We start from the raw sequence: 71,623 nt of genomic DNA, 5'->3' as shown, positions 1-71,623 counted from the left end.
CCTCTAAATATTATTATTAATTTTTTTTTAAAAAAGGAGTTTTCTCAAATATCAATTTCAACAGTTCTCCTATACATGTCATTTCCTATTTTAGATAATCCCTAAATTTCATGTTTTCATCTCCCTATACGGAAAGAGAAATTATGTATACACCCCTAATTACTTAATGCACACTCCTTATATTTTTTGTGTCATTTTTCATTAAACCTTCATTTATGCCCCTCTTCATTAAATAAATAAATTAGAAAAAAATAAATTTTTATTTACTACATTCTTTCAATAAATAATATGGAATTAATTGCTAATTAATTTCAGCACCTCAATATGATAATTACTAATTACCTTTCTTTTTTCTCACATCAAGGAGGTTGGGACACCGCTAGAAGATTGAATGGGTTTACCTCCATTACCTTTGTTGTTCTTCAAGTTGGAGAACTTGATGCTTGAAAAATTGTCAAAGGTTCAATATATATCATCACCTTCATGACCCATATAAACATGGTCATTATGATAATCGGTAAAGAATGAGTCAGGGTGGTTTTTGCAAACCATGCCAAGTGATCGATGATGATATATCTAAGATGTATTTGATGACTTTATAACCTCTTTTAATATGTTCATTATGAGCAAGTCATGATAAAATGAATTCATAAAGTGTCAATAGAAAGGTGACTAGAAATTTCAACCAATTTGGTTGTCTGCTAATTTTTCATGTGAATTGCAATTATTTTATTTACCATTGACGTTCACTTGTCATCTTAAAGTGGCATAGAGTATATTATAGAGATGAGGAGAAAATTTAAGGATTAAATACTGTTTAGTTCTTGAACTTGAGACACTTCAGTCTATGTCATTCTGATTTCACATGTTTAGTCTTTGTACTCTCAATTTTGAACCAATAGGTCAATTCCATTACTCTCCGTCCAAAGACTCTATTAAGTTGCTGACGTGGCAATCTTTTTGCGTCAAAAAGTCTATTATATCCTCACTTCTTTTTTTAATTTATTATTTATTTTTATTTTTTTATTTTTATCTCTTCTTCTTCAGATTTGGGTCTTTTGTACCCTCCTCAGATCTACCCACATATCTTCCCTTCACAAACAACCTCGACGGCCATGAGCTCCTATGAGTTGATGACTTCCAGGTCAGACCGGAGGGGCTTCGGGTCTTTTAGATTACTGGCCCTCGCCATTACTGCCTCAGTCGTCATCTTCTTCTTCTCCCTCACTTTCATCGAATGTTGTACTGATCGGCCCATTAGAAAGCTTAGCTACTATTAAAGAATTTCTATGGCCTCGAGTTCAGCAAAGTGCTACATCCCAATCGACAGTGCGTGGAAGAGGCCCTCCGCCACACCAAGTCCAACTCCCTCACTGTTCTCGTCTCCGACTACTTTCACCACAGTAAGGACGCCACCCATCTCTGTCTGCTCCTCTACCACAGCGTCTATATCAAGCACATCACGATCGCCACAACAACCCTTTCCCTTCCCCGACTCCCACAACTTCGATGACACATGCCGCCTCTTCAACGACCTCAAGCAGTAGCTCGATCACCGCCTCAGCGCTTCCCGCTCCAAAATTCGCCGAGCCCATATTGCATCTACTATATGCCTCATTCGAACTGCCGTTGGAGTAGTCGCTTCTGTGGCCAAGACTAAAGGAAAAGCAATAGGCATCGACCTCGACACCTCTCTCTCCTTCTTCACCGACTCAATCTTCCTCACTTATGTTTATATTTGACTTTGGCGATCCTCAGAAATTTTAGCCAAACTTCTTGTGTTTGTGGTTCTAATTTTGGTTGGGTTGTTCTCTATTTTTTGAATTGGATTTTGGGTGTTTTATGTTTTGGGGGTCAAAGCTACTGGGAAGAAAGTTAGATTTGTTGTTTGGTTATTTGTTGTTGGTTTTTGAAGGTTAATTGTATCTGAGATATTTATGTTGAGGTGAGCTAAGAAAAGGGCAGCTCTTCTGCTTGATTTGTTTCAATTTGCTTCCTTCAATACTTGTCTTTGGAGCGTCTCGGTGGTCTTCGAAGCTTTGGAATGGTTTTCCTTGGTGGGTATGTGGCCAAGTACATGTATTCGAGCTTTTGGCTTTTGAGCTTCAAGTTTGAATCTTTGAAGTTTTGTGCTGTTGTTTTGAAGCTTATGAATGGTTTGACTTTGTGGAGGCATTCACAGAAGGCAGATTGGTTGGCGGTGTGAGTTTGTTTGCGTTTTCTACAAATTGGATAACTCCACAATTAATAGGCATACTGATCATTTGGGGGTGACACAAGATGGGGAGAAATATAAGGAAGAGTCCTTTGCATCAACCCGATTTCGGTAATGGTGCTGCTAGAGCTGGAAGAAGCAAAAGAGATAAACACAGAAAAAGAAAAAAATAAATTAAGAAAAAGAAAAAAAGATGAATTGAGAGTATAATAGACTTTTTGATGTGGAAGGATTGCCACGTCAGCAATTTATCAGAGTTTTTGGATGGAGAGTAACGGAATGAACCTATTGGTCCAAAATTGAGAGTACAAGGATTTAACATGTGAAATTAGAAACACAGTGACTGAAATATTTTTTGGGTAAAAGGTCAAGGATGACTAAACAATATTTAATCCGAAATTTAATTCTAATTTGAAAATCTATAGCTAATATTTTGATATGTAAACATTTATTTCTTATATTTATTTTTGTGGGTTATCTTTATTTTATTTATTAATGAGGAGGGGCATAGATATAAGTTTGATGAAAAAAATGAGACAAAGGAATGTAGAGAGTGTGCGTTAAGAAATAAGGGGGTGTATACAAATTTCTCATATCAAAAAGAGATAATACATCAATTATTTCTTTTTATGTATATTGAAAATACAGTTAACAACTAAAGACATGTAATAATTTCCTTTTGATTAACCAATTAGAAATAAAGATTTACTCAAATATACCTCAATCTTAAGTAATATTGTTGGAGCAAATTTTCACAAATGTTTAGCTAAAATAATTTTGAGGAATTTTTTTGAACAAAAAAAAAATTTAGGTAATGTTGTTGGAGATGCTCTACACAAGACCACTAAATTAAATTAAATAATGAAAATATTAAAACTAGTGTATTAGGGTATTCCAAACATTTAATATTTCTTCTGTACATCAATTAACGATGAAAACGAGAGCAAAAAATTCTGTTTATATTTATCATTTGGTCCGAGATCTTTTTGACAAGTAAAAATGGTCCCAAATGTCCAAAATAGTGTATATCTCTATCCTCTAGCTAGTTTCATGGAGGTGCTATTGTAAATTGGTTATCCAAGGACAATGAAATAAGGATCATGTGGGTAGGAACCAATATAACAAGGTTTTGTGGCTCTGATATGTTGTCCAAACCGTGAACAAATCTCCTCCTTCTTGTCCACCTTGCTCTGCCATGGAAGAGTTCGTACTCCTCTGCAACCACCTCTTCAGATCTCAGGTTTCTTTGCTAAGATCTATCTTGGTTTAGTTGTTGTTATCCTTTTATGCGAGATTTTCTCGTAATCGGTCAACTGGAGAATGTATGGCGGCTCTGTCCGTATCCGCACCTCTGCAGACCACCCTTGGTTACCAGCTCTCGCTCATGACTTCCGTCGGAGCTCCGGAGTCGAATCTGCTATGACGGTTGTAAGTTGGAGATGAAGAAGCTTTGATTAGGATTTGGGTTTTTTGGGCTGCTTTGGCCTTTATGTTTTCAGCTGTTTCTTTCTTGTATGTTGATTTCTCTGGTCTTGCTTGTTCTGGCAGATGACCATGTGAATCATGCTTTGCAAACTTCGTTTGTATTGGGCTGTGTCCCTTGTACTGTTGTTTGGCTTTTAGCCTTGTTAATTGATGCTACCTTTCGACCAAAAAAGATATGATGTTTGAATAGAGATGCCTACCTATTAATTGGGACCAACCGATTAATTAACCTATAGCATTTGTTGTTTTAGATGGTTATCAGTAAAGCGATAGACCGATAGTGAAGTGACCCACGAGTCTGGACCATTAATTTGCAGATTTGCTACACGGGAAAGTGATGAACCTTTGGGCAGACTGAAGAACCGTACCACAGATAGACTCAAAAGACTGTAAAAAAAAAATCTTTTTTCCGTTTTTTTTTTTTTTGAGAAGTTACACAGGATTGGTATTAAGGTAAAAAAAAAAGCCAATTGGCAGCTATGCAAAGAAAAGGAACGAAAAGACAAGGAGCTCTGATGCATCAAACAGCTGCAATAAAAACGATGGATCGAAAAAGCAAACAAATTAGGATGAGTTTCGAAGATATTAATGTCCTGCTTGCATGCATGAATCATGAATGTAAGAGACAGAATCTAACTGGTGACCACTGACAAGCAAGAATTGGTGCAATTCCAGTTCATTTTACGATAGAAACGGCTACAAATTAATTAAAGAAAAAATTAAACCCCGGTACCCAAAATTCCTCTTTTTAAATTTCTTCTTAGTCGTTAGTCGTTTTTAATTTCCATGCTACAACAGATATTACATTCTCATCTAATAACATAGCTTTGTGTATGGATGACTATAGCTGCCGAAGGTTGAAGATGAGGGTTTAATTTTCTTTGAAACAAAATGAGAGAGAGAGAGAGAGTGTGTGTGTGTGTGTGTGTGTGTGTTTAATAAACAGATGCTGAGCAAGCAATAGTTGATTAGTTGTTCAATCAAACTTAATGAGAGAAACTTCTCAAACCATGTTGAATAATTTCGTAATCTTATTGATCTCTCAAGGAGGTTTTTATACTATACATTGATGTACAAATTGAGTAAATAATTATACAGGATAAGTCAACTCTCCTAATTGATACAAGCTTTTCTTTGATGAAGTGTCCATCCACTTCAACATGTTTTGTTATGTCATGTTGAACATGATTATGTGCTATGTCAATGGCTGCCTTGTTGTCACAAAATAGGTTCATAGCCAGTTTAGGCTTAAACCCTAAGTCCTTCAATAAGTTAAGTAGCTATAGCATTTCACATACACCTTGGCCCATTCCTCTATACTCTGCCTCTGCGATAGATCTGGTAACTACTTTTTGTTTCTTGCTCCTCCATGTAATAAGGTTACCTCCCACAAAAGTGAAGTATTCTGATATTGATCTTCTATCGGTGATACATCCAGCCAATCTGCATCGGTATATCCAACCACCTCCAAATGATTATTTTTAGAAAACATGATGCCCTTGCTTGGAGCTGACTTCAAATAACTGAGAATACTATATACTGCATTCATGTAGTCTTCACTTGGAGCATGCATGAATTGGCTCACTACACTCACCGTATATGCAATGTCAGGATGAGTGTGGGAGAGATGAATGAGTCTGCCAACTAGTCTTTGATACCTCTCTCGGTTAGTAGGCACTTGATCAGTATATTAAGCTAACTTATGATTTTGCTCCATAGATATATCTGTAGGCTTGCAAGCTAGCATGCCTATTTCAGTGAGTAAATCTAAAACATATTTATTTTGAGATAGAAAAATACCTTCTTCTGATCTGGCCACCTCAATGCCAAGAAAATACTTTAGTCCACCGAGATCTTTCATCTCAAATTCAGACGATAGGTAAGCTTCAAGTTTCTTTACTTCTATTTGATCATTTCCTATCATGATCGTATCATCTACATAGATAATCAAGACAGTCACCTCATCCTTTTGGTGCTTCAAGAAGAGAATGTAATCTGAGTTACTCTGATTGTATCCAAATTCCTTTATGGACTGTCTGAACCTTCCAAACCAAGGCAGTCACCTCATCCTTTTTCAATCTACACACCATTCCTTCTTGGGTCAGTGCAATGAACCCTATGGGTAGATGTATGTATACTTTCTCCTTCAGATCTCCATGCAAGAATGCATTCTTCACATCAAACTGCTTCAGGGGCTAAGTTTGCAGCTAGAGACAATAGTACACGGATAGTGCTAATCTTGACTATTGTACTTACATGAGCATTTGCCAAGCATAACTAGCTATAATGAGCCACGCTCATACTACTGCCAGCTGTACCAATAACCATCAACGGTGTGACCTACGGAAACACAGCCGAACAGGCTATCACCCGAGCCCCGGCTCACCCCCAGATTACCGTTGACGCGCCGCCACGCGCCACGCCAAGATAGCCTCGCTGAAGCATCAGAAGCTGAGAACTGAAGCATATCAGTCCCACATCGACAGCAAAGAAGAGGTCAGCCTCTTCCCCACCTATAAAAGGTCAACTCCTCTCTCCTAATTAATTACGCATTTACTACTTACCTACTGTTATTCTGTCAACATAAATACATTCACTAACTTAGGCATCAAAGAAGAGAATACCGCCAACCGCGGTCTCCCTCTAACGCCCTTTGTATTTCATTTGACAGGTAGCGGAAGCCATAAGAGCATCATAAGTAGCGATCCGCCCATCGGACCAGCGTTAACTAAGATTTGGTCACTGCCACCAATAGTTGTTAATGTCTAAGATTTGGCAGTGGCCAAATCTTAGACATTAACAACTACTGGTGCAAATGTTTCCTAATAATCAATACCATATCTGCGTGTAGCTTTTAACAACTGACCTTGCTTTATACCTGTCTAGTGTCCCATTAACAACATACTTCAAGGTATGGATCCACTTGCACCCCACTGTTTTCTTTCCTTGAGGTTTTGGTACTAGCTCCTATGTATCATTCTTCTCCAAAGCTCCCATTTTAACTTTCATTGCCTCAGTCCATTTGGGATCTACTAATGCTTCCTACACTTTATTTGGAATGACAATAGTAGATAATTGAAACACAAATGAAACATATGACTCGGACAACCTATGAGTTGACACATAATTACTTGGTGCAAGGCCGTCTACGTGACTTTGTGTGATGCAAAGTCATGCTTGAATGAGGCTCGGTGCCTTGTTTAGCATTTTTTCTATTTTTATTTGTTTGTGCGAGTGATTTTCGGTGACCTAGAACCATAGGATTCTGAGCTAGCTCGTAATCCCCAAGGTATGATAAACCGGGACGTAAATACTTCCCATCTTTGATGACCGTGTTGATTGTTACAAGATAGGCGAATGAAAAACGCTCAAATCAATGTGGTAGGAGTAGGGGGTCTTCAGTTGAGTCTAGCAAGACTGATTGAGGTTGATCATCAATTCTTATTGCTAGTTCTTCTAGTTGATCATCATTTCCTATTGTTGGTTCCTCTGGATCCATTTGATTTCTTTCTTGTACCACAATTCTTTCTTCAACAACAACTTGTGGTACTTCCAATGCTGAAGAAGACTGCTCTTCTCTAGATGTGTTCTTCCTCTGAAGAGAAGTCCTCGGGATAAAGAAAAAGTTGTTGCTCACAGAAGGTTACATCAATAGTAACATACAATTTCCTGGTAGAGGGGTTGTAGCACTTATATCATTTCTGGGTAGAATCATATCCAACAAAAACACACTTTTTAGCACAAGCGTCCAACTTTGATATCTAATTACGAGGAATGTGTCTATAAGCCATACATTCAAAGATTAAAATGGTATGAAGTGGTGGTAGGGTAACAAACTGACCAAGAACTTCAAGTGGTGTCTTTGGACGTATGTGGCTATCCTCATTTGGTACTTTAAGGGCTATTGTGGCAGGCGATTTAGGAGATAAACAGTGGTAAGGATGGTATCACCCCATAAGTATTCGGGCATATGGGCTCCTAATAGCATGAAATGGGCAACTTGAAGGATATGTTGGTTTTTTCATTCCGCCACACCATTTTGTTGAAGAGTTTGGGGACATGTGGTATGGTGGATAATGTCATGGCAATTTAGGTATTGAACGAGGGCATGGTTCACAAATTCACCGCCATTGTCTAAGCGTAAGACTTTGATGGGAGTTTGAAATTGGGTTTGGATCATGGTATGGAAGATATGAAACATAGAACAAACTTCACTTTTATGTTTTATTAAGTAAACCCAACACATTCTTGTACAATCATCCACAAACAACAAAAAATATTGCATTCCAGAAGGAGTAGCTGGACAAAGCTCCCATACATATGAGTGAATCAAGTCAAATGGCATAACATTGTGAGAATTGCTGACGGGATAGCTAGCACGGTGGCTCTTTCCTTGGATGCATGTCTCACATTAAAAATTAGACTCCTTGCAAGTTTTGAACAAGTTGGGAAGTAAACTCCTTGAAAATTAGACTCCTTGGTAGCTAAATGATGGATGTCCCAATCTCCGGCGTCACAGCCATATGTTTTCTTTCTCTTTTTCTGTTGAAGTACTCTTCTGAACATGGTATACTTCACTAGCGTGAAGGTCACCAACATGTGTCATATGTAGTACAACTCCCCTTCTCAATATCACGGCCAATAATTTCTCCTGTGAGGATGTCTTGAAAAACACAACACTAAGGATAAATGATTACACAACAATATAATTGTTTAGTAATTTGACGCATAGACAATAAGTTATTTGACAAGGATGGGACAACTAAAACTGTATTAAGGGTTTATAGAGGGTGTCAAAGCTACAGATCTAGCACCAGTGATATGGTATTTATCACCATTGGCATTAGTGACAGCTGACATACGGGCAGGGGATAGTTTTTTTTTTTATTTTTTTATTTTTTTTATTTTTACACTTGAATCATGAGTCATATGATCAGTTGCACCTAAGTCAATTATCCACATATCTTTCCATTTAAAGTCTGAATTTTTCACAAGGTGACTATGTGTACCTGAGTTAGCCTAGAAGACTGAAGCAAATGTAGAATCAGAGCAGAGCAGAAGTATTGATTTACCTTATTCGTCATCGATGACATATTAGAGAGACATATTGTCGGCACAAAATATAATCTTTTACAATCTTTTGACTGAGATACCCTTTCGGGTTTTCAACTCAACGGAGACTATTTCTAGTCAGTTTGGGTCAATGGCCCAACTTAAAATGGGGTCAAAAGTCCAACTAAAAATTGATCCAAATTGGGTCAAGTGAAACAAACGGGTCGGGTTGCTTCAACCAAGTCTTACAGTTTTCCAAGGTCGTCGCCGTCAGCCTTGGCGACCTTGTCAAGCTCCGCTCCTCAACGACAATCACGGTGGAGTGCAGCGACAAGAAAGTCTAGCTTGTGGGTCGAAGCTTCTTAGTCAAGCGAGGTCTGGGTCGAATGTAGGAAGTTTGTGTGGACGTGGAGAGGCGTGCTGCAGGTTTGAGTTGAGTTGCCTGGTAAACACAACTTGAATTGTAGTGGAGCGTGTCAGAGTGAGTGATCGTGCTGGAGTGAAGCAGATGAGGTCAGAATCTGGTCTGAAGCACGCAGGCTGATGCAGATGACTCAGAAGGTCGATGTCAGCGGCTTTTCTGGTTTGGCTGGTCAACGACAAGGGCACGTGGGCGATGTAGGCTAGTTTTGGTCTAATGCTGATGGTCTCGGAATGATCGGAGGTGCTGGCTGGGTTGTCAACTTCGAGTCTGGTGTTGCAGGTGGGTCAAGCGCTACAGGCGGGTCGAGTCTGGTGGTGCTGCAGGGGGTCAAGTCTACAAGAGGGTTGCTAATGGTCGTCGAGCTAATGGTTGCAGGGAAGAAGCCGGCGTCGAACTAGTCGGAGTGGTCTGGAAACGAATGGAGGTCGTCGTAAAGAAATCGGCGTCGAGCTGGTGACGTCGAAGTGGTTCAAAGACTAATTGAGGTTGCCAGAATTCGATTCGGAGCAGCAAACAAATGGAGGTTACCGAATACAATTCAAAGCAGTTTGAGGTCGTCGCCGTGATGAGCAGGAGATCTAGGAAGCTGGTTAACTGGTCTCAGGTCGTTGATGGCGTCAGTAGTACCGGGCGGGTCTCGGTTGCTACTACTGGAGGTATTTATCAGGTCTTGGTATTTGTCTTGTATGTGGTATGGGGTATTCAGTATTGGTATTGGTACTAGGTATTGGGTATGAGTATTGATATTGGTTATATGAAGAACTTCAAACAAGAAAGGTGTCGACAGCTAGCGAAGATCACCAAGTCCTCGGAGTAGCGGTCCGCCCACCGGACCATCATTAAACGAAGGTTCGGCTACCGCCGAACTTTGAGCATTAACAGGGAGTTTAGCCGATCTCTTATAGCGGATGTTACAAACTTCTTTGGGGTGGTTAGCGCGTGCATACCGCTTTCTTGCCCTGTGAGACATGTTAGTGATAGGAGCGCCGCCGTCGATGGTGTTGATGCGGCACATGGGCTCGATGTTGGCGACCACTGGTGGCGGCTGCCGTACCTTGAACTATTCCAACTTGCCGTCACGATACAAAGTCTCAATTGCCATTTTGAGAGCATTGCAGTTGTTGATGTTATGACCACTGTCCTCGTGGTATTTGCACCACTTGTCGGTGTTTCTTGGCTTTCCCATCCTTTGATACTTTCTTAGGGGCAGCGGCGGGATTTGATCCTTGCACTGATCATATATTTCCTCATAAGAGGCCGTGAGTACCGTAAAAACGGCGTACCGCTGGGAGGACTCCGTCTATTTATTACGGTTATCTCCCTGGAATGAGCGGTTGCCCTTATGGTACTGCTGATCCTTTTGCCGTTTGCTCTGGTAGTTGCCTTGTTGCCACTCCATCTTTTTATCAGTTGGGGCCGGAGTAGAAGATTTTCTGGCGGTCTCCTGCTGGCTGGCGGAAGGTTGACTGAGCTTCGCCGGCATTGGCGGAGGTGGCGGGGTTTCTCCGTATGTGATGAATTCTGCTTGTGCGTGGAGGATGACCTCGCTCATCACGTGGTCATATGAGGCATTTGGATGGTTGTAGTTGAGATGATATAGAAATGGCCCCTTTAGAAGTCCTTGCTTGAAGGCTACCAACGCCATTGTTTTAACAAGGTCGCGGCACCGGGACGCCGCTGCCCTCCACCTAGTGACGAATGCCTTTAGTGTTTCTTCCACGCCCTGCTTGATGTTGAATAATTGGCTTGTGTTGTGGTGCCCGGCGGATAGCAGGATGAATCGTGACAGGAAAGCGTTTGATAGTGTAATACCCCGAAAAATCCAAATTAATTTCCGTGGATTTTTAGAAATGATTTCACAATAGTGGGAGCGAGTACGAGGCTCTGAGAAGTTGTGGAATTAGTTCGAACGATTAATTTTCGAAAACGTACGTTATTTAGGGGCACGCGAAAATCGACTTTTTATACGTATGGAATTTGGGAAAACTTCCTTCATGAAAGTTGTAGAGCTCATCGACACGATCGCGTGCATATATGGAACGCAAAAATCGGAGCTCGTATGAATTAGTTATGTTTTTTTGAAAACGTTTCCAGTTTAATATAAAAGCTTCCTTTTTTGTTAATTTTTCCAAAAATACATTAAGTTTCCAAAATTGGAAACTGAACATTCTCTCTCTTCCTCACGCGTCCGAAACCGACGGAAACTGGGCAATCCTTCGCCGGCGTCTATCTTCCAATTCCGGCCACCTCTGGACGAGCAACCACGTCCATCAGCTTCGCCTCACTCCTCCGAAGCCATCTGTGGCAACCTTGCACGGCGGCACGGCCCCTAGCGGCGGCGGCGCCCCGGTTTCGATTTAAGCTCGATTTTGGTCAACGCCGGTTTTCTCCTAGCTCCGGCCACCAAAACTCACAATCATTAGCTCCTTGAACTCACCTCAACCTAGTGATCATGCTCGGAGAAGGATCGCACCTGGAGTGAAGGTTTTCACGTTCGTCGGAGCTCGACTGTTCTTGATCGAGAATCAAACCTTTCGATCGTGATATCTCGAGCTGTAGTGCATCGTTTTGATTGATTCTTGAACCAGTGAGTTCGCCTTGATGTTCTTAACAACTCTTCAGAAGGGATCGAGGCCGGAGGATGAAGTTTTCAAGTCGAAATCATAGCATATCGGTTTCTGCATTTCTTCGCCGGTTTCTGGAAAAATTCCGGCCACTCCAACTGTTCTAGGTAATTTTCGACTACTTCCGGTCATTTTCAGACTTCATGCTAGTTATGAAAATTGTTAAGCTTGTTGAGATGAAGAAGGGCAGCCCGGCCCCGACACCATTGGCGGTGGTCGGCGGCGGCTCTGCCACTAACTCCGGCGGCCCTTTCCGGCCACCTCCGGGGATCAAAAATATGGTTTCTGTACATTTTCAGATTCTATATTTCAATACGATCATTTTGATATATTATGCGCAATTTTTGGATATCGTATGATGAAGTTATGAATTTTTAAGTTTCGATCGTTAGATTTGTGATATGTGAAGTTAGGACCGTCAGATGGACTTGTAGTTTTGATATGATGATCTTATGACTGTCCCAGTGGCTTTGTGTGGTCATGGGCGAAGATCCGACCGTTGGATCTTCGTATAATTGAGAAATGGTGATTCGGAAGGCGATTCGTGAGAATCCGACCGTCAGATTTTCATATAATTTTGTGGAGATGTTTGTAAGGATGATTCGAGAAGATCTGACCGTTGGATCTTCATTATAATTTTGGAGGATGATCCTAAGGGCGATCCGTGAGGATCTGACCGTTGGATCATCATTAAATTAAGATTCGACCGTCGGATCATCATATAATTAGAATCCGACCGTTGGATTTCAGTATATGTGTGGTTTATGAGTAATTTACTAAGTCAAGATAGTATCTGATTAGGTGATTGACGAATCGAGTTGGTGGACGATTCAGATGGATATGTGGCTTTTAGAAGACGCAGCTGGAATTGGAGGTGAGTAAACCTCACGTGGTTCATATTACGAACCCAATATATTTAATTGCTTTATTTTGCAATCATATGAACTATTGTTGGTGTATTAGACATTCCTGTGTGAATGTCTGTATATATATTATTACGTGAAATAATATGTATTGTTGGAGTTGTGTTGAGTTTATTGTTGAGAAACAATATATTGTGAGGGGTATTGAGTTTATTGTTGAGAAACAATATATTGTGAGGGGTATTGAGTTTATTGTTGTGAAACAATATATTGTGAGGGGTATTGAGTTTATTGTTGAGAAACAATATATTGTGAGGGGTATTGAGTTTATTGTTGTGAAACAATATATTGAGAGAGATGTTGAGTTTTATTGTTGAGGAACAATAAATTGTTGTGATCTGTGGAGATCAATAGGTCACGGGGTGACCATGGCATACTATCAGCGAACCACGCTCTCGCGCCGGGTAGGTGGAACTGAATAGTATTAAATCGTGAACCACGCTCTCGCGCCGGGTAGGTGGAAACGATCAGTTAGAGCTCTAGTCTGTCTGCCAAATATTGAGTGACCTTATGGGGGAAATTGAGAGTAACTCATAAGTGTCTACATATATATATATGAGAGTGAGAAAGTAACGTGGGTTTGTGGTGGTCTTGTAATTTAATAAATCAACAGTTCTTTCTTGTTTACTCATACTAGCTGTCAAAAGCTTACCGGGTTTAGTGTTGTTGCAACTCCCGGTACACTATTCAAATTGTGTAGCGGGTAATCCTACAGGACAGGAGAACCAGGACGGTGATCGTGCGGTTAGAGCAATTGTTAGAGTTTTACAGCAATTGTACGTTGTGAGGTGTGTTATGCTCATTTGAGCTTTACAATATTGCTTGTGAGAGTGAATTGTAATAATGAACTCGAAGTTTCGAGATTTGGATTTTGTAATTGTAATTATTCATGTTTCGGATTTGAATTTATTATTCAAAATTCGGGGTGTGACAGATAGTGCATGGAATGAGTCTATGGATCCTGGCGGACATTCGAAGAACCAGCTCATGGCCTCACTATCCAGCGTCTCACTGAACAAGTGGCAGAGGGTGGCATCATCGAATCCCTTATTATTGGTTACCTTCTTGAAGGTGTCCATGTGGACAAAGGGGTCAGTCAGCCCGCTGTATTGCGGCATCTTTGGCATCTTGGCATATGCTGGTCTGACGACATGTAGGATTCTGGCGGTGAATGGTCCTGGCCTTAATGAGAACAATGAATTTTGGGTTGGCGCTGGGGCGCCTGCTTCTGCCCTGATCAGCCTTTGCTCTAGTTGCTGCATTCTTTCGAGGATTAGGGCGGTTGCGTTGCCGGTGGGTCCAGCTTGGGTGTTCTGTTGTGCCAGCTCCCGCCTGGGGGCAGGCATGTGGCCTTCAGTTCTTGCTCTGGTGGCGGAGCGGTTGGGGTGTGGTTGTGACTCCGCTTCCTGCTCTATCATTAGTCGTGGTGAGGGCAGTGGACCCATTTCCAACAGCTCGGAAGGTTTCAGCGGTACCTGCATCTGTATGTTTGGTGCTGGCACCAATCCTCCAGCATTGGGCTGACTCCATCTAGTGCTCTGCGATTGCTCGCTTTGTGCTGGGTTAGCGTTTGCCTCCAGCGCCTTCTTTAATTGGTCGAATCTTGACATCAGCGTGGCCACCTGCTTTTGGGCCTCAGTCTTTTCTCTGCGCTCCTGCTCGAGCTCCCTATTTGCCTTGTGGAGGTCCGCTAGTGCCAGCTCATACATAGCGGTGAGGTCCCGTCCTGGTGGGCGACTGCTGCCCGGTCAAGCCTCTGCTGTGGTTTGAGTTGGCGGGATCTAGGGAGTTACCGTCGGCTCCATAACTGGGTTGATCGGAGTGTTGAATAATGCGCGGTTAACGTTGACCGCTGCGTTGGTGGGTTGGGGTCGGCGGATTGTTCTGGTTGCTCTTCAGCGTTTCCCCCGCTACCGTTAGCCATGATGATTGGTGTGGTGGGATGGCCTTTTGCTCAAAGATTCCCACAGACGGCGCCAATGTTAATGTCTAAGATTTAGCAGTAGCCAAATCTTGGTTAACGCTAGTCCGATGGGCGGACAACTACTTGTGATGTTCTTGTGCCTTCCGCTATCTGTCAAATGAAATACAAAAGGAGTCAAAGGGAGACCGCGTTGGGCGGTCTTCTCTTCTCCGATGCCTAAGTTAGTCAATGTATTTATGTACATTCTCAAAAAAAAAAATGTATTTATGTTGATAGAATAACAGTAGGTAAGTAGTAAATGCGTAATTAATGAGGAGAGAGGAGTGGACCTTTTATAGGTCAAGAAGAGGCTAACCTCTTCTTTGCTTTCGATGTGGGACTGACATGCTTCAGTTCCCAGCTTCTGATTGTTTAGCGAAGTGATCTTGGCGCGGCGCGTGAGCAGTGATCTGGGGGTGACCCGGGGCTCCGCTGATAGCTTGTATTACTGTGTTTCCGTAGGTCACACCCTTGGTGGTTATTGGTACCGCTGGCGGGAGTATGAGCGTAGCTCATTATTGCTAATTATGTTTGGCAAATGCTCATGTAAGTACAAATTGTATTATGATTCATTAATCACAAAATATTAGGCTACACAGCTGATATGCGTACCAAAACGACCGTTCTATTATCTATACTATTATTAAGAGAAGAGAGTTTGTTAGTAAAAATCCAAAATTTTGACATAAATAACCCTAGAAAATTAATAAACTTTGAGAATTAATTAAATCACAAGGACAATTATGACATTTATAAAATATATTTTTATTAAAAAAATAAACAAAAAAAGAACCCACAACCCACTTTTCTCTCCCATTATATCTTCTCTGCAATAACTATTTTCTTTTTTATTTTTAGAAGAAAAAAAAAATACTTGCACATGCAAAGCATGTGTGGAGAAATGTTAGTTTTTCATTATTACATAACAACTGGGATTGCACAACAATTAGTTTGTTAGTTAAATACAAGTGTCAAAACCTCCTATTTGTTAGCTTATGATCGTGTTGAGTGGTCTTTCTTGGAGGCTATCATGCTTACACTACACCACAAAGTTAATCAGACGACAGTTCTTGAACTGTCGTCTGAGTGAAAAATGTGCTGTTGTCTAGTAGCCTGTGGTCTGATTGATTTCGTTCAGACAACAGTTCAAAACTATTGTCTGTGTTACACTCAGACGACATATATAAGCTCATAACTATCATTTGAAAATTACCAAACTATTTTGATTTGGATAAACTATTGTCTGTTAGACATTCAGACAACAGTTCGTTTAATGATTGTTGAGAAACATTATATTACCCCAACATTTTTAAGAAAACTATGTTGTGCATAATGAATCTCAGACCACACTATTGAGATACCTCTGTTGTCTGAAATGAATCTCCAACAACATTGCGTCATTTCTCAGTTGTGTGAGATGCATTAACAATAACAGTTCCAAAATGAAATATGTCATCTCACTGAACACTCAGACGACACATTTTATTGTTTTCAGTTGTACTTTATGAACCTCATTCAACAGTTTATTGTTATATATGATGAAAGTGAAATGAATCTCAACCAACATTGATTTTGTTATATATGTTGTGTGAATAGAAGCTCAGACAACATGAGTTTTGTTATATCTGTTGTGTGGATGATGTTCAGACAACATGAGTTTTGTTATATATGTTGTGTGAATAGAAGCTCAAACAACATGAGTTTTGTTATATCTGTTGTGTGAGTGGATCACTACTAGAATAATGTCATTAGACATCGCCACTATTAAATCGGTCAGGATTGCACCTGATGTTAAAAAACATGTTAACATCAGTTTGTGAAAAAACCGATTTCCATTGGTATTATAGACATCAGTCACCAAAGAAAACGATGAGAAAAGTTTCGTTCCAAAATTTTTAAAAAAACGCGGAGGGACTAAGTTTTAAAGTTTGAGAAACGCGGGGGCCAATTATTTCATCCCCCCTAACACTTAGTATTTTTTTCCGCTTTCTCTAAAACTGTAGCTAGGGTTCGAATGACTTCAGCAACTCATTCACTTCAACTGTCGACCTCATCGTTCTCCAAGCTGACCTGCGTCGAGTCCCCGTCCTCCTTCTCCAACCTGACGTGCTCCAAGTCCCTCTCCGACCCAAGCCGACTGGAGCCGCCTCCGACCTGACCCCGAGTCCTCGACCTCGCTCTCTGACCCCGTGTTCCCCTGCCTCGCTCTCTCACCCCGAGTTCCCAATCTCATTCTCCAGACCTCGAGCTTGAGATCCGATCTGACCTCCAGCTTATCAGCGGACCTGAGCTTGTCATTCTCCAACTTGAGCCAGCTCTAGCTAGTTCTCCAACGTCTAGTCTCGTAGGTCCTCTCTCTCTCTCCTCTTCGCGTGACCATCAATACTGATTCCCTGTCCAGTTTTGATCTAAAGTTTAGGCTTTTTTGTTTAATTCTTATGTATTTGAGTTGGGTTTGTCTTTGAATGGCTTAAATCTGTGGTATTTTGAGCTGGTGCCTGTTGATTGTGTTTGATTTTAGTTCTTGCACATGTTGGCTGTCAATCTGCAGAGGAAGATCCTAGATTGAAGGTTTTCAAGAATGAGTGGTTTGAAGGCAAGGACTGTCTTGACATTGGCTGCAATTCTGGGATCATCACTATACAAATCGGTAGTTATTCTTGCTTATAATGATCATCATTGTGTGTTATGAGTTTATGAGCTATGTTTGTTTCTTGCATGTGACGGATTTGGGGTTTTGGTGATGCAGGAGTTTACGGTTGTGATATTGGGTTTGTGATCAACAAGGAGAGGGAGACGAAATTTTAAATTACGTTGAAGAGAGCAGGAGAGTTGTAGGTTTGGTGAGTTATCTATTGCTGTATTCTTTTTTTCGACTTTGGAGGTGGTGAGAATCTCCATTTGAATTGATTGTGGAATCGATTTTTGTTTTTCATTTTGTGTTTGTTTTGGATTGATTTGCGAATGTATTTGCAGCAACAGGAGGGAGAGTGGGTGCTTAAGGGTAAGTTTCATGGATCATTTTCTTCTGTATCTTTTGTTTGAGTGGTTAAGAATGACTCGGGTCTTCTTTGTTTATTAGAAGAGCTGGCACAATACTTGGGAGCTCTTCTTTGTTTACTGGATTGGTTTTTTACTTCGAGTGGTTTGGTTGCAGTTTATAACTGTTATCTTCTATCCAATCTGCAGTTTTGATGTTTAATTAGAGACAGATAAAGAAGCATACTAAATCGTAGGCCTACCAAAATAGGAACAAAACAGTTAGTAAAAAAAAATAAGAGCATTTGAATATTACTAATCTTTATACACCTTTAGATGTGTTTACAGTATGCCCTAAACGCTAAAATAAGTATACCTTTAGATGTGTTTACAGTATGCCCTACTATAATTATGATCTGCATTACAATGGAAGCATACCCACTACAATTATGAATCCATATTCATGGACCAAGGTGCAAATTTTTAGATTTCAATCCACTTTGTGCTTATAAAAAAGTTATGCATTTGGTGCTTAATTATGTTTTGGATTTGGGCTAATCTAATTCATTCAAATCCTTATAATCATGTAGGTGGCCAGCATAATCATTATAGATGCACCAGTTGGTGCTGGGTTTTCATACTCTACAACCTCGGAAGGGTGTACTATACTTCCGATACAAAATCAGCTGCACAGACCTATACTTTCTTAAGAAAGGTAAGGAGAAAAGAATCACAAGTACTTCTATTGTGCATTTATTTTCATGTTTCTGAAATCTTGCAGTTTCTCTTACTCATTTCTATGATTTGTGAAACAGTGGTTATATGCACACCCAAGGTTTCAGGGAAATCAACTGTACATTGGTGGTGACTCATATTCAGGACTTATTGTTCCCATTCTTCTTAAGAATATACTAGAAGGTAAGTCTCTTCATATTCAAGGCAGAAATATTGGCATCAATAATGCACACACGCCCGATTAAAAACCGTTTATCGATATGGAACCTATAGTGAATCATGCACTACTTAAGAGGTCACAGTCGGTCAAATGTATGAACAATAGTATTGTGTTGTGAAGGAAACAAAAAATTCTCTTAATTTAACTTCCTAAACCTTGGATACTGCATTGCAGGTTTAGAGTCTGGGTCAAGGCCAAGCATACAACTCCAAGTAATACACTATCTAATCTCATTTTAGTTTTCCCCTAATTCGTTTCTTTGGCAATGTATAATATGATTTAGCTTGAAACAGGGATACTTGCTTGGAAATCCAGTTTCAGATTCTTTTATTGATGTAAATGAGAGGTGCATAATAATTTTTTACTGCTCATTTGAAGTATAATATTGTCAGCATAAGTTACATACTTACATTACTTTTGACGAAGTTTTAACTATACCATGCTCATTGTAGGCTGCTAAAACTAATTGCAGTGGGGACTATGTCAATGTGGAACTTAACAATACACTTTGTGTTACTGCTCTTCAAAAAATTAAAGATATGAGTAACATTACTACTTTTTGTTTTGATAATGAGCACTGTCCTAATCACGTAGTCTGAAACTGAAAATTCATTCCCTTTTAACTTGCAGTGTCTTCTACAAATAAATCTTGCACAGAAGAAATCACAAGTTCTTCTTGCGTATCAGAAAAATCTATCAGAAACAGGTCTTCGAGCTTTGATATACAGGTGATCTTCCCTGTGCCATCTATTTCCTCCAACTCAACTACTTATTTTAAGTCTAACCATATATTAATGGTCCTCATATAAATGTGATCTCAATATCATGCATATGATGTTTGAATATCATATACTCTTAAATTCAATTTTTATACCCTAGCTATTTTGCATCTCAGAAAGCTAGACAATATTCCAATTTTTACTGTTGGAATGAATACTGGGAAACCATTTGTTGCATTCTACAAAATGGACAACAAAACCAACTGAAAAATTCCCATCGATTTTTGGTCTTATCTTCGATACTGACTATATGGTACATTTTGCCTTGCAGTGGTGATCATGACATATCAGTTCCATGGATTATATTATGCTTCAGGTTGGATCCTCTAGAAGTTGATTAGTTCAAGCATCTAAGGTTCATTCAGGTTGGTTATTTTGCTTGACCTTTGAAGTACTTTACTGACCTTCAAGTACCAGAAAGTTTATTAATATCAATGTATTTTTGATATCAGTATTTATTTGTAGAGGAAGATCAACTTACCTGAGATATCTAATCCTTTCACTTCTTTGCAGGGTAATTGGGGCGTAGGGAGAAGGAAGATTTGGAGTAGGTATTGTTTTTGACTTGGCTACTATTATCTATCCAAACAACCATTCAGGCCACAAAAAGCTTGGATAAGCCCTTTTGATTTTGGTTCATGTTTTATCGTTTATGAGGGTTTGATTTGTGACAATTTTTATTTACTGTTGGGGTGAGTTTCTTATTTGGTTTGTTGGCTAGATGCTTGCATAAATTGGAGGTGTTTTTGGAAATTTATTAGTGGTCATTTAGTTCAGAAATTGGAGGTGTTTTTGTAATTGGAAGATTGTATTTTTAGTGATATACAGTGATTGATTTTTGTTATGTTTGTTTTGTCATGAATTGATCATTGATCATTGATTTTTGAATTTTGCAGTTGTGTAGATACTTTTCACGAAGAGAAGAGCAAACGTGAAAGAAGAAAAGAAAACAAAGCTTTGACTATGGAATTGTTGGCTGTGGCATATTCGTCCCTTGTAGCCATAATGGAGGAGATTATATATAGGTTGGTCATGCTGGAATTTTCAGCCACACAGAAGTATTCTCTTGCATCTAATTCAACTTACAATGTGGAAGAGGCTGGTGATCTGTAAGGCATAAATGGAGGAATGTATAGATTTGATAATGGAAGAATTAGAGAGAGTTTGTAAGAGTTAGTGAAAAAGTTTGTGAACCAGCTTTTATGATATGTAAAACGATAGAATATTCGGCAAACATTATAAGATTGTGATTACTACTCTTATCGCCTAAACCCACAGCATCGCGCGGACGTACTTTCTAGTATGATGTCTAGATATAAAGTTGAAATCAGTTTTAACCATAAAAACTGATGTCTAGTAATATAGATACATCAGTTCCAAAATGAAAATCGATGTTACTGAAATATACAGACATCGATTTTTTGTCGAAAACGATATGTTACTGAGTACCAGACATCAGTTCCAATATGGAAATCGATGTTACTAAAATATACAGACATCGATTTTTTGTCGAAAACGATATGTTACTGAGTACCAGACATCAGTTTCAAAATGGAAATCGATGTTACTAAAATATACAGACATCGATTTTTTGTCGAAAACAATATGTTACTGAGTACCAGACATCAGTTCCAAAATGGGAACCGATGTCTGTAACAGTATCAGTCATCGGTTTTTAAATCAATAACGATGTTAAAACGCAAACTTGTGTTGTGTAATCTATATTTCTTTAAGCATTAAATACAATAAAATGTGGGTTTAACAATAGTAAAACATGTAAGTTTGTTATTATTTAAACCTATTTACATCGATTTATAATTAGGAACCGATGTCTACACGAATACTAGACATCGGCTAAAAACCGATGTCTGAATTTTTCGGATCTTTCTCATCACCCACAAAGACATCGGTCGGGTTTTTGTTTCTCATCAGTTTTTGGCCGATGTCTGGGGCCATAATTCTAGTAGTGGATGTTCAGACAACATGAACATGAATTATTTGCTGCTTTAAGTATGTGATGTCTGAGTGAATCTCAGACAATAGAAACGACCTATTTTTGTTGTCTGAATCAGCTTTGCACAATTGATTGCAGATATGAAATTTCATGTCGATAACATATTCAAAATACCACATTGTCATAGATTACTGCCATCTGTTTCATACATTGCCATATCCAACACGTTTACAAAAATAACCTCAATATAGCAAGTCTATCATATATCAAGGTTACCAAACCACGTCCCCAAGCCCAAGTACTAACCAGCTAGATGCGATCATTTGCTTACATATATGTTTTAACAACAAATTTTGCCCACTTTGTTCTGACTATATCAATATGGTGCTGCCTATATTCTGCCTTCCCTCTTCTCTCCCACTGAAACAAATTAGTTTGCACTTAGAATTCAGAAAACTATCCAATAATCCATGACTATTATAAAATGAACATAAATAGCAAATACTAATTTCATCTTTGAAAAAAGCAACTACTGCACTGATTTAACTATGAAGAAGTACCCATATTTAAATTCGATGCAACAAACTGAAGATATTGTCTTTAATAAGATATGTAAACTAATACAAGGCAGAATTAATTGACAGAAGTGAAATGAAAGAAAGCCTAGACTAATAATACCTTTTTGGAAGAATAAAATTTGTGGAGTGGTTTTAGAATTCTTGGTCAGGCTTGATATTGCCACAGAAGGCAGAGAAGTCATAATTGAGAAACATGGGAGGAACACAGTCCTCTAGAGAAATGGCATCAGGAACTTGGGGGATGAAGTATAGAACTTGCTGAAATAAGAAAGAATAGATTCAGATATACATTTTAATGAAAGCATTAAAATACACTGGCATATAAAAGAGGAGGACTACCACTGCCTATAAAATCTAACCTATAGCTAGCAAAGAAAATTTCCTACTTCAAATTCTTGCCTTATTTGATTGATCTCCTACAGATCATTTAGCATGTACATGTGAGAAAAAAAAAAAAAAAAAAACCAAACATCAGTTTTACCACTTTGAAAAAGTTATTCTGATCAATAATAAACTTAAAGCAAGTCATAGTTCAAGGTAATAAACTCCAATTTAGTCATCACCCCTTTTTGGTTCTTAAACAAAGACCAGTAGGTTGGTAGACTCTCCATACAACTTGAATCAAAGTCAATTGACTGCCCTGTGAGAGGAAAACCATCTCCAACTTTGCAATCTTTTCTCTACCCATCTCTTTAACTGCTTCCAGAAGGGTAATGCTAAGATTATCCTGGTGGAGAATCCAAGTGCGTCAAAGGCTATGACCAAACAGTACACCCCAAAAATATTGGTGGAGGAAGCACCTAAATTGTTTGGGTAACCAGAGTTTTCAATTCTACAAACTCACCGTACCCACATTAGAAACTACCTTACTAATTGACTATCCTTTTGTAGCTCCTCTCTCGAACAGAGAGAAGCAAGTTGTTAGTAATAGTCAAAGTCATGAAGTTGGAGCTTCCAGGCTCCTCCCTATACAATCATGATTGTTTTGACACCTTCTTATTTCTCTTCAGAGTAGAGAAGTGAATTTCCAAATCCACAATGGTGGAAGTTATAGTCTTATTGACCTTGGAGCAGTGAACCAGAAACCTACCTGTCCTAAGGCTTGTGTAGTTTATGAGATTGATGTTTAGCATTAGACCAGCTCCAATCAGAGAAAGAAATGGATTCAGTAAGGATTAGTTTCAGTCCAGTTGAATGTCTGTTATCAATAACAACGAAAAACACAAAATCTAGAGCAAGTTGAAAGTTCAAGATATTAGCTCACTCTTACTCACACACCTTCATATATGTAATGTATATAGTCACAAAGAAGAAAAACAAAGCACCAACCAACATGCTAATTGCCAATGACAAATTTTATTCGGGGTAAGCCAACAAATGCATAATTCATATGAGGAAAATGAAAAAAGATTAAAATAGCCAACTAAGTCTCGCCCTATTCAGAGCTCTTGTACAGAACTACAGATCACTTTAAAGTCGAAAAGGAAACCACCATACAATGGATATCAGTAAGAACTGCCCGCCCAGCAACCATCGAAAGTTCTGTTAAATCGAAATAAGTTGACAGCAAACAGTTGTGCTCAACCAGTTCAGAAACAATCAACAAACAAGAAATAAGTTTAACAAATATAGAAAAAGAAAACAATTATAGTGGGATGACCAAAATGCTTGGTAAATGTCTGAGAAATGGTCAAATTAGCTTTGATTTGCCAACATTCCTAGCTCAGAGGCTGAGCCAGAAAATGATTTTGATCAGCTCAGGAAAGTTTTAGTTTACTTAAAAACAAGAAAACAGATATATTATAATCGTGGAAACTTGCTTCTTTATCTTGCCAAACATAGAAAAGAAACAAGAATAGATACTAGAAAGGATTGAGTTTGAGTGATTACCCTCTTGAAGCAAACTGCTTTTAAGCATTCAAGGCTGCCCCAAAGATTAAGGCCAAGACCAAATCACCAATACTGGTGCTGCATAGGAAGAGAAGACTTTGTAAGTCAAGGTTCCCAAGATAAATCATTCTGTGGTTGTGACTTGTTGCTCTACATTATTTTTTAAGTACGTAATTAATTCTGACGCGGTGTGGAAAAATTAAGGCTGAATAGAGAGTCCCCCCAACCAAACCTACTTCTTTAGCATTTGATGGTTGTCTCTTTCCTGGAAAGAGCAAGGAAATTTACAGTTATTTACAGAAAGCGCAAAGATAATTTAGTCTAGAATTTGATAGTGAATAGATTTTGATTCTCTCCAACATTGGAATTGTGCCATATGTCTACCCATGAAATGGTTTGCATGTAGATGTTTCTGATATGATATCATGCACCCCTTCAGAACTGAATTTCAAATTATAGCCTTCCTTGCCCTCCCCTCTTTAGTCTTTTCTAACAAAACTCCAACTATAAGAAAAAGAAGTAAAATTAACCAAAAATATCATCTCTAATTATGCCATATAACTTAAATGACATGATCAACATGGGAGGGTGATATTCACACGAGCTACAAAAGCATTCTTTGCACTAGCAGATAAATCCAATCAATCAAATGAAGTAGGGCTCGTCAACGGCCGGGCCCAGCCCGGCCCATTCATAGTGGGTTTGGGCCGGGCCGGGTTTTATTGTAAATCGAAGGATCCAAGCCCATCCATATAAAGCGGCCTTTTTCTGGCCGGGCCGGGCCGGGTCTTGCGGACTTTTTTGGGACGCGCCTTGTGGGCTTTATTTATAATAAATATTTAAAGACACTAATTTTTTTATAAATCTATATTTATATATCATACATTCCAAAGAGCAACCTCTATCAATTCAAAGAAAATGGGAAAACCGACCGTTGGATGTGATTATTACAATAAATTATGCGTGTGGTTAAAAATTTAGTCAATTTCACCATAGTTTCGAACCCGATCGGATTGGTCAAACGTAGTCATTTGTATGTTTTCTTGGTTGACCGATGACATAACGACCGCGAAACGTACTTATTTTTTTACATCACGTTTGTAAATATTTCATCGATGGATGTGCGTGGACATAAGATAAAAATTTCAATTTTAATTACAAATACATTGGTCTATACCAATTTGCCTCCTAAAGTTGTATAACTTATACATTGCATTTAAATTGTTGAGGTTCATTCTAAAGCAAACATGAAGTGGAAAATGAATTTGGAGAAACCAACCGCTCGATGGAGAGATTGTAATGTTTTATGGTGGTTGTAAAAATTTCAGCCAATTCAGTTCTCGTTTCGAATTCGATCAACTAAGTCAAACTTAATTACTCTTATAAACTTATATTTATATATCATACACTCTAAAGAGCAACCTCTATCAATTCAAAGAAAATGGAAAAATCAACCGTTGGATATGATTATTACAATAAATTATGAGTGTGGTAAAAAAATTAGCCAATTTCACCATCTTTTCGAATCCGATCGAATTGGTCGCCCGTCATCACTTGTATGTTTTCTTAGTTGACCGATGGCACAACGACCGCGAAATGTGCTTATTTTTTCACATCACGTCTGTAAATATTCCATAGATGGATGTGCGTGAACATAAGATAAAAATTTCAATTTTAATTACAAAGACGTTGACCTATACCAATTTGCCTCTTAAAGTTGTATAACTTATACAATGCATTTAAATTGTTGAGGTTCATTCTAAAGCAAACATGAAGTGAAAAATGAATTTGGAGAAACCAACCGCTCAATGGAGAGATTGTAATGTTTTATGGTGGTTGTAAAAATTTCAGCCAATTTAGTTCTCGTTTCGAATTCGATCAACTAGGTCAAACTTAATTACTCTTATAAACCTATATTTATATATCATACACTCCAAATGGCAACCTCTATCAATTCAAATAAAATTGAAAAACCGACCGTTGGATGAGATTATTATAATAAATTATAAGTGTGGTGAAAAATTTAGCTAATTTCACCATATTTTCTAACCCGATCGAATCGGTCAACCGTTGTCATGACATGTAGAATATATATGCAAATATTCTATATAGAAGTATGAGAACGTCCAATTTCACCATAAGCCAAATTACAACAAATTCACACTCACACAAAGAAACACACACACACACACATATAATGATGATGTGGCACACTGAAGATTTCCAAATATATGTGTTGGGCCTTCTAGATTCCCGTCAAAGGTGAATTGCCTTCACTTAAATTGCCGTAACTCTTTCTAGAAAAGTCGGAATCGCAAACCGTAAAATTTTTCAGAAACTAGACACATGGGGCTTTCCGTGCATATAGGATACAGCTCCTAATTCTATCCGAGAAGTTCTCAGTAATTCAGCGAAGTTTGGTTCTGGACATGAACTTGTAAAAGATGTTGCAAATTCCCGTCCAAGCAGAACTGCCTTCACTTAAATTGCTATAGTCCTTCTAGAAAAGTCAGAATTACAAACCGTAAAATTTGTCAGAAACTAGACACATGGGGCTTTCCGAGAATATAGGGTACAGCTCCTAATTCCATCCGAGTAGTTCCCAGTAATTCAGTGAAGTTAGGTGTTCTGCACAACAGTTTCTGTGTTGCAGATTCTCTTTTAAGCTGAACTGCCTTCACTTAAATTGCCATAACTCCTTCTAGAAAATTCAGAATCATAAACCGTAAAATTCCTCATAAACTAGACACATGGGGCTTTCAGTGCATATAGGGTACAGCTCTTAATTCCATCCGAGTAGTTCCCAGTAATTTAGCGAAGTTGGGTGTTCTGCACAACAGTTTTTGTGTTGCAGATTCTTGTTCAAGCTGAACTGCCTTCACTTAAATTGCCATAACTCCTTCTAGAAAAGTCAGAATCACAAACTGTAAAATTGCTCAGAAACTAGACACACGGGGCTTTCAGTGCATATAGGGTACAACTCCTAATTCCATTAGAGCAGTTCCCAGTAATTCAGAGAAGTTAGGTGTTCTGCACAAGAGTTTCTGTGTTATTTATATAATATTTTTGGTTTGCGGGCTTTTACGGGCCGGGCCTAACGGGCTTTTGGCGGGCCGGGCCGGGTTTCAAACCCCTAAACCAAGCCTGGCCCTCTACCCACCGGGCCGGGCCTATGGCGGGCTTTTTGACAGGCCGGGCCGGGCTTTTGGCCCTCTGGGCCGGCGGGCCTCCATCGGCCCACTTGATCCGCGGGCTTTTTGATGAGGCCTAAAATGAAGTAATATTTCACTTTGTACCCATTAATAAAAATGAGCAACATACAAACACAACACTAAACTTGATGACCTGCAACCTGAGACCAAATAGAGTCCTCCCAACAGACCAAACTAGCAGTACGAGTGGTCCAGAAACAATCTAGAAACAATAACTAGTTTGGAAAAACACTACTTAAAAGAAAATAGAAGCAAACATTACAATCCGATCGATGCTGCTTTCTCCTCCAAAATCAAGTAAATCAAAACTTCCATTTACCCTAATCCCAAATCATACAACACCCTGGTTTCTCCAAAACGCATAAATAAAATTCCATCAGAGTTAAAAATTCAAGATCCGCAACATGCAAGCTTAAAACTTAAAAAAAAATAATAAAAAATAAAAAATAAAAAAAAAGCTTAAAACTGAAGCTTTAAAACCATAGAGACAAGATCAACAAGTTGGTGGAAACAGAAGCTAAACCCTAACTAATTTGCATACCAGTGGAAGACGAAAAGCCTGTGCAGGACTTGAACTGATTTGCTTTCGACCAATCGTCTTTCCGCCCGTGCAGCCCAATAAATAAGAAACAGCAATATCCGAAAATCAATCATATCAGAACTCATAAACTCAATCAAAACCCAATGAAAAGAAAATGAAAAACTAAATCTGATTGAGAAGTAAGAGATAGAGAAGAAGAACAAGGAGGGAGGGAGAAAAGGAAGTCGCGACTGAGTGAGACTGAAGGAGAGAGAACCCGTGGTGGAGAGAGAGACGCGGGCGATAGAATTGAGAATGTCAATTATAGAATTGAAATTACTGCAATAGCTGCACACCAATATCACAAAACTCAATCAAAATCGAATTTTTTTTTCGATCTGAAAAATTGAAGAACATGAATCTTATATTGAAGTAAGAAAAACCAAGAACTTACGAGAGAGAGAGAGAGAGAGAGAGAGAGAGAGAGAGAGAGAGAGAGAGAGAGAGAGAGAGAGAGAGAGAGAGAGAGAGAGAGAGAGAGAGAGAGAGAGAGAGAGAGAGAGAGATAGAGGTTGAAGACTACAGTCAGTCTCGATCGACGGCAACAGCCCACTGAGAGTGTATCGACTGAGACTGAGAGTGAGGCTGAGAGGGTGAGGGGGATTGAGGGTGAGAGCTACAATGAGTGAGAGAGAGGTTGAGAGCGATTTGAGAGGGAGAGTGACCTAAATTTTTAGCCAAGGGAGGGAACACGGGTTTTTCACAAGGACTGCTAGGTTATGAGTGTTTTGAGCAAAAAAAAAATAAATGTAAATTAATTTTTTTTTTCCCATTTTTCAGACAACAGATATCCTTATTAGTGTTGTATGAAATCTCTCAAATTTACCAAAGAATCATGTGTTGGATGAGCAGAGGTGAGACGACAGGTTTAAAAAATCTGTCGTCTGACTAACTCAGACAACAGCAAAAACTCATGTGTCGTCTGATGGCTGTCGTGTGATTAAGTTATTCTAGTAGTGTTAGAATGGGGTTCAATAGCATTTAGGTGCAGTGGATCATGAGGTGCGATAGCACGGTGACGTATTCTTTTATTGTCAATGGGGAGCCAAGAGGTCGGATTGTCCCTTCCCGTGGGTTGAGACAAGGCGATTCTATTTCACCATATTTGTTTCTTCTTTGGTGTGGAAGTGTTGTCACATTGAATTTTACAGGCTGAACAAATGGGATTGTTGCATGGTGTTGAGATCTGTGTGGGTGCTCCTAGTATTAGTCATCTCTTCTTAGTATTAGTCATCTCTTCTTTGCGGATGATTCTTTTATTTTTTTCAAGGCAGAGAGAGGTGATTGTGATACTTTGAAGAACATTTTGCATGAGTATGAATGTGCCTCAGGTCAACATGTTAATTATAAGAAAAGTTGTATTTCCTTTAGCAAGAATGTTGATAGGGCTTTACAAGATGAACTTGCGGATACTTTGGGGGTTGTAAGAGTGGAGAAACATGACAAATATCTTGGGTTGCCGACGGAACTAAGCTATTCTAAAGAAGATGCTTTCGGTTATCTAAATGAGAAAATCTGGAACCGTACACAAGGTTGGAGGGAGAAAACTCTTAGTGTGGCTGGTAAGGAAATTTTAATTAAAGCAGTGGCACAAGCGATTCCTTCTTATGTTATGAATTATTTTGAGCTTCTGAAGCATTTATGTGAGGAGATGCCCCGACTAATGGCCCGATTTTGGTGGGGAGGGGATGATTCGGTGAGAAAGATTCATTGAGTTTCATGGGAAAATTTTTGTTCTCCGAAAAATGAGGGCGGCATGGGTTTAAGAAATATGCATCACTTTAATTTGGCTCTTTTGGCCAAGCAAGGATGGCGTTTGATTCAGCAACCGGATTCTATTTTGGCTAGACTCCTTAAAGTTAAATACTATCCTCATTGTTCATTTTTGGAAGCGGAAGTGAAAGGGGGAGACTCATATACTTGGAGGAGTATTATCGCTGGTAGAGAAGTGTTGAAGAAGGGCTTGAGGTTTCAAGTAGGAGATGGCCGGAGTATTTCTGTTTGGCGCAATCCGTGGGTGCCCTTACCTTTTTCATTCAAACTGTATTCTCCTTTGATGGAAGGAACAGAGGATTTCACGGTAGCTGATCTTATAGATGAAGATGGCCGAGAATGGGTAATAGAGCTCTTAGAAGAACTATTCACAGGTCATAAAGTTGATACTATTGCGGCCATTCCCTTAAGTCTTCGACATTCGGAGGATTGGTTGGTTTGGCATTATGAGAGGAAAGGTATTTATAGTGTCAAGAGTGGTTACTATGTTTTCATAAGGCTCAAACGGTGAGAGACTGTGCCTCTGGTTCGATGGAGGGTGGTGCTTGGAGGTGTTACTGGTAGATGCTTTGGGGAGCTTTTGTTCCCCCAAAAGTCAAATTATTCGTGTGGAAGCTGCTTAAGGGGATATTGCCAACTAAATGCGCTCTAGCACAAAAGAAGGTTTCTCTCCTTGATGTGAAGTGCATGTTATGCATGGCTGCATGTGAATCAAGTACACATTTATTTAAAGATTGCCCAGCTTTACTTAGCTTTTGGTTGTAGGGGCCTTTGCAATTAAACCCCATTGAGCACCCAGCCAAGACTCTCTCTTCATGGACGTTGGATATGATAGATGTATTGTCCACAGACTAGCGTGATTTTTTCTTTGTGGGTCTGTGTTTGGAAGAATGCTGCCTTCCAACCAATGATGCTGATTGAGTGAGCTGTACATCACCTTGCTGATTTCCAGAAGTACCATCCAAAGGCGGTAAGGAAGAAGAAGATGGCACTCATGAAATGGCAGTGGCCTCCTAGTGGGAGATTGAAGATAAATGTTGATGGGGCGTTTAGAGCGGATGTTGGTTGTGGAGGCATTGTTGTAGTGGTCAGGGATGATGTTGGCATGGGTATTGCTGCTTTGGCTAGGCCTTTTCTACATGCACACTCAGTCCTAAATATGGAAGCTGAGGCGTGTAGAGCTGGTTTACTTCTTGGTATTCACCAGGGTTGGTCTGAAATTGAGATTGAAAGCGACTCTGCCATTCTGGTTGCTGCACTTAATAGCGGAGAGAAGAATTTCTCGGAGGTAAGTCGGATTCTAGACGATTGTAAGGATTATATGTCTTCCTTTCAATCTGTTAGGATTCGTCACATTTACCGTGAAGCTAATGGTGTTGCGGATAGGCTTGCACACCTAGCTAGTTTATTTTATAATGATGATGTGTGGTTAGAGGAGACTCTTGCTATTATTCATGATGCAAGTTTTAAATTCAATACATGGAACCGGGCGTGGGGCTGAGCCTCCCAGCTAGGCTGGGTTCCAAACCCCTTTCAAAAAAAAAAAAAAAAAAACTAATATCACTAGATCAAATGATAATGGGTAAAGAAACAAAAAGGACAGGTAAATTCTACATCAAATTAAACCCACCTAAACAAAACGATATTGTCTAGGTTTAGGATGATAAGTGATAACTCTTGCCCTCTTTGTGATATTGATAATTAGACTGCTAACCACTTGTTTGGTTATTGTCACTTCACCAAGGAAGTTGGGAGATTAGCTGGTATTGTAACCCCAATGGACTGGAAGGAAAAGTTAATAACTCTTTATTGGCAGATTTGGAAAACAAGAAATGATGTTGTGTTTAGAGGAACTCATGCAAATTCAATTTCGGTGGTGACAGCTTCAAGCTGTGGCAATGAATAATACTATGAATGCCAATGAAACTACAGGAAGGGATAATATTCAAAACCAACCAACCACCATTGTGTGGAAATCTCCTCCAAGTAGTTATGTGAAAATCAATTTTGATGGTTCTGTTTATAGGAACTCAGCTGCTGGGGGTATTATCATTTGAGAAAAAACCTTTATTTGCAACTGCTAAGAGGTCGGGAAACACAACAGTACCGGTAGCGGAAGCCACAACACTCAGAGATAGCCTTGCTAGTGATGGAGAGAAAGGTTATAAGAAGATCGAAGTGGAAAGTGACTCAAAACTAGTTATTGTTGTTGTACATTAAAGGAGTCATCAATCCTCCGTGGAGGTTAATCAAGATTATACAAGACATTAGGACTCTTGCTACTTCTTTTACCTTTATCACTTTTAAACATATAGCTATCTTTAGAGAGGCAAATTTTATAACAGATGTTAATGCTAACTTAGGTCATAACAATAACGATGGTGCTTCTTGGACTAATATTATGGTCCCTAGAGAAGCCTCAAATGCCTTGTTTGATATTGTAAATTGTGGATGCCTTAGGGGCTTCCAATTATAATTTATAGTCTTTTCATATCAAAATACAAAAATATTTGTAGAAGTTTCGAGTCTTGATAAAAAATAAAAAATTAACAATCTTAAAAGTTCAATGTGCTTTCAAATAAGTGCATAAAAATAATAAATTATTAACTTTGAAGTGCAAAATAAATTTGTAAGAATGTTAACATTAAATTATTGGGTTTTTGTCCATTTACCCCATTTTTAGATATTTTTTTTCCCACTTACCCCATTAAGTTTTTTTAATTCCCTCTTATCCAAAACACTCTAAGGAGATCTTCCCTAATACCCCATTAAGATTTTTTTTTGTTTTTTTAATTTTTTTTAATACCATTTTACCCTCACCCCTTTGTTACTTAGAGAAAGAGAAACAAAAAATGGAAGAGAGAGAAACCATAGGAGACTTCGCCGGAACCCGGTCACCGGCAGCCGGAATTTTTCGCCGGATTCCGGTCACCGGCCGCGCGCCCACTGGAATTTGCTGAAAATCTCACCGGAAAAGTTTTTTTGCCCCCAATAGACATCTATTGCCCCCTAATAGAGGGGTAATAGACCTCTATTGCCCCCTAATAGATGTCTATTGCCCCCCAATAGACGACTATCAGTCATGTATTGCCCCCCAATAGACGACTATCAGCCATGTCTTGCCCTCCAATAGGACTTTCAGTCGCCAGAATGGGAACTAATCTCCCTAAATTTAGACAAATAAAACTTTGATTATAGAAAAAAAAAAAACAAGGAGATTACATCAATTCAAAACGTCTATTGCCCTCCAATAGACCTGTATTGCCCTTGGCATAACACCATTTTGTAGCTTGTTACTCCAATAATTTACATTTTATATTACCAACATTTCCACTTAAAAAGCAAAAAACGAAGGAAAAAAATTAACAAAAAGAAAAAAGCAATTTTTTTTTTGGCATTAACCGCTTGCAGCAATTTTAGTACCATCCCAAAAGCAAAATAGTTTGTGTAGAACTTTTGATTATGAATTGTTGAACAGAAAGGTGCAACGATAAATTGATAAACTGCATACCATCCCAAAAGAACAATGCCAAAAATATTTCTAATAATAATAAGTCAAATATGACTTGAACCAACATATCACATGGAGTTTTATAACCCACGAGCTTGATTCTTTCAGCAACCGTATAGCAATTCGAGCAGTGAACTTTGTCATGAATTAATCAATCGAATGTTAAACGACGCCTGCATAATCAAAGCAACGCAATGAGCCACTGAACCATTTCGAAAACGAAGCAAAGCCAAAAAAAAAAACCAAACGGAGACAGATTCACCTCATCCTTCCCCTACCTAGCGTGCGGCTTTGCGGCCATCATCGGCTTCAACGAAGCCACCCACGACGAAGAAGAAGACGACGGAGCCGAGGGAGGAGAGAGAAGATGATGACGGTGGTACTGCTGCCCAATCTGATCTGAGAGAGAGAGAGAGAGAGAGAGAGAGAGAGAGAGAGAGAGAGAGAGGTGAAGGACCTGCTCTCCAATCTGACTGGAAACGACTGCGGCGACGGCGACGAGGTTCATCGGCGGACACAGAGGATCTGGGTCATCAGTGTGAGAGAGGGGGAGAAAAAGAGAGAGTTTCTCGTGACCGGTGGGAGAGAGGAAAGAGGGGCAATGGCATGGATGTAGTTTTTTAATTAGACTACTGAGGGTAAAAATGTTAATTTAGTTTAAAATAAGTTAGTGGGAATAAAAATTTGTTGTTGGGGTAAGTGAGATAATTTTACCTTATTTTGGTGCTTTGAGTCAAGGATCCTAAATTATTTTATTAAGACTAAAAGATAAATACGTACTAAGACCCTACTCACTCACCTTATCGTGTGCCCGTCAATCTTAAAACCGGGCCCATCCGGTTGCACGATAGTTAAACCTTGTAGTGGGGGACTGAATGGCGGTTTTTGCTTTGACAATCGGTACACGGTCCCCTCCCATTTTGGCACGGGAACCCTAACTCTTCCATAGTATTCAACTATCTTCAATTCATCAAGATCAACAACCAAAAATATCCCCTCCAGCGTCCTCATGCAGAAATTAGGTGTTCCCTCAATATAGAAACACAAAATCTTGATTACTCTTTTACTATGCTCCTCCCCAAACCACCCAACTGAAAACGTGGAACAATCTTGATTCCTCTCTTATTCTTGACTTTCATCGCAGTCCTAATTTAGTTCCTTGGATGTATCACAATTTTCAAATGAATTTCCGCTCATCTCACATATTTCGAGAAGGTAATCAAGTTGCTGATGCATTAGTGAATTTTGGTAGTATTTCTACAAGCTTAGTTTGGTGGGACTCTGCTCCCCCCTTTATGCTTGCATATTGTAACAGAGACCACTTGGGTCCTCCAAACTTTCGTTTTCGTTAGTTCCATGTTTCCTTTTTCTGATTTATTTGGGAGGTTTTAGTTTTGATCCCCCTCCTTTGTACTCTTGTTTTTCTTTTCTTAATATAAGTGGATATGAAGGATTTCTTCCTTGCCTATCCAAGCCTTTAAAAAAAAAATAAAAAAAAATCCCCCTCTTCTTAACCGAGTTGATAAATGGTTCATATGACATTGGCAACTCAATTACGAGTTCATGCTCGTCTTCCGTCAGCAAAGAGTAGCCATTGTTTGGACCCAAAATGAACATTTTGGCCTGACAAGGCACGTCTTGGAGAAATTGAGCCAATATCAGTGGCTCAAGCTATATATTGTCGACAAGCTCGAAATATATATTTAGAGGCTAAATAAAGCCTACTATGGAAGTATGACAAGTCAACTTTAGCATATTTTCCTACTTCGGCTAGGAAAAAACCGAGCTAGACAACGAAGGAGGGGTGGCAGACTAACCAAATGAAATCGAAATGTGCTGAAACTTTCCAGATCCATTCTAGACAGCCCAAGGATCATTTCTTATGAAGAGTGCAAGAGCTTTTTTTGAGTGGAAGGCCTTCAAACAATCAGCCCAATTTTCTACAGAAGCAAAACTGGAAAACTGGACCTGTAAGAGGTCCAGCAGCATTTTCGGCCCAACCACATGGAAGAAAGCTCTGAAATTTGGTCAGCATGATCTAGATTCATAGTGGAACATTTTTTATGAAGACATCATGGCCAGAATCTGAATTTCTGATGGAGATATACATGAAGGAATAAAGGAGCCGAAAGTGCTTCCTTATCTCCCAAATTCATCATTCCTATTAGTGCTCCACCTCCATCTCCACCTCCCTTATCTCCCAAATTCATCATTCCTATTAGTGCTCCACCTACACCTCCACCTCCCTTATCTCCAATTAGTGCTCCACTTTCATTTGTTTAATGCCAAAATAGTTGGCATGGTAGCCTATAAATAGAGGTTACATTGAAACACAATCAACACATTCACATTCAACAACAACATCTCTAAGATGATCTAAGTTCTCTCTAGAGCAAACCTCTCTAAGAGCAACTCCTCTCCTTCTCTTTCTCTTAGCGGTGATCACACTCCTAGTCCTAGTCTTCTCAGAAGCCGACCTTCAGTGCCACCAAACCCTCTGTCAACGTGCTTCGGTCCTAGTCTCCTCGGGAGCCGACGGTAGTGCCGCGACCACAACGGTTACAGAACCAGCCAAGCAAGGGTAACGCCCTAGCAACCCAGCCAAGCTAAAGTCACGCTTTAGCAAGATCTCAACATTTCCCGGTGATGTCGCTCTGCTCGATCTACAATATTGAGTATCGATTGTGTTAACAAGAAGCTCAGCAAAAGTCCTCGCCACGAGGCACAAAGAATCCCACGACGAGGTTGGTGCTCTCCTCGTCCACAATTGCTTGAAAGAAGTCAGGTCAAGGGACACCCCCGACGACCGCACCCGAACGGTGTTGGCACGCCCGCGCAGAAAAGAGACTGTTGACCAGCTGCAACACAATTCTGGAGCCAAACAGCCATGTCCATTACAGACCTTGTCAGAAACTAAGGTGCGAGTTGTCGGAGTTGATAAATCCACAACCATCTCATGCAATTGCTTATGGAGTCTTGTAATGACCAAGGCGCGGCGAGGTAGGGTTTTGAGCTTAGGGTTTGGTTTTGAGAGCCATGATATATAGGAGGATTAATTTGTCTAGCTCCTCTAAGCAAACGTATTGGAAACTAACGTTGTACTTGGAGCTAGGGTATGATTTTCTCACAATGGTTCATATTTAACTCAGACGGAGTTGGAGGATCTAGTGGGTGGTGCTTGAGGCTTGATAGTTGTGTGAAGCAGGAAGAAAGTAGGAAGAGCATTAGTGCTTTCAATGTTGAAGAAGCCATGACTTCTTGTGGGTTGTGGAATCATAGTATGTGGCCTTTGTCCTTAAATAGCCTGCATGTTGCTACGTACTCATCATCATTTTCCCAGTAAGTAATTCTCTTTTTCATTTCTTTTTTTTGGACAAAATACAGTACTTACAGAATTATCCCCTACTTGATTAAGTGATTATAACATTTTCACTTGTAATTTTTCAGAAGAGAGATTAATTTTTTTATCAAGAAATGACCATGTCCGACATAGGTAGGTAGCTAGAATTGACTTATCTTTAATTATAAACAAACTTTTTTTTTTGTTGGATTTATGATCATGTTGTACTTAAATATGGAAAATGGTGATGATTAAGAACGACCCAGTTGTTTTCTCAACTTTCTCAACTCATCCCTAGCCATGCGAGAGAGTACGTAGATCGAATTCATCAATTCCAGGTCCTAATAAAAACTGAATTCAACATTATATATATATATATATATATATATATATATATATGGAACTTTTTCCTAAGGTTTAGTTTAACAGATAATTTGGTGGACATCCCAATTCCCCAATATCAACCTCAACACCAAGAATTCCACAAATTTAGTGCAATCAAGACCACATACAAAATCAATCTTATAGATAAAACTAATGCTTCTAGTTTGAAGCTCTAATTAGTGTTGAGATTATGAATCTCACATGAGAAAATGAGAACATTGTGTATGAGTTTATAAAGATTTGGGTCAACTCCATCACCAATTAATTTTAGTTATGAAGTCCAGATTACGTTATCAATTAAAACCTTGTTATTACCAGAATTGGCTCACTTAGAAGATGAAGTTTTTTTTTTTTTTTTCCTTTCTTTCTTTCTTTAAATAACCACACTCTATTTATTACAGGAAGTTATAGTGTGAGATCTCAACCTTCAACTGCCTCTCCTATACGCCAGTTGACTAAAAACTCGATTAACCTCTTTGTTTATTGGATACTGATCACATAATACAACCCTTAGGAATAATGCAAAAGTTAGGCAAGAAAATGAAGTGCATAATGCAAACTCTAGTTAAGGTTATTTAGTGCAGTTAGGCAAGTGCTCATGCTTAGGAGGTTTTGCTTTAAGCACCGGATTGCTCTCGAAGAAATTGGTAGGCCGGAGCTCAAATCCACCGCTTAATGTTGGCATCACCGGAAAGTCTTCTTGGCAAGGAACATGATGAAATCCCATGGTGTACCATAACACAATGTCCTTATTCTCAATCTCTCGGTTCCTGCACATGATATATTGTTTACATAGACTAATTAAATAGCTAATTAATAAAGAAAAATTAAGTTGCAATGTTCCCCTGCTGGGAATGTTACTATTATCACTAAAATTAAGTTGCAAAGTTCCCCTGCTGGGAATGTTACTATTATCACTAATTAAATAGCTAATTAATTACCTGAGGCTCCAAGTAGCCAAAGTGTCATCTCCACGGCTCTGATCAACAAACTGACCTCCTGCCCATTTTTCCGACTTGTTATAAGGTGTGACCCATACATTGTAGTTGGTGAAGGCACCTCGGATTTGTGGGTAATCGTCATGGGACAAAAGTGGGTTTGATATTGACCCTGGAATTAGACGATAGCCTATGTTGTTTCCAGGTTTAGTCTTCTTATTAGGGTTTATCAAGACTAGATCAGCTGGCTTCAAACCCAGTTGAATTTTTGCATCTGATTCGGTCTTAGCTGTTTCACTCACAACTGTCCAGTAACTCTTCCTTGGTGAGCTATGATCTGTTACTCTCTTGGTCACCAAATTGTTCTTGACAAAGGAGTTGGCTTCCCCATCCACATCGAGATCAAGATAGTAGGTCAAGAAGTGATCATGGTATACCCCGATGGTGTAATCTGCAAGCAATGTACCATAAGCATCCTCCTTTATTTGATCAGTATGTGTGTACGGCGCCCCCTTCACCTCTAGTATTCCTGTTAGTCCAACCTATTGAGAAAGAAATGGTCTTGTTAAATGAAACCATGAATCAAGGGACTGCATAAGTATATAACAGTTTATCATATATACGTACCCCAAACTTGATGGAACCGCTTGGCTTAAATTCCCAGTCAAGTACATAATCATAGTTGCCCACAGTCGAAACCATCCTCACTATCAGGTTCACCTCTGGTCTAACCTCGGTTATCTACATTAAAACTGTATAAGCTCTCACGTGAAAGTACACGTCTATATGAAATATCACAAATAGTTTGTTTCGAGCAAAACTGAAAATAAATTTTCAATGACTTACCAGTTCCCCTGGAATTTCTATTTCAGTGTGCCGCCACAAGGCACTCCCAGCATGTTGCTCAAATATGCAAAAAGCATTTGTTATTTTAACTGGAGTCCCATCTGAGCTAGCATAGTAAGCGTCCATGAATACAGCATTTTCAGGGCAATCGGTCAAGGGCTCTAGCGGCACAGCAGATTGACCAAACCCAAATTCACCGGCATCAAAGAAGGTTTTGTAGTACCATTCTTCAGTTGGGTCCATGTATGGCACAAACAGCTCGGATATGAATGATCTGTACAATACTTGACGGTATGTGGCCTTTTCGAGGTCATAAATCGATGCCGTAGAAATTACTGGACCGGCTCGAACATCAAATCCGAGATGGAAGACCCAGTTAGCCCAACTGAGTTCATTCAGAAAACACAATTAGGATACAAGAATACATCAAAATATTTAAGTCTAACTCTTGTACTTTTTTTTAATTATTATTTGGGAGGAAGGATTCGAGCTTAGAACTATACCAACATGTATTATGAACTCCACAATATGAGTGTTAATAGTTTTAGTTATATGTCTAAGTTTTTTGTTATTCTAATATATTCTCTCTCTCTCTTTTTTTTTAAATTAATAATTTGTTTCGTCTAATTTACTTATTGAACTAAATGCTTTTGAACACATGGATTCAGAATTTCAGATTGTATGATTCAAAATAAATTGACCAAAATTAAATACCCAACAATATATAGGACCAAAAAATGCATTTCACCCAAAGTGAAAGATAAACCAATTCGTCCATGTTTCGGCAAGACTTTTATGCTTTCATCTCTACGTTTGGAATCCTTATGTTTATGTTTTCTCTTTTTAGAAAAATAAAAAATTAAAATATTAGGCCGACAGACGCCTCCAATTTGGAAATAGGGTTTTTCAAGTTTTGTTTGATCATTGAGCAACAAATATATAATGGAAAAGATGAGATTGGACCTTCGATGCCCTATCAACTTCTTGGGTGCGTGCATGGTGGCCTTAGTAAAGCTAAAATTAGGCATAAAACTCGTTTGGTTTCTAATTTTGGTGAAGCGATAGCTTAGGCTTAACAACATCAAGATTGAATAGCTAGGACAGAGCTAGGTACCTGTCGTATCTATTAGGAAACAAGTCAACAGAAATATAGGACAAAATAGGCCCGTGCCTGCCGGCATTTGGACCCAGTCATTGCATACTTCTCAACTAAAAATTATAACTTATCATTCTCTACTGATAATCTCCATGTATTATTTGTTTGAAAGCATGTGGAGTGCATTCATTGCGTACTCTAATTAACTATGTTCTTCAATGTTTTTGCCGATTTAGATAACAAAACTATGTACTGATCTGTGAGAAATGATACCTTATCGTGTGCCCGTCAATCTTAAACCCAGGTCCGTCTGGCTGCACAATGGTGAAACCATTTAATTTTGGACCGAAAGGCGGCTTCTGCTTCGACTGCCGATACTCGGTTCCTTGAGCTTTCGGCACCGGAATCCTATCTCGGTCATAATACTCAGCTATCTTCAGTTCATCAAGATCAACCACCAGTGATATTCCCTCCAAGGGCCTCATGTACAAGTTAGGTGTTCCCTCAATATAGTAACACAAAATTTTGATCACTCTTTTATTATGTTCTTCGCCAAACCACCCGACTGAAAACGTGGTGCAAACAACCTCGGACAAGTTAAGTCCCCTCTTCTTGACTGAGTTGATAAATGGTTTGTAGGACAGTGGGAGCTCACTTGCAATTGTTTGTTCGTCCGACGTCAGCAAAGGGTAGCCGTGTCCTCCATAGACCTTATCGGAGACTACGGAACGAGTTGATAAGTCCACTACGATCTCGTGGGAGTGTTTGTCGAGCCTTGTTATGACCAAGGCTCGGCGAGGTAGGGTTTTGGGTTTAGGGTTTGTTTTCGACAGCCATGACTTGACTATGTATTTGTCTGGCTCGTCCAAGGCTATGTATTGGAATGTGAGGTTGTGGATGGAGCTGGGGTATGATTTTTTGACGATGGTTCGGACCTGAGTGAACTCAGATGGGGTTAGAGGGTCTAGTGGGTGGTACCGGCCGAGGCATGGGATCGGTGAGAAGGTGAAGAAGGAAGAGAGAAAGAAGAAGAGCATCAACGTTGAAGAAGCCATGGCAGCTTCTCCATGCATGTTGAAGAAGAAAGTGTCTGAGGTTTTGTCCATAAATATATAGGCTAATACTTCTAGTGACAATTATTTAGTACCAGTCTTTGTTTTTTTTGGTCTGATTTTTTTAAAAACGAATAATAGTCAACAACTACCCCTAATTACTAAAATGTGCTGGCTGAAACTTCTTCGTATTCATAGTGAACTTGAACTTAATTGAACCGGAAAAAAGATAACTAGTTGCGAATTAGTCTATAGAAAATGATAAAATTCTGTGGAGATATTTATGTTGTGTATATACCATATAAAATTAATCAGTCTTTACTGGTAAGATCTGTATGATTTGGGTCTTCGATCGAATATGGTAACATGCCTAGCTCTTACTGTCTTACATGCAATTGCTTAAAAATTCATTTTCATCTTCATTTATCAACTTTTTGTCATAATTTATACTGTCTTACATATGCAATTGCTTAAAAATTCATTTTCACCTTCATTTATCAACTTTTCGTTACAATTTCTACGTAATAGGTAGAAAACAAACAAATATGAATCAATGAGTCATAACCATTTTTCTAACCTATAGTTAACGTTACGTGTACGATGAAACATTTAATTAGTCATACTTCTTGAATAGCCTTGTAATGACAAAGACTCGCCGAGGTGTGGTTTTGGGTTTCGGGTTTGGTTTCAACAGCCATGACTTGACGACGGATTTGTCTGGCTCATCTAAGCCTATATATGTATTGGAATGTTAGGTTGTGGCTGGAGCTCTCGGGGTATGACTTTTTGACTACGTCCCGAGCCAGAGAGAACTCCGATGGAGTAAGAGGGTCTAGCGGGTGGTGCTTGAGGCTTGAGGTCATTGGTAAGAAGGTAAACAAAGAAGAAAACAAGAAGAGCAGTACGTTCAACATTGAAGTGATGGTTTCCTATCTGGCTAAACTCTAATGAAAATCAGGGCTTTACTGAATAGATAGACATTAGGATCAACGGCAATAGTGGCGGACGCAGGAATTTATGTTCGTGGGGGCGAAAAAAAATCCTAAAAAACCACAAAATAAAATTTCAATGAATGAAACAAAACTTCAATTAATAAATTTTATAGCAAATAAAAACATAGATTTTTGATAATGGGAGGAGATCACATTTTCCAACTTTACCTGTTTCTATTCCGTCAACTACCAACAATATTGACATCTGTCCTATTACTGAAGCATGACTCCATTAAATCCTTTTAAACAAATAAGCAAGAAAAATATAGAATCATGATTCTATTACGACCTGCGGCTACCTCCTCATCTTCTACACAAACCCAGTCATTCATCCATTGTCCAAAGAATCTATCAACTCAAAATCTCACATATATATGTGAGTTATCAAGACAAGCAACCATTACCATAATTGAGTTATCAAGAACTAAATACATTTGAACAAAGACATTTAGAGAATTTAAGGGTTATGTGCTTGATTTATCCCATGATAAAGCACCAGTGTTTGCGAATCGATTAGTGGGTTTTGTTTTTAGATTTAAAATCATCAATCTATGGTTCTGTTTGGTTTTGGTTTAAGGAAATCTGTGCCAGTCCAATTAATTAGCATTAGGATCAAATGGATTTGGATTTGGTTTTTTTTTTTTGGAATGAAACCACGACCTGGACAAAGTTGAGACTTGTGTGGGTCTGGGGGAAGATGAAGCCCAAGTTAGCAAAAACAAACAATTTCACTGGGGGCCAAACAGTAAACCAGTATTAAAATGAAGCTCAAGTTAGCAAAAACAAAATTTTCACTGGGGGCCACTGCCCCCACTAGCCCCGACGTGCGTCCGCCAATTGGCATATATGATTTTCTTTGATATCCTTTTCTTTTGGCAAAATAGATGAAGTTTAGCCCTCGACTAATTGAGAAATTGTCAAGGTCGTACGAGATTGTGACACTAAAACTAATGCTTTTGTATTATCTGCCAAGTTTTAGTTCATTGCAGAGTTAAGAATCTTGAAGTTTCACAGAACATTTAACAATTAGCAAACAGATAAGGATTGATACCCAGTCTTTTCTCAAGGAGAGTCTTTGTTGATATAGTCAGAGAAATTAAACAGATGAGAATTACTAAACATTTAACAATAATCTCGTCAGTCTTTTCTTAAGAGTCTTTCTTTTCTTAAGAGTCTTTCTTAATCACACTGGGTTTAAAACATTTAGGCAGGTGGGAATATTTATTCATAATCTTGATCACAAAAAAAAAAATAATAATAATAAAAAATAAAAAATAAAAAATTGTTTCAGTCTTTTCTTAATCAAACTGATTAAAACATTATATTAGCCAATACTCACAAATAAGCAGGTGAGAATAGAATAGTCAAGCTTGTCCTCCTGTTTTGTTGCTCTCAATTTTTGACTTCTTTGCTGCACAAACTATACTTGCCTGGGTTTAATTGTAATTTCATTGTCAGGACTCATGGTTTAGATGGTGATTGTCACAAGACTCGCAAATTTTCCTTCTGATATACAATCAAACTTTAGAATCAACAAGACAATAGCGTAAAAGTCCAATGATAGTTGGTCCCAACAGAAATCTCAATACAAGAACTTCTCATAAGGCGGCTTTTGATGCAGTTTCAAAAACAAAATTTGCAACTTTATATCAAAGAGCAATGGTGTGTCAAACTTGTGTTCCTTACTTGATGCATTGAAATGTAAAAATTTATGAAAATGAAGGAGCCTTGAATCATTAATATTACTTCAGAACTTCACTTACAAGTAACAACACTAATATAATAACATCACACCCAAAATGAATATTTAGTTTAGTTAGCAGATTGTATCTTAATATCAGCAGCGCCTCCACTAAAATAAACCAATTTCGCCCATGTTACTCTTTTCAGAATCCAAAACAAACTCGCCACTTGGGGAGTACAGCAACCAAGTGTGGTCCACTTCCAAGCTTTGCTTCCATAGAGTACATCATCTACATAGAGTAGCCAGCCTAAAAGTAGATCACAAAACACAAATTATAAAAAAGAGCAATTGGACTTATGAGTGACTGTTAGGACTTGATAAAATTGTAGTCATCAGTTCATGTTTCCTTAAACAATTAACAAAGTATGTTGATCAATGATCACCTTACCATGCTATGAAACTATGTCCCTCGACGATACTCCAATTGCTTTGTATTCTCCAGTAATATCTGTCATAAGCACTCAATAAGCAGTGTTCATCCACATGACAATGGATAACTTAGTCATTTGGAAAGAAAAAAAAATAATGAAAACCACTTACTTCTCTAATGTAATCTGCAACTGCCTTGCAGCCTTCGATTGCAAGTTGCATTACATTTTCAAAAGTATCCAACGACAACTTAGCATCCATCTGCATTGGATAATATCACAAATGAGTGGTTTACAGCAGAAGGCACTGAATGAGGTGCCCAAGACGTTAACTAATACAGTTATTGTAACTTAAAGTTGGGAAGAGAAAATCAGATAACAGATTATGATTTTAAGAACCTGAAGAAGAGTCACTTTATCCAACTTCGGCATAATTCCTAAAGTGACATCAGCACCTCCAGCACTATCTTCTATATAGTTTAAATCTGTGTAGCCAATAAAAATAAGGTCTTAAAAATCTGTAGTGTCATACTAGTATGAAGGCATTACAAGGACCCCAACAAAATATATTCTCAACAAAATATAAATTTAAGTAAATATTACCAAGTAGAGGTGTGCTGTTAAGGTACCCAGCACTGCAGGAAGTAACAAGATCCCGCATTGGAATTCCAGCGTCTGCAAGGGCCAGGGTTGCAGCATTGATACATGCAGATCTAGTTCCTGACAAAACAAAAAATGCAGAAAAATCGATTAAATGATGTAACTCACGGATAGATCTTCTCATTCTTAATCAAACCAGTGAGCAGCCTCTTCAAATCCAGTAGCATTTTTTAGTAATTAAATTCAAAGTGATACACAGAACATGCGGGGAACAGTCCCATTTGTTTACAGTGCAAAAACAACAATAACAATCGGTCAACTCTCAGCATAGTTTGACCCTCAACAAGAACGGCCTTAAACAGAAGTACTCTTCTTCAAATCCAGTAGCATTTTCTAGTAATTAAATTCAAAAAGATACACAGAAAGTGCTTTGGGTACAATCCCATTTGAATACAATGCAAAAACAAAAATAACAATCAGTCAACTCTCATCATACTTTGACCCTTAAGTCCTTAACAAGAACTGCCTTAAACAGAAGCACTACAATGCAAACTAGTGAACAGCTTGCTGATAACTGGTTCATAAGAAGGCCTCTTTTTCTCAACGAGTAAGCCTGAATCTACTAAATATTGGATAACAGAGGATCAGGCATGCATACACTGAAAGAAAAAGAGCAGCCTACATAATCTGAATGTACATTTTATCAATAGGACTTAGGACTGCATAGAAGCATTGATATTTACCTCCATCTGCTTGGAGAACTTGCACAAAAATGTCTATCTGCAAAAAACATGTATAAGGTACAGGGCTTCAGACAAGAACAAACTACAAAGTCAAGCAGGAAAAGTTCCCAATATAATACAACTGAAGCTGAGACAAACCTGAGACCGAGGCATTAAATTTGTCAAAATGCATTCTTCCATGGTTTGGCGAATAACTAGAGATATCTCTGTGGATCTCCTGAGAGCATCAAGGACACATATATTAGTTATAATTATTCATTTAGTAATGGATACAACACTGTTATGCTAAACTTAAATAGAAGATCATCTAAAGCGCATATGGTTGGAGACTGAACCTATCACCCTTCGGTTTTCTCATCCGATCTCCGGTACTAAAATTTGCCATGGTGTATTCACATCGCACCTATATTTATTAACAATTACAGAGAGCAATATACTTAGAGAGATAATATATGCCTCTTAATTTAACATACTCAAGCATCACATATATAAGTTTAGTTTAGTTTAATAGACAGTGGTCTAGACAAAATAGATTACCAATGCATTGGCATTCAGTTGTTGGCTCCTATTTTGGACCTGAAAGACAAAGTAAATTATAAATAGCTTCAATGAATATTCAACTGAAATGTGATAATAATTTGAAGGTATAAATAATGAGTGTGCATGTTAGCTATAACTTTAGCCATAACTAAACTACAGCATTAGAAAAACCCAAAAAAAAAAAAAAAAAGGTTGTTCAACCTCTCTAGGGCCATATACGGCAGCAACAACTTTGGTGTTGCCCATCTCAAACATAGCAGAACTGAAATTTGATTGCAAGATGAATTAATAACAACATAAAGGGAAGTTATAAAAACAAGAAGCAAAGGTTAGTAGTTAGAACCCGTCAGCTTTGGCTACAACACCAATCTCTGCTCGAATTTGCCTCATCTGGGATCAAATGGGAAGAGAAGATTAATCAACTCATCAATAAATCAAAACACAGATAAAATTTAACATAAAAGAAAATCAAAAGATAGACAAATACTTCCATGGGACGGCGACCATCTAAACGAAGACCTTCAGGGCTGACGAACTCCATCTGTTGGAATATCATAACAGTATTACAAAACTAGAACTAAAAGGGGTTAATAGTAGAAAAGCCAATCATCATCTAAGATGTAACATCAGAAAACCAAACCGCAAACTTCGATAATTAATCCACAATGGCTTCATTACAGCAAGAACATCCTAGTTTACTAATAGTTTCTAAGGTCATGCATTACAACTCTAGAAAATCCGTTCAAAGGTCAAATTCAAATGAAGTTAATGTGGAGAACTACATGCATTACTTCATCTTGCACCAAGGTTTCTGACCATGCAAAATTTATTCCCAAACAAACCTTTGTTTCTTATAAACGAAATATGCCAGTATAGGAAACATATCCCCATAACTCATTCCAATATTTCAAACCCATAAATACCCAATTCTCATCCCAATCGGAAACAAACCATTAACCCATCCAACTATCTTAAGACTCAAAATTAAACACAGAGCAAAATAACAATTCGATTCGGTCAATGAACAAATAGATAAAGAAACTATATCTGATCAAGATGAGTCTTGAGATATAATCACAAATGTGAATAAAAAGTCCAAAGTCATAGTTGATTTTCAAACAGTAATGAAATAAAAAGAAAAAAGAATCACAGTTTTCATGCTTCTCTTCCCATCACATGCTTGCATTTATAGAAGTCTCAGTAATACACAAACAGAAAATTTTGCTTTGTAATCAACGCTACAAGGATGTCACTTAGAAAGAGAATAAATTGATAGATCTCCTAAGCCCAATTTCAGTTGGTATAGTAAGCTTAGGAAAAAGAAAAACCATAGACAATGAACAATACTATACTGCTGCAGCAGGAATGCAACAACGATGCCAACCTAAGCTGATAGTCTCACCTCTTTTCCCCCTTACAACTAAAGACTAATCTATCTCCTGAAAATCTAAAGCTAAAAGAACAAAGACAAAATCTAGATGATGAATATTGGACACATCTGAAATGGGGTCTTCTAAGAGGACATTTTCCATGTGATAGATTGCAATATTCAGAAACGAAATAGCAAAACCTCAGAATTTGAACAAGAGAAGATTAAATGAATACAGAATCATATAGAGTTGTAACAATGAGAGATGTTAAGTTCATGAGACTACAAGAGTTTCTATTAAACTATCTTAATTAAGCCAATTCTTTAAGCACCAAATAGCACAAACCCCCCAATGTCGAAACCCAATGCAGAAAACAAAGCACAATCAAACTAGCAAATACAAAAAGCATGGTAGCTCACAACTATTAAAACTAAAACAGATAAACAACCAGAACCTGCCCAACTCATTCAGAGCAAACCCATTGGAGCAGAAGCAAATATCAATTCTTTTACACAATCAATAAAACAAGCAGCTAAAGATTAACATTTCAGAACATAAACTAGTATACATAATCAAAAACCCCAATTAGAAATCATAAACATACTGCTAATTCAATCAATACGGACGAAGCAAAAAGCACTCAGTAGAGGGAGACGACTCTTACAGTTCAGTCTTGCTCGCAGCGCAAACTAGAGACCCAGGACTGGATTGAAGAATGGAGAGAGAAGAGACAGGGTTGAGAAGACAAAACCCTAAATTGAATCGCGGCTTTAAGCTTTGGGTGGGGGAGAACCGGAGAAAAGAGGGAAACTTTGGGTGGGAGGGTTTAAGGAAAGCCTGGGTTTTTCAATGGTTTAAGCTTTCAGGTGGATACGACCGCGTTTAGAGGATTTTAGTTAAAATTTTCTTTTTCTTTGTCTTGTACCACTCAAATGTGTACCTGCTCTTTGAGTACTGTTACGGTATCAAATACTGATTATGAGATTTTGAATATTCTACCGTATTACAACTTGAATTAATAATCATGTTTGTGTAAGAGCATCTTTAACAATGCTACTTATTTTTGGGTCAAATTTTAGCCAAAGTAGCTAAAAAGTCATTTTAGCTAGCCATTTTAGAAATACATCTGTATCAGTGCTCTCTACTTTAGTTAATTTTGAATTTATATTACTTTTTAAATGAAGATTAAATAGTTTAAATGTATTTTTAATTTATATAAAATAACTCAAAATGAATGTTTTAAATTATAGAGAGCCTCATCTTGCTCTCTATATTTAAGAGCGAGATAGCTAAAAGTTATAATGGAGAGCCACTTAGGAGTCTAGTGCAGCCCTAAACCCTAAATGCTTTCTAAAATAGCTAAGAAGCTAAAATAGAGAATCTGTTAAACATGCTCTAAGGCAAACATAATTCGGGTTTCCTTCAAAAGGCCCTAATTTTTTTTTTTTTGGAAAAATAACAACTTTGGTCACTCAACTTTTCTTTGTTTGACACTTTAATCATTTAACTTTGAAAAATATCAATTTAGTCACTCAAGTTCGACACCAGCTATCACTTTGGTATTAATGTTAACTCCACCGTTAAAATTTTGTAAATATTATACATTTTGAAGATATTTTCATCATATCATAGAAATATTTTTATAAACATAAATAAATATTAAAAGAATTATTATTAACCTACATCTCTTCGAAACCAAGAAAAAAAAAAGAAAAAAAAACACTACATCTCCCAGACCTTGCATTAGTGCATTACTGATCGCAGATGTAATTATAACCCATAATTGTGTTCACAAAATTGCACACCAGAGGAGTTCATAAAACATATAAAGAGAGCCTTATCAAAATATCATATTTTTGCAGCTAGAAAATTAAAAACATCTATCTCTGTGGAAGTGAACAACAAAACCTAATAAAATAAAGAATGATAATTACCATTTACATGAGTAGAGAAGCTTCCAAACTCAATTTAGCAAAACATTATGAAGAATTACACAACTAAATCCTCCTAACCCAAAAGGATTCAATCGTTAATCTCCCTACACAAAATGACTCAATCCCTAATCAACCCAGAAGAGAAAAATAAACTCGTCTTATAAATAGCAGTAGGTTCTAGATGAAGAGCTGCTCCTTATCTTTGCATAAAGAAGCCAAGGCGTTGATGGCCTTGATAGCTCTTTCTTAATCTTGAGGACTTGGTCCTAGTCTGCGATGAAGTTGAGAAGGTCTAGTCTAAGTTTGGTTAATGATCTAATTATGAGTCTCTCTGTGAGAGAATAATGGTCTTTTACAAGGTTTGAGCTTTCAACTTGTAATGGATTAATAAGACTAGAGGGAGAGACTACTGTGTTTGGTCGTGGAGGCCAACTGAAAACTTTCATTTATGCTATTGCAATTTGCAAGAAAATAAATTCAAGAAGGCTCAAATTAATTTTAATTTTTTCAGATTTATTTTTTAATGATTTGACCAAAACGTCCTCAATTTTAACGGTTTGTGAAGAAACATTTAACGGCAGTGACTAAAATGTTAAACAGTGTTAAAGTTGAGTGATCAAAGTGATATTTTTAAAAAGTCAATGACCAAAGTGTCAAATAGATCAAAATTGAATGACTAAAATGATTTTTTTTTTCCTTTTTTGTTTTGAAACTTTAAAGATTCTAATATGACCCTAACTAAAAATAAAAGTAGGGTAGTGTTATTGACACACTTTTTTTCTCTGTTTCACACACCCCTCTATTTTTCTAATATTTGCTTTAATTCAATTTTTTTTTATAAATTACCCTAACTACCCTCCTTTGCAATTATGTTTTTTTTTATTTGGGTTTTTTTATTTATTTGGCAAGTCAATCATCCAATGCAATTTGCGGAGTTTTGAAGTGGGGATAGCACCTCTCCGACATGTTTCGCCTTACCAACCCACCTCAAAACCTCACCACATGTATAAGAAAAACCAAAATGCTAAAACCAGCAGAGAGAAGCCAACAAAGCCACAGAAACAAAGTTTGGAAATTTCATTTGGGTGGTGACTCAATGATGGATCCTCCTCTGGTTAAAATCTAACCCTAAGGTTTAGAATCCCCGAAGTCTCCCAATTCGTCGTCATCGTCATCCTTTAAATTCACGACCTTGATTTCTATGTCATCAGTATGACATTGTTTTCTAGAGTGATAAAGTTTACATGTGGGTGATCTATTCCTTCATTTTGGTGTGGGCTAGAATGATGATGAGAAAAAAAAGGTAGGGATCGATGATGGACTTGCCAAATAGAAAAAAGAAAAAGAATCATGATTCCAAGGGAGGGTAATTAGGGTAATATATAAAATAATAAATTAAAAAATAAAATTTGTCAACAGAAAAAATGGGTGTGTCAACAACACCACCCTAGAAGTAAAAATAAAATATAACTCAACATATCAAATCAGCTACTACTCGTGGCCACTCATAGTATTGCGCGTTAAGGTTAACAAATTAGAATTAAACGGAACAGATTCAAGTTGATTTTGCAATTATGTAATTTGATTTTTCCTTTTGCTTTTTTTTTTTTTAGAGTTGCTAGTCACAAATCATGGTTAATACTTTTGGGCTTCTTTAAGTGAGTGTTTATGTCGGTGTGAGTGCATAAGACAATAAGGCTCAATTTGGGATAGTTTAGCTTAAATCATAAGCAGTTGTAGCTTTGAGCTTATGAAAAATACTTTTTACCAGCTTCTATAAACAAAAGATTGATGGTGTAACTTTTAAAATAAGCTGCTTTATTAAATTTTACCAAACACCTTTTGCTACTTTACTTAATAAGTTAAGCAGTTTTTGCATAGCATAAACTATATCGAACTAGGCCTAGGGCCTAGATCTTAGAGCAAATGCACCAATAAATCAAAGACAATTGTCAATTTGCTAGGCCAATTGCACAGAGGTGATTTACTATCCATGTTCGACTTCAATTTTATAATGCATCATTGAAACTATTCTAATGTCAATTATTATTCATGTCTATTGTTTTTATTTATTTATTCATAATTCCCATCCTCTTCTGAAATATTCCTTTCAAACCCCATCTCATCCCATTCATTAACCCTACCGGGATCACCATCCACATTCTGATCAAACTCAACATCAACATCTTCATCATTCAAATCATAGTCGAAATCCACAATGCCATCAAAATTAGGGTTTTCTGATCTATTGAGCTATCAGAAGACACTTCTCATTCATCTGCTTGTCTTGAACTCTCTTATCTACACCTGGTTGAGTATCTCTTCTTCACAGGTTTCTTTGGTCTTCCTTTTTTCCTTTTTTTTTTTTTTTTGTTTGGTGCTAGAATATCTTATTCTTGCACATGCCCTCTTTCCTTTGTCCATCCTTCTCTTTTTTCCCCTTTGATCTTCAGCTTATGCACCAACATCATCACCAGCTGGCTCATTAACGTCATCCTCAGGCCCATCCTCATTCTCTCCGACATCGATCAAGCGCATCCTCATGAACTGTTCTCTCAAGCCTATCTTGATTAGCTACAACTTCAGGCACAAACTCATAATCCAAATGGGTCTTGCACCTCCTTAAACTCAACATGATCCCCATCAGGCCCATCTTCCCCTCTTCAAAATCATCAATCCACCAACCCAAAAAGCTAGTATGATGTAGGTCTTCCTCATAACTCCCTAGCTTATCTTCTGCAAACACCCTCATTTCTGCTCCACAAACTATGTACATATCCAGCATCTTGGTCCTTGGAGATACAAACCTACACATATCCAGTACCTCTGTATCATTCGTTACAAGCAAATAATTACTCCCTGCTTCACTACCAGAAATCCTAAATCAGAATTGGATCAGAGGTTGTTGATATCCAATGTCATAGGTCTAGTAAACTAAACCTGTCATAGAGACCTTGTCTGGGTCTACACCATTAACAAACAAGACAGCCCCCTTCTACACTTCCTATTTAAGCCCTTTTCACTATTAAACCTACCTCCATGATAGATCTTCGTAGTGAACATAGTTGGATCTGCAATAAGAAAATCATCAACCAATCAACATCATCGATTTTAAACCCTAATTTTGCAGAGCCATTACAACACATTATACACTAAATTGTCAAAGTCCATGTACCACAAAGAGAAGAACAAAAACATTGTACCACATTTATGACTGTCACCAACCCAGCAACAAAACCTTAAATCCGAACCCCATTCATTTAAGTCCAAAAACCCTGGATTTTAAATTCCTCATCAACCCAACCCCAATGCATAAACCTAATTCATTTATTCATCATCAACAACTTCAATCCTGAAATCAAACAAACACATAAATAGAAAATTGCAGATGAAGGCAAGCAAAAAAAAAAAAAACATAAAACCCAAACTCTAGACAAAACCCTTGAAGCCATAAACAAGTGATACTTTCTTGGCCAAATATCAATCTATTCTATTCCAAACTAGTAAAGTGGAAAGAAAACCTTTTAGAAAGGAGGACCATTTCACCTGAATAAACTATTCGCTCCCTTTCCAGACGAAAATATCTCCACATTTGGGCTATAGTTTGGAATCTTATGGAGAATCAAATCGCATTTCTTTGATGCATCAGTAATCAGAGAATCTCTGAGTCAAGATTGAAATCCGATTAGAGAGAGAGAGAGAGAGAGAGAGAGAGAGAGGTAGTTTTGTGATTCCAAATTGGGAAAAACAGGATAGGATTAAGGGAGAGTTAAAGACAATTGAGAAATGGACGGGACTACCCTTCCAAATTTGAAGTTAGGCAGCCTCCTCAACAGAGCTAATGGCTCCATATATAAAAAAAAAAATTCTAGACATTTATAATCATTCTCAAACAAGCATTTTTTTTTCAAGTCGCATTCATAAGATGACGTTTGCAAGTGCTACTTTCTAGTGGTTGTGATCCTGATTTGACAGGAATTTGGCCGACCTGGCGGTTCGGCTATGGTTGCAGGGCGTGTTTCGACAGTCGCATGCTTCGACAGGCATGGTTCAATGTCTATGCGTCACGACGGTGAGGAGAGGGGGTTTCATCAGTGGCGTGTTCCGGCCACAGATGTCGGTTGTGGTTCTGCAGCAGCGTAGTTCGTCGATGGCGGTGGTACATTTTCGACAACATGGGGTGTGGGTTTATGGAACACCCCGAAAAATTGTTATTAATTTCTTGGAATTTCTTGAAATTAATAAAGTGTTCGTTTGTACAATTTCTTGAGTTATTGGTGAAGTGGAAGAGTTTCAGACGAATAATTACTCGAAACGTTTTATTTTCAGGGACTCAAGGGGTTGACTTTTTATTCGTTGAGTTTCTCCGAAAACTTCCTTCACTAAAGTCATAGAGCGCGTCGATACGAGTTAGTGGACATGCAGCAAGTGTAAATCGGAATTCGTACGAGAAAGTTATGGTCAACGGAAAAATCTACTATTTTCTGAAACTTGCTATAAATAGAGGATTTCCGAAAATTTCAGAAAAATCCATTCTCTCTCAAACTTTTGGCCGACCCGACCCGGTATTCCGATCCAACCAGAATTCACTTTTCCCGCAATATCAGGTGGCAGCACCGGCACAGACCTCTTTGCCTCTTCATTCTGGTGCTCCCTGCAGTGGTCTCTAGCAGCGATTCACACCGAGCACGGCTGATTGAAGCCGTGAAGCTAAACGGTGACGGACCCGGCGAGTTCTTCCAATTCTGGCTACAGCTGGACGTGAAACTTGTCTCGTTTTCCTCCTGACAGCGTCCTCTTTCGATCCTTGGTAGTGGGGTTGATCGATTCTTAGTGTGGAGCTACAACTCACTGTGAATGGTGAATTTCAACTTGCAGCTGCGATCGAGGCCGAATTGGCTCAAGTCCCAGTTATTAAAGTTGATCCTCGTAGTGTAAACTCCATTTTGGATAGTTGGATCCTGCTAGTTTTGAGTTTGATTTGGTGGCACGTGGAGCCCACGTGCAGCCACCTGTGACGGCGAGCCTGGCTATGTCTTGGGCAGTTTCTTACTTCATTATCATCTACTCGTTGATACAAGCGTTTTGATATATGATATGTAACTTTTGGTGATCGTATTAGCATGCTAGGGTTTTTGGTGTTTTCGATTATTTCGGTTTTCGATCAGTGAGGATCCGGCTGTTCGATCGACTTATAATTTTGTCATATCAATCGTAGAAGTATTCCGGAGACTTTGGGTGGTCTCGGACAAAGTTCCGTCTCGATTGGCGTTACTTTCGGGTTTTAGTTCAAACGGGGGCTCGAACTTTAATCGCTTTGTGTTTCGTGTACTGAGATGAGACCGTACTTTTTTTAGGTGAATGACTGAGAGGGTTCTGTACTTTATCTCGGTTGTCAGAGAAGACGCAGCTGGATTTAGAGGTGAGTAAATCTCACGAGGTTCATTTATGAACGAAGTTATTTTATTATTCGGAATTGTTTGATAAATTGTGAAATCGTTTTCAGAAATAAATATTTGTTTTAAATCATATGAACTTGATCGTCTTCGGTTCATAGGTAAGTAAAATGAGATTTTAATTATAAAAATAAGGAAAAATTCCACAAATGGTCACTCAACTATGACTCATTCGACACTTTGGTCACTCAAGTTTCAAACATATCACTTTGGTCACTCAACTATTACATTGTCAATCACTTTAGTCACTTTGTTAATTTTTTTTCATTAAAAAAAATACTCCTTGGGTGACTAAAGTGATTGACAGTGTAATAGTTGAGTGACCAAAGTGATATATTTGAAACTTGAGTGACCAAAGTGTCGAATGAGTCATAGTTGAGTGACCATTTGTGGAATTCTCCCTAAAAATAATTTTTCACTGGTTTTGTATTTAAGAACTATAGTTGGTATCAGTAGCATTTCTGAGCGGATGACTACGTATGTATGTATATATATATATATACAGATCCTATCCAAAGCGGAGCTCCGCTTTGAAAATTATTGTGTGAAGTTCGAGTTTTGGGTCACTTTTCTATCTCATATCCATATCTCGACCGTTCAGTTTTTAGGTACTAGTATATAGATCGTCTCTGCAAATTTTCAGCCAAAATGATGATCGTTAAGGCATTGATAATTGCCTTAAAGCTAGTACGGTTCAGGTTGACAGATTCAGTCCGTCCATTGGTTTAAGCGAGTTAGATACCTTAACGATCATCAATTTGGCTGAAAATTTGCAGAGATGATCTATACACTAGTACCTAAAAACTGAACGGTCAAGATGTGGATATGCGACCAAAAAGTGGCCAAAAACTCGAACTTCACACGTTCATTTCAAAGCGGAGCTCCGCTCTGGATTGGATCTGTATATATATATATTTATTTATTTATTTACATGGAATATATGTATTGGTGTAGTTGTGTAATGAGGTAAAATTAGTATGTCTTGTGATATCGATCATGCTATTGTTGGAATTGATGTTCTAAAGAAATAAATGATTGTTTTATTGACTTACTATATATGAGAGTTATATGTGTCAATTCGTGTTGGATATTAAGGTGTGAAAACAATATTACTAAATTGATTTCTATATTGTTGTGAGATTGGAATTGAGCTTTGAAAACAATATTTTGGTTGCAGTCAATTATATTGTTTTGTTTTGGTTTTAGATTGTAAAACTGATTATTGTAGAGAGTATAATTTCTCTATGCGTTCATTGATGGTTTTGTGACTTGATTTTCGAGGGAAAACAATATACTTGATGATGTTGATTTATATTGTTTTGAAAGGTACTTGGAGTTGTGGTGTAACATTTTGGGTTGAGTGGGACCTCTTTAAATGTTTTTATTGGTGGAACATTTTTGGGTCGAGTGGGACGTTTTTAAATGTTCTATTCTGAGGGTCGAAAGGCCTAAGGTCTGAAGGTTTTAGTGATAACCTTAGTGCAGGAATATCGGGATACCAAGCCTTTAACCGGGTGATTTGTTACGATTCTGTTAGAGCTCTAGTTTGTCTGCAATGTACTGCTTGGGGGATAACTTTGTGTTATGGCACTCATGAGTACATGTTTTTTTAAAAAGAGAGTTTAGAGTGTTTCTTTCTTTTATTATCCATGAAGGACTTGGGTTCTTACTAAATTGTGGGAGTTTTCACTTGAGTTGAAAAGGTAATTTCTTGGCTTTAGCGTGAGTTGTTTGATTTCCTCATTTATTTCATTTTTCTCTTTTTTTGTTTGATTTTAATTAATCTCCTGAACTAAAATATACGCAGGGATTACTATGATTTCTTTTGTTTGATTTTAATGTAATCTCTTGAACTAATATATATGCAGGGATTACTATGATTTTAGATTGTGTGCTCCTGAACTAATTTTCTATGCAAGGATTCCTGGTTTTATTTAGTTTAATTTGTTAGTACAGTTGTGGTTGTGGGGTAAAGCTATGGTATGTTAACATTTCTCATACATCAACTATTTTTACCACTTTAATGACTCATGTTACCACTTTGAGGACTAATATTACTATTTTGAGGACTCATATGGTAAACTAAGAAAATTTACCACTTTAAGGACTCATGTTACCACTTTGAGGACTAATATTACTATTTTGAGGACTCATGTGGTAACTAAGAAAATTTACCACTTTAAGGACTCATGTTACCACTTTGAGGACTAATATTACTATTTTGAGGACTCATTTTACCACTTTTAAGACAATTGTATGCATGTCATACGTTAACACATTGTAGAATTTTCCGTGGTTGTGACTCGTAGTGAGTTGAGAAATGATTTATCATGTCATTGTGGTGATAAATGCTTCATGTCGAGAGGAAAGAAAAGTGATTTCTTGGATTTATTGTTGTGATTTCAAATGAGCAGCAGCGATCACCTGGTCAGCAGCTGACCATGGGTACTCACCGTCCGATTTCAATCGGACGGTTGACATCAAAATCTTTTTCTTGTTAAGGAAACACAAGTCACCACCGTGATAACCAACTCATTTGACGATCTCGATCACCTGGTCAGCTGCTGACCAGGTGATCAAGATCGTCAAATGAGTTGGTTATCACGGTGGTGACTTGTGTTTCCTTAACAAGAAAAAGATTTTGATGTTGGAATTAATCGTTGTGTTGATTTGTTGTCCTTGAGTTGGAAAGATGGTTTGTGGTTATTTAGGTTTACTCACACGAGCTTGTAAAAGCTTACCGGGTTTGTTATTTCAATCGGGTGCACTATTCCATGGTGTAGAGGTTATTGTGCAGGTTAGAATAACAGTCATCGAAGCAGAGGTTTTGTTGCTATCGTAGCTTGGATGTAGAAGTGTATGTTTGATTTTAGTTTTCCGCTGTATAGTGAGTGTGTTTACTTATTGAATTGTTGTACAGTTTAATTTGTAAACTCTCTGTAATGTAATATGTGACTCTAAAGAACGAGTCTGTATTGACATTTGTGAGCTCGGTTTGTTTTGTTGTTTAGTTTGAATGAAAAGTTTTCTAAGCATTTTCTTGTGCTTGTTAAGTTATTGCGTTTCGGTTTGAATTTCTTTATTCAAAATTCGAGGCATGACAGTTTATAGAAAAGTTGGGTCGTGGGCCTGCTCTTTGTTGGTGGGCTTGTGTCTTTTATTTATTTTCAATAGTTTGTTTAGTGTTTAGGTGTATTTTATTTACAATAAATCTCTATAGAGTTATTGTGGGAAGAGTCAGGCTGAATGCATGTGTCTGCACTCAAAGTGCCTTATTTATCCTAGAGAGGAGGCGAGTCGTTATCGAATAAACGCAACCTCCTAATGGCAGGATGAAACGTAGTATTGCCAGGTATAGTTTTGGTTAGCAGCATAGTGGGAAAGCAGTGTAAAATGGTTCTATGGTTTTGTATGAATTCTATTTTTCCAGTATGTCACCGTTGTAAAGCAAATGGTGTTGCCCAGATATCTGATATGTTAATACTTGCTAGTTGATGCATATTTGAATATATAAGATTAGTGAAAGCTCATGTTATTACTCGGGTTGATCTCTCGGTACTTTTTATAATTCGGGATTTAGGGTTTACGTCCCCTCTATATTCAGCAGTTTACGTGTGAGTGCTCTTCTTAATTTTTATGTCAAATCAAAAATATTTTAATCGCAAAAGAGATAAATGAGGTGGTCCATTCTGATAATGAACCCAAGCATAGTCCTGTTTTGATCAAGAGCTTGGTCACTCTTCTGCTAAACAGCTTCTTTAGTACAATGGCACGTTTGAAAACTGTCCAAATAACAATCAAATTTGAACTTTGCCTCATAACAAGAAAATTAAGCATTATTGGTGCAGTTCTCAAAACACAGTTCGGCTTTGCATGCCATAATAGCAAGTAAAGGCACGAGACATTGTACACTGGTGTATTGCCTAGCTTCTCATCACATGATTGATCATGGGAAATGAGAATGAGACATCATTTTGGGTGCAGAAAGCAAATAAGTATTTCCATAAATCATATCAAATCATTTGTTGGGTGACAAACCTTGCCTTGGCGTAATGATTTGTTACAGGTCATGAAGATATATGGTGGAAGGAAGCAAGTAAAAGATTAGGGGAACACAATATTGTCTTGGGGACCTTTGAGTTTGAGAGAGTTTTTGAGGCCTTTGAGAGATTATCATGACTTTCTAAAACAAGAGTTTGGCAGAATCCATCATCACCCCCCAAACACACACTACAAGAATGATTTCCTTGTATAATTTGTATTCATAGTTGGCCTGCATGAAATACAACAATCCCCCACCCCACTTCTCCAATGGGTTTTGTGACCTATACCCTCAATGGTCCAGAGGGCACAATGTTAATGTTATACAGAACTGAAGGCACATTGGCTTTCCTTCTTTGTTTTGATTAAATTAGTAAATTTGTTAATTTTTTATCGGAAAGCGTCAATCAATATTAAGTAATAAGATAGAGTACAATAGATAAATGTAAAATCAAATAAAAAATTAAAAGTAACAATGAGCTAAATTAAAAAAAAAAAACGAGATTATTAGACCTCCTAAGTGGAAAACAAAAATGATAAAACTAGAAGGTGAAAACGAGATTTTATAATATCTCTAGTAAATAATTAAATGATAGACCATATATAAGTAATTATCTTGAAGTTCGTTGAAAACACCCGAGTCCATAAAAACGGGTGCAACTCTAATTTGTGTTGAGAAAGCGTGTTGTTGGCAAAGATGAGTGGGACTTGGGGACTAACAGAGCCATTTCATTTAAAGCGAGATTAAAAAGAGGGGCATGAACTATGGTGATGACCGAGGCGGATAAACAACCACTTCATTTATCATCCAACAACATGATCTTTTTCTCATCTCCTTTCTTTTCACTATATATAAAGTGTAACACTACACATCATCCTGATGCAGACGTTACGCCACTAAATGAACCATGACTTGGAGTCCTCATTACACACACAACCACAGATTGGAGTAGAAGATTCAATCATCCATTGACATGATACAGAAAAACAACCATGATGAAGAGTGATCTTCAATGTGAATATATCGGATGAGATAAATGGACAACTAATAGTCAATTTAATATAAGTAAAGAAGTAATGGTGAAGTGAATTTTCCAGTTTGGGGGGAGCGAATTGATGCGTTAAATGGTGAGGATGATGATGAGTGCGCCTGCCAAGGCATGCCTCCAAATCTTTTGAAGCAAACAGAATGTTATGATGAGTTCGAGTGCACGCCCTTAAAATTCCTCTCCCTTCTCTTGTTCCAATTCCAACCAAGATCTTCACACTTCACACATTCTTCAAGTAAAGAATATACACCACAATTTTCGCTTCTTGTCACTCCCTCAATCATTATCTTTTATCCTTTTCCCTCCTCTAATATCAATTTCCTACATTTGATTAATCTGAGTTGTCATTTATTGTTGTTTTTCTACCATACTTCCGCCTCTTCATTTATACCCTGGTTCCCTAAACCATATTGATTAGTATGAAATACATTTTAAATCTGCAGAGAAAAACCATATAGCCTAAATGAAAAGCAAAGATCCGAAGGGTAGTATTTTTTTTCAATCATCATTTTCTTCACATGCATGGATGTGTGACACCATATACATACCGTGAGTTATGCTACATGTCAATGCCTAGTTTAACACGACCCAAAAGCATTTTTGAAAAACCAAAAGCATCTTATATTTAACAAAGTAGTTAAATGTGTTCTCTTATTTAAAAACTAGCATTTCTCCACACATGCTCTGCATGTGCAAGTTATTATTATTTTTTCTTCAGAAAATAAAAAAGAAAAGAGTTGGTTATTGCAGAGAAAAGAAAATGGGAGAGAGAAAAGTGGGTTGTGAGTACTTTTTTTTAATTTTTTTAATAAAAATACATTTTGTAAATGTCTTAATTATCCTTGTGATTTAATTAATTCTCAAAGTTTATTAATTTTCTAGGGTCAATTCTGTCAAAATTTTAGATTTTGGCTAACAAAGCCACTTCTCTTAATAATAGTATAGATAAACATGTGAAATTTTCGCAAAATATAAAATCTATTTCTAATCTAAGCACTTCAAAAGATGCAATTTAGAGAAGCAATACCAAACGACCCTTAATACCTAGTGACATGCCTAAGAAGGATCTGATGGTACATACTACAGAATGGATTGGATTCACCATCATTACTGTTATGGGTAAAGAACAATGAAACATTGAACATTAAATGTAGATACAACTTTACATACACAACCAAACCTAAGAAGCCACAATTACTTTACGGATTCGAACGGAGATATCTTGGAGTTGGGGCTCAACACCCAACTCAATAGATCTTCCATGTTTTATATATTTGTTGGTAATGATGGTTTCCTAGTTTTCTATCCAACCAAAATCCATTTGCCACCTTTTTCCCCCTTCTTATATTCTTAGAACCCTCCTCACTTCTGCATCACTTACTTCTATCTTTCATTCTCTCACACACACACTTAACAGACACTGATCTTTTCTGTTGTGGAGTTATAGGAAAATGGGTGACATTTCTTATTCCAATGGCAATGGAAATGGAGTGAATGGGAATGGGAATGGGTATGTAGTGAATGGAATTGGGAATGGAGTAAATGGAACTGAAAATGGAGTGAATGGAAAATTCCATCCAGTACTGAATGGCTACCGGAAGAGCTGCTGGTACGAGGAAGAAATTGAAGAAAACTTAAGATGGAGCTTTGCTCTTAATAGGTATGCTTACTTCTATATACATTTTCAGTAATCTTGGCTTCTACTTCATCTTTTTTCCTTTTTTGTCTTTTTCTTTTTGGGCTTCCTATTTCATTATATACTTGAATGCGGAAGTATATATAATAAAGTTTTAATTAGCTGACTTATGACCCTATTTTAAGATCTGAGAGTGAAAATTCCTTACTTTACAAATTGAATGAATTCTTCAAAAGTGAAACATTCTTTTTGACAATAAATCTTGGTCATGAAAAGTTCAGACAAGACATAATAATATTGGATTAGAAATTAGTATTCTAATCACAGTGTTTAGTTTCATCATTTTCACTGTTTAAGTTTTTAATAAGCATTAACTTTTTTCTTTTTTTTTTCTGAATTGCAGTATCCTGCATACAGGAGCTACTCCATTCCAAGACATTGCTTTGTTGGACACAAAGCCCTTTGGAAAGGTTTAGATGAATTCTACTTCAAGTTGTCAAAAACCAAGTGATTCATGCCATTTTCTCTTCTGTAGTTTTAAACCTTCTGTATTTTTCAGGCTTTGGTCATTGATGGAAAGCTTCAAAGTGCTGAGACTGATGAATTTATCTACCATGAATGTCTTTGCCATCCAGCACTTCTTCATCATCCAAAGTACTTCTCCTCTCTTTATATAAACACACACACACACACACACACATTATTTGTATATAAATGAAACAATAATCTTAATAACTCAAACATAATGTCAATATTAGTCCAACCAACATCTTCATCATGGGAGGAGGCGAAGGCTCCACTGCCAGAGAACTTCTGAGACACAAGACTGTGGAGAAGGTTGTCATGTGTGACATTGATGAGGTAATCAAAACCTAGCTGCCCCCTATTATCTTTCTTCTAATTAGAAACTAATTTACCTAAAGCTAAAGAACATACCCTTTTACCTGTTTTTCAGCTACTTGTACCAAAAGTTCCTTTCTCATTTGTCTCTTGGTTTCAGGAAAGACAAAATCAGAATTAGCAGAAGCACCAAAAATAAAATTCTCCAATATAGGGTTTTAGGTTTAATTTGGTTTATAACACAATGTATTCAACAAAGAAACATATTTGATTATGACTTTAATTTATGTTCACATTATGCAGGAGGTGGTGGAGTTCTGCAAATCATTTTTGGATGTAAACAGAGAAGCTTTCTGTGATGCAAGACTCAAGCTCATCATCAATGATGCCAGGTTTTCTTTGTCAATATAGTACATATATGCTAACCTTGGATCCGGCCACTATCTAATGTTATTGTTACTAATTCTTGAGGTGTTTTGCAGGGCTGAACTAGAACACACAGAAAACCACTATGATGTGATCATTGGAGATCTTGCAGACCCAATAGAAGGAGGACCATGTTATAAACTCTACACCAAATCTTTCTATGAGTTAATTGTCAAACCTAGACTCACTAAGGATGGCATTTTTGTCACACAGGTATCTGTTAAAGTATTATCTACCATCACACACATGCATGCAATTTATCACATATATAAACACAGATTGAACTGATAAATCTGATTTTATATAGGCTGGTCCTGCTGGAATATTCAGCCACACAGAAGTATTCTCTTGCATCTACAATACTTTAAGGCAGGTCTTCAAATGTAAGTAACCTTGTTCCAGAAATCTATTTCCCTTTAGCCAATGCTTTTTGCAATTATATTTCACTACCCTTTCTTATCACCTCTTTGTTTGCAGATGTTGTGCCTTATTCAGCTCATATTCCTTCTTATGCTGATACTTGGGGATGGATAATGGTAAAGAGTCCTCATTTGTAATTTTGTAGAGAACTAGCTAGGACCCTATTTGAATTGGCAACAAGGAGGCTAAATAGTTGCTTATATTAACAGGCTTCAGATACCCCATTTGTGATTAGTGCTGATGAACTAGACATGAGAACTAAACTGAGGATCAATGGGGAGAACAGATACCTAGATGGGAAAACCTTTTCATCAGCCTCTACCTTAAGCAAAGCCGTTCGTAAATCGTAAGTCACATGCCATATAATGCAGTTCCTTTTTTTCATTTTGAATTTGATCAAGCAGTGAGTGATCCATGATCGGTTGTTCCATTTTTTTTTTTTTTTTCAGGATGGAAAATGAGACTCATGTATATACAGAAGGAACTGCAAGGTTCATATATGGTCATGGTCATAATAGTGCCCAAAAACACAATTAAGCCAGCACTGTGAAACCCAATAAGTGGAACAAAATCTTGGGCCTTCCCTTTGTAGTTGTCTTTCTTTATTTTTCCTTTCCTTTTTGCTTGTGTAGTAACCTAAAGATTATGATAATTAAAGAAAACTTTGCTTGTTGCTCTCTAATGACATGCCTATTGAAATGTTGGAATTGATTCATAAGAAGATTAAATGGAGAGACAACTACACCAGTTTGAAACATTTTAAAGTTGCAAAAGCAGATAACTCACGATTCATAAAGATTAATCTGAACAGACAAAACGGCTAAGAGTGATGACTTCACAAGAGATGAGTTGTTTTGTTCTACAGTTCTACATACTGAGCGACTATGGGCTTGAGATGCGAGCTTGTCTGCTTTTGTCACTTAAAAAAATAATAATAATAAATAAAAAAAGAAAAAGCTGGGAACAGCGACTAACCCAAAAAAAGAAGCTAAAAACCAAAACACAAAAATCGACTAAAAGCCCAAGATCAGTAGGTGCTATGGCTAAAAGTGCATAATGCATCATAATTATCTTCCATTAATTCTCTTTCTGGTTCCATAAGTTTAATTCCTTGCTATGGGTCTCTCACTATGGCTCTTCTTTTATTTCGGCTTTAACTTTTTGGTCTCCTTGAGTGGTTACGTCATATAACTATGTAGTTATCTCTCCATATTTAGCAAGGTTCTAAAAATCGCTAGGCCGCCTAGGCGCTAATTGGGCGGTGGTAAAAAGAATAGCACCCAAGCGCCTAGGCTGTTTTGTATTTTTTTATTTTAATTTTATTTTTATAGCACATATATTATATAAATAAGAATATATAATGAATTAAAGAATAATAAAATTGGAAAACAAAAACAAAAAACAAAAAAAAACCCCACACACATTATGGTAAAAATTAGAAAAAATAAAAAGCTAGCTAAACAAAGTACATTATCTATTGTCCAAAAAAAAATTGTTAAAAAAGCAAAGCATAATATATCTCTCTTGAAATCCCAATCTCTATCTTCAATTCCAATCAAAAAGAAAAAGAAATCCCAATCTTTATCTTCTTCTCTCTCCATCTTTGCGTGAATATATCTCTACCACTCCACCCACCATTTTCCTCTTCTGCTCTTCTTCTTCTCTCTCCATCTTTGTGTGAATATATCTCTACCACTCCACCCACCATTTTCCTCTTCTACTCTTCTTCTTCTTTAACCCCAAACCCATCTATCCTCTTTCTCTCATTTCTCTCGTTTCGGACCCAAAAAGTTGTTGCCTTTGAAACCAAGAAATCTCCATCTTTGAAATCCTCAAACCCCTCCAAAGCTGCCATGCCATCCGCCCTCCTCTCAAATCTCCCTACCAAACCCATCTCAGCATCTCTCTCCCAGACCCGTCTTTCTCTTTTTTCCAATCCAAAACGTTGTCTTCTGTGCGCGTCTACCCATATCTGACCTTCTGGATCTACCCGAAACTTGATCACCGTAGCCCAACCGCCCAACACTTTTCACCTAACCGCCCAGGCGCCTAGTCACCCACCTAGGTCGCCTAGGCGGGCGCCCAGCGCCAACCCGCCCACACCCACCGATTTGCCATTCCTCGCGGCGGAGACCCACTGCCCAACGCCCAGGCGCTGCCTAGGAGGCCTAGGCAGCTGAGTTTTAGATCACTGCATATTAGTAACCTATAACGGACATGTTACACAATTAGTAAAAAAACAAATGACGTCTTTTGATAACTTCAAAAAAATTGATCATATTTTCTTGTGAATTGTCTAAAATACTTTTTATTTATGAAACAATATGAAAATTAAAGAAAGTTTGGAAAACATTGCAAAAATTAATGAAACATCATGAAACTTTATACTAATGGGTAAAATTGAGAATCTGAAGTATGAGAGAGGCTCTAATTATAAAGTTTAAAATAAGGACTTCATGAAGACTTTCTAATCAATGGTTGTAAGAGTCACTTTTTGATTACATGTCAGTAAATCAACCGTTAGATATATACGTTTGCATGAGTAGATCACTTATGAAAATTTTCTTCCAAATTGCTAAACGTTAAGGTATGGAACTATATCAAATCAATGGACGAACCAAATCTGTCAAGCCTTAACCATTCATGTTTATAAATGATAAATCACGATTATGAATGCCTTAACGATTTTCAATTTGGATAAAATTGCAAAAATGATCTACTCATGAATATCTAAACATTTAACAATTGATTTTCCAAAATGTGATCAAAAAGTGGCCTCATAACAGTTGATTAGAAAATTGTCATGAAGTTCTTATTAGAGCCCTACCCAGTGAAGTATATTCCATACTGAAAAATTGAGATATTGTCTATAGGTATATAAGAATTTGACCCTCGCCAACCATTGCTAAAGATTTTTGTAGTTTTTGTAATAAATCTAGGTAGTATAGACATTTTGCGTGACACAAGTCATTTTCCTCATGTTAGGAAAATATGCCCATTTCGTTCACACATATAGAAAATGTAATATGCTTTGTAAATTGGCAAAATTTATTCGGGGCAAAAAGAATATTTTTTCCTTCTTTATTATTGTTTTTCTATAGCTACTCCACATTTCCTTGGAAAGAGGTGAGTTGGCTTACTCGGCTTGTATGGCTTACTTTTTTTTTTTGAAAGGTAGTGGGTGTCGATCTATTAAAATGAGATGTAAGCAACATTATACAACGACTCACCCTCTAAGGGCTACGACAATATTGAGTCATCGCCTACCCTACCCTAAAATAGTCTTAGGAGAATGTCACTATTAGAATTAGCTCCAAGTAACCAGACACTGCTAGGGCTAAAGCCGACAAAGTCAAAGAGTAGCCCTAATTTATTCTTGCACCCTAGGACCCACCTATGTAGAAGGGGTAACCTTGGGGATACCTTTAGGCTTAGAAGTAGGGGTTGTTTGGCTCTAATTTTGTTGCAGCTGGTCAACAGTCTCTTTTCTGCGCGGGCGTGCCAGCACCGTTCGGGTGCGGTCGTCGGGGGTGTCCCTTGACCTGACTTCTTTCAAGCAATTGTAGACAAGGAGAGCACCAACCTCGTCGTGGGATTCTTTATGCCTCGTGGTGAGGACTTTTGCTAATCTTCTTGAAAATCACAATCGATACTCGATGTTGTAGATCGAGCAGAGCGAGAACCACTGGGAAGTAGAGAGAACTTGCTAAAGCGTGACTTTAGCTTGGCTGGTTTGCAAGGGCGTTACCCTTTCTTGGCTGGTTCCATAACCGTTGTGGTCGTGGTACTACAATCGGCTCCCGAGGAGACTGGGACCGAAGTACGTTGACAGAGGGTTTGGTGGCACTGAAAGTCGGCTTCTGAGAAGACTAGGACTAGGAGTGTGATCACCGGTAAGAGAAAGAGAAGGAGAGGAGTTGCTCTTAGAGAGGTTTGCTCTAGAGAGACTTAGATCATCTTAGAGATGTATTGATGAGTGAATTGTGTGTTTAAGTGTTTCATTGTAACCTCTATTTATAGGCTACCATGCCAAGGTGTTTAGCATTAAACAAATGATAGTGGAGCATTAATTGGAGATAAGAAATGATGAATTTTGGAGATAAGGAAGCATAATTGGAGATAAAGCATGATGAATTTCGGAGATAAGGAGATAAGGAGGCATAATTGGAGATAAGGAATGATGAATTTTGGAGATAAGGAAGCACTTTCTGCTCCTTTATTCCTTCAATTTTATCTCCATCAAAAACTAAGATTTTGACCATGACTTCTTCATAAGAAATGTTCCACTATGAGTGTAGATCACCCTGGTAAAATTTCAGAGCCTTTGATATAGTTGTTGGGCCGAAAACGCTGCTGGACCTCTTACAGGTCCAGTTTTCCAAGCCTCTCTAGACAAGGAAATTGGATTGATTGTTTGAAGGCCTTCCACTCAAAACTAGCTCTGGCACTCTTCATAAGAAATGATCCTTGGTCTTTCTAGATTTAATCTGGAAAGTTTCAGCTCATTTGAATTTCGTTTGGTTAGTCTGCCGCCCCTCCTTCCTTGTTTAGCTCGGTTTCTCCTAGCCGAAGTAGGAAAATGTGCTAAAGTTGACTTTTCATGCTTTCATGCTTCCATGCTTCCATAGTAGGCTTTATTTAGCCTCTAAATATATATTTTGAACTTGTCGACAATATATAGCTTGAGCCACTGACATTGGCTCAATTTATCCAAGACGTGCTTTGTAAGGCAAAAATGCTCATTTTGGGTCCAAACATTGCCCCTCAGACCTCGAAGTCAAAGGTCTTCGTCTTGATTGAAGAGGTCTTGAATCAGCACTACTCTTATAATGTTGTCGCTCCAAAACCACTTGTATTGGCTTGACTGTTTCCATATAGGACTCTAAATAGCCCATAAATCTTGAATGTCGTAATCTGAAATGCCTTTGTCATGAACTGACGCTTCCTTTGCCAACTTTATTGCCCCCCATGGATCTAGCGAAACTTGGGCAGGTTGTAGGCAATCAAAACTTTAGTGTGCCCCCCATGCGAAGGAGACTGCTTTTGATCGCGAATGAGGATCCTTCTCTTCCTTGGTGGTAGCTTCGCCATGTGTATAGCAACAAGTATCTGCCTTGTTTGCTGGCTCTCTGTTGATTTTCTCAAATGTAGGTGTTGGAGCCGCTTTCCTGGCTAGATCAAGGCCTATAGTACTTGGCGAAATAAGATGCAAAATAACAAACTGTTTGCTTTCATTTAATCCTTCGCGAGTCTTATGCCAAAGAGGATGATTGGATCATGGCTATCGTCATCATGACGTGTGACCAAGTGAAACCACCATATTTTGCTGCAACTTTAGCATCTAAAACCGCATCGGTTTTAATCATGTTTTATTTAAAAAACATCAGGCCACTATGCTGGCCCTGCGTTGGTAGGAAAAGGTGGAATATCTTCACTGTCGCCTTAGATGCTATTCTCAAGATGGAATAATGACTCATTAATTATCAACTAGGGCCACTCACTGGCCCAGCTAATAAATTAATCTCCAAACATATTTGAGCTATAAATCAAGGTGTATTGGAGAAGTATCTTCACTGTCGCCTTAGATGCGATTCTCAAGATGGAATAATGACTCATTAATTATCAACTAGGGCCACTTACTGGCCCAGCTAATAAATTAATCTCCAAACATATTTGAGCTATAAATCAAGGTGTAATGGAGAAGTATTCCTTGCGACCTAGAAATGGCATCCAAGAAACCATTCGTTATCGATCAGGCAGATGAAATCACTGAAAAAGCCGCATTCGCCTGGTGGACTAACATGAGTGTTCGATGTAGAAGTCAGACCAGAGAGGAGAGAAGTCGACTGATGGGCTTTGGTGGCGGTGATAGTCAAGCGAGTCTGAGTCCCACACCTCGCGATCGTTTGCCAGATGATGCTATGGCCTATTATGGGTTTCCCATCCGTCGTCCCATAGCGGCTCTTCGGCAGGTGCCTGGTGATTTTAGCAGTTGGGGACCAAGGAGGAAAGTGGGCTACTGGCCTACCGTCGCTCCCGAGGAAAATGTTTGGTATCAGGAGGTCCGAGCGAGAGATTTGGCCCGATGGGTATCACCCAAACCATCGATCTATGCTTCTGTCTTCCCAATAATACTAGCCCTGCACCGCTAGCCGCCGCTCTTTGCTTCTGGAACACCTCCAGCAATACATTCGATTTCCGGTTTGGGCAGATGAGCATAACTCTGCTGGATGTTCTTACCATCACGAGGTTGCCCATTGACTTTGACCCCTATGTGCATGGTCAGTTTGATGGCATTCAATTTTCTTTGAGAATGGATATGGCTGGTCGAGGGCATCACAACAGATCCTACCCATCCTGGCGCGACTATTACTGCACCCGGCGTGACCATACAGGAGGTATCGCATTCCTGGAATTCTGGCTTTGCAAATTTATCTTTGGCACTTCTTCCAACAAACCTACTGGGCCTTGGAATTCTCTAGCCACTGCTCTCTACAATGGTATTTGCGTTGGCCTTGGGCAACCTGTATTGGGTGCGTTATATTGGTCCCTTTATAGAGCCGTAATGCGCCCATTTGATACCGACATTAGTGGCCCCTTCTGGATCCTTGCCTTTTGGCTGCAAATTTATTTCCCTATCTTCCGTAGCGGTGATATTCCAAAGGAACCTCCAGTTGATTCCCTTTTGGGGAACTGGCTTTGCCGCAATGTAAGGTATCGAGCTCCACCCTACTCCGAGTGTTTTATTTACTTGTACTTGCAGGGAGAGATGCCCGACCCAAAAATAGTCATTTCTAGGCGATTCCCTCCTCCCCTTGATGATGGCTTTCTGCCCAGTGGACGGGATCATAGCGAAAGAGCCCTCTTGGCCTTTCGTCGCGCCATCTCCTGCTTGGATATTCGTCTTGCCACTGACCGCGTAAGTTATGAGCTCTATGCCCCTAACCACTTTGCTCGCCAATTTGGGTTGGCCCAGTTGGTACCCTGGCCTCTGGTTGATTCTGCCAATTACTACACCTCTTGGCGGAGATTAGCCCCACCTGGGTCTGCCCCCTTTCAAAGTCGGTTTACTTTGATAGTGATTCCCCCTTGGGTCAGAGCGCTGTACCCCCTCAACGATGTAGACGATGATTATGCTGATTGGTGGAAAGAAGTGTCCGTGAACTGTTGGGACCCGCTACATGACGAACTCTTCGTCCTGATCTTTCGTGGCATGAGTAGGTCCGGAGGACCGCAAGATTCTTGAGCGCTTCTCCAACCCTGCAGCACAACCCTCGCGACCTATTCTACCTTCTCGATCATCGTGTCCAGGGATACAAATCCAGGAGCCTAGGGCAACAGTAAGTTTTTGTCTTTCTTCACCATTCCTTTTCCTTATGTTGATTTTCCCGCTCTTATTCCAGAGTGTGTTTTGCAGCGAACTACCCGGAGCAGGACAGCCTCTGCTCAGGTCGGGAAACAAAAGGCAATAGCAGAGGAGACTTCTGAGGGAGAGTCTTCGCATGATGAAGATCCCACTGAGGTAATTTGGTTAAGAACGATCCCAAACTTGTATATTTGGTGCTTCCCCTCTTTTTGAGTTATGACTCTTTTCTTGTACAGGCCACTGCTGTCTTTACTTGCAAACGCGATCGAGCTCAATTCGTCGAAGAGAGTTTTGAAGATGACGAACCTCTGGGAATGCGATTGGTAAACTCCAGCCCCGTCTTATCCTATTTAAATTTTAGAATCTGGGCAGGATTTTCACTATGTATCTTTTGACAGGTCCGTCAAAGGACCACTGATCCCTCTCGCCTGAGCAAGGCTGGACCCTCAGCCACTGCAGAAGAGCCATCTCTCTTGCTAGTTCAAGCATCAACTAACCCCGTGGCGCCTCTTCCGTCTCCCACATCTACAGAGCATCTGCAAGGTCCTACCATTCTAATAACGATCTCTGATGACGACTCCTCGGAGGATGAAAGTGTGGAAAGCCAGTCTGAGACTTCTGCCGTTTATGAGGAACTGATGATGACAGAGATTCTCGCGGCACTAGAGGTCCAAGAGGTGAATGAGGCGGGGCCTCTTCCTCTTGGTGACCACGTACCAGATATTGACCTAACAGCTCGAGAGGTAAGCCACTGTTGGCCAATGCTTTCCATTTCCCTTTAGATCCAACCCCGCTCTCTGACATTTCTGAACCTGACTAGGATTCTGTTTGTACCGAGGAGGTGGCTGCAAACGCTGAGGGTCCTATCGGCTAGACAGTCACCCCAAAGATGGAAAATGATACTGACGGTGGTGGTGCCCCCCAAGTCTCGCGAATAAATGAGACAACCGTCGAAGCCGAGGGCTCTGTGCTTGAATCTACTCCACTTGCCCATGGTGAGCCGCGAGTTGAGTTTCCAAATTCTCCTGCAGCTGAAGGGACATACCAACCTGTTGAAGATGAAGAAAAGGAAGCTGTCCACCCTTTTGCATTGGTGGTTCGTGATCCTGTGGTGCTTCCGCCGCCTCCTCCTCCTACCAGATTCGAGACATTGATGAGGGTGTTAGAGGTAACTCCTCCTTCTGCTGTGGATGAGGCTAAGATGGTGCTTCACGAACATCTGGATCCTTGGGTATTGGAGACTGACATCCTCCCGCGAGTCTTGGAAGCTCTAAGGTATCTTCGCCAGGAGAAGGCATTGACCCTGCAGCAATTTAGTGCCATTGACGATCTGCTGAATGAACTTGGTGAGGCCCGCCACCGTCAACCGGTCGCGAACGCCCAGGCTCACGACACTCGAGAGGCTTTGAATAGCCTCTCTCGAGAAATGGACATCTCTCGCGGTATTTTAAATGAGCGAACCAACCGCCTGCGGGAACTACAAATCCAAAGGTCCGACTTCAAACTTCGGATCGAGGACCTCCATACTGGTTTAGCCTTTGTTGA

General features: G+C 38.5%; 3 protein-coding genes and 2 long non-coding RNA genes across 7 annotated transcripts in view; 2 read left to right on the top strand and 3 right to left on the bottom strand.

The window, feature by feature from the left end:
• The window catches only part of LOC133708660 (uncharacterized), a 1,862-nt gene extending 939 nt beyond the window's left edge, over nucleotides 1-923 (top strand). Inside the window, exon 3 of the long non-coding RNA XR_009845936.1 lies at nucleotides 365-923. This is a non-coding gene — a long non-coding RNA (uncharacterized LOC133708660). The remainder of the gene's footprint in view (nucleotides 1-364) is intronic.
• Nucleotides 924-21,515: 20,592 nt separating this feature from the next.
• On the bottom strand, nucleotides 21,516-23,991 carry LOC133710462 (uncharacterized). Its single transcript, XR_009846698.1, has 3 exons — nucleotides 23,822-23,991; nucleotides 22,032-22,189; nucleotides 21,516-21,773 (listed from the first exon to the last, which is right to left on the bottom strand). It is a non-coding gene; the product is annotated as an uncharacterized LOC133710462 (long non-coding RNA).
• A 13,081-nt stretch (nucleotides 23,992-37,072) lies between these two features.
• Nucleotides 37,073-40,601, bottom strand: LOC133707889 (amine oxidase [copper-containing] alpha 2, peroxisomal-like). The gene is made up of 5 exons (XM_062133351.1): nucleotides 39,775-40,601; nucleotides 38,406-38,790; nucleotides 38,187-38,300; nucleotides 37,563-38,101; nucleotides 37,073-37,391 (listed from the first exon to the last, which is right to left on the bottom strand). Exons 1-5 carry the CDS (start codon nucleotides 40,572-40,574, stop codon nucleotides 37,193-37,195), a joined length of 2,037 nt encoding a protein of 678 aa, XP_061989335.1. The 5' UTR covers nucleotides 40,575-40,601; the 3' UTR covers nucleotides 37,073-37,192.
• A 2,652-nt stretch (nucleotides 40,602-43,253) lies between these two features.
• LOC133709953 (exosome complex component RRP41 homolog) lies at nucleotides 43,254-47,783 on the bottom strand. 3 transcript variants are annotated; one of them, XM_062135916.1, is made up of 13 exons: nucleotides 47,575-47,783; nucleotides 46,028-46,081; nucleotides 45,884-45,930; nucleotides 45,742-45,802; nucleotides 45,538-45,576; nucleotides 45,336-45,403; nucleotides 45,139-45,217; nucleotides 45,001-45,037; nucleotides 44,261-44,377; nucleotides 44,057-44,142; nucleotides 43,830-43,919; nucleotides 43,673-43,737; nucleotides 43,254-43,536 (listed from the first exon to the last, which is right to left on the bottom strand). In XM_062135916.1, exons 2-12 carry the CDS (start codon nucleotides 46,079-46,081, stop codon nucleotides 43,690-43,692), a joined length of 726 nt encoding a protein of 241 aa, XP_061991900.1. In that variant the 5' UTR covers nucleotides 47,575-47,783; the 3' UTR covers nucleotides 43,254-43,536; nucleotides 43,673-43,689. The 3 variants fall into 3 exon arrangements, with proteins under 3 accessions (XP_061991900.1, XP_061991899.1, XP_061991901.1); XM_062135915.1 differs by having other exon boundaries at nucleotides 43,678-43,737; nucleotides 47,575-47,782; XM_062135917.1 differs by lacking the exon at nucleotides 47,575-47,783 and adding an exon at nucleotides 47,515-47,544 and having other exon boundaries at nucleotides 43,678-43,737.
• Nucleotides 47,784-60,654: 12,871 nt separating this feature from the next.
• Nucleotides 60,655-63,469, top strand: LOC133710485 (thermospermine synthase ACAULIS5-like). Its single transcript, XM_062136560.1, has 10 exons — nucleotides 60,655-61,050; nucleotides 61,430-61,496; nucleotides 61,586-61,680; nucleotides 61,785-61,887; nucleotides 62,170-62,258; nucleotides 62,349-62,505; nucleotides 62,600-62,675; nucleotides 62,770-62,828; nucleotides 62,922-63,058; nucleotides 63,162-63,469. Exons 1-10 carry the CDS (start codon nucleotides 60,842-60,844, stop codon nucleotides 63,247-63,249), a joined length of 1,080 nt encoding a protein of 359 aa, XP_061992544.1. The 5' UTR covers nucleotides 60,655-60,841; the 3' UTR covers nucleotides 63,250-63,469.
• Nucleotides 63,470-71,623: the final 8,154 nt, after the last annotated feature.

Source organism: Rosa rugosa, chromosome 5 (assembly GCF_958449725.1).
Source record: "Rosa rugosa chromosome 5, drRosRugo1.1, whole genome shotgun sequence".
NCBI lineage: Eukaryota > Viridiplantae > Streptophyta > Magnoliopsida > Rosales > Rosaceae > Rosa > Rosa rugosa.
Note: the sequence above shows the minus strand (reverse complement) of the source record. Positions and strands in the feature narration are given on the sequence as shown.

What these genes read in the sequence shown, in the direction of transcription:
- LOC133707889 (XM_062133351.1), bottom strand. Translation starts at nt 40,574, where the DNA reads ATGCATGGAGAAGCTGCCATGGCTTCTTCAACGTTGATGCTCTTCTTC. An exon ending in ATTGACGGGCACACGATAAG is followed by an intron (nt 38,791 to 39,774) that starts GTATCATTTCTC and finishes GAATGAACTCAG; the next exon opens with TTGGGCTAACTGGGTCTTCC. An exon ending in GCGGTTCCATCAAGTTTGGG is followed by an intron (nt 38,102 to 38,186) that starts GTACGTATATAT and finishes CTTTCTCAATAG; the next exon opens with GTTGGACTAACAGGAATACT.
- LOC133710485 (XM_062136560.1), top strand. Translation starts at nt 60,842, where the DNA reads ATGGGTGACATTTCTTATTCCAATGGCAATGGAAATGGAGTGAATGGG. An exon ending in ACACAAAGCCCTTTGGAAAG is followed by an intron (nt 61,497 to 61,585) that starts GTTTAGATGAAT and finishes TGTATTTTTCAG; the next exon opens with GCTTTGGTCATTGATGGAAA. An exon ending in TTTAAGGCAGGTCTTCAAAT is followed by an intron (nt 62,676 to 62,769) that starts GTAAGTAACCTT and finishes CTTTGTTTGCAG; the next exon opens with ATGTTGTGCCTTATTCAGCT.
- LOC133709953 (XM_062135916.1), bottom strand. Translation starts at nt 46,081, where the DNA reads ATGGAGTTCGTCAGCCCTGAAGGTCTTCGTTTAGATGGTCGCCGTCCC. An exon ending in AGAAAACCGAAGGGTGATAG is followed by an intron (nt 45,218 to 45,335) that starts GTTCAGTCTCCA and finishes TGATGCTCTCAG; the next exon opens with GAGATCCACAGAGATATCTC. An exon ending in TTGCAGATTACATTAGAGAA is followed by an intron (nt 43,738 to 43,829) that starts GTAAGTGGTTTT and finishes TGCTTATGACAG; the next exon opens with ATATTACTGGAGAATACAAA.